Source organism: Psammomys obesus, unplaced genomic scaffold, assembly GCF_907164565.1.
Source record: "Psammomys obesus unplaced genomic scaffold, mPsaObe1.curated_primary_1811, whole genome shotgun sequence".
NCBI classification, from domain to species: Eukaryota; Metazoa; Chordata; class Mammalia; order Rodentia; family Muridae; genus Psammomys; species Psammomys obesus.
Window position 1 is genome coordinate 32420814 of NW_026596034.1, and position 69816 is coordinate 32490629.

Sequence of the window (69816 nt, forward strand, 5' to 3'; positions counted from 1 at the left end):
TTACTGTGCTCTTTTTGTTTTGTCCAAGGACCAAAGAAATGAATGAGAATGTTGCTGAGTTTCTCCGGAGGCTCATCCTGAAAACGCCTCTGTGTGAGATGAAGACCATCCTAAAAGCCTGGGACTTCTTGTCTGATGACCAACTGCAAACCATAAAGTTCAAGCAGAAAAAGGAATCTCTGGCCCAGGAAGTGATTCTTCTGTGTGAGGTAAGAGCGTCCAAAATTGTCAGCCAAATAAATTAATGCAGTAGAATATAGTTAGACCAGTATGTTCTTATGTTAAGGAAGTTTTTCTTTATTTTTTTAAGCAAAGCTACCAGTTCTGAGAAGCAAGAACAATCTTTCCAAAGACGGGCCACCATAGTCAGATGCTGGTGTGCAAAAGCACCTTTGCTGGTTAGGGTGTTCCGTCCCAGGACTGTGGAAACCAAGGCAGGGGTACGGATATATGTTCAGGTAAAGCCTGAGCTACATAGTGAATTCAAGGTCAGCTGTACAGAAAGACTGACTCAGAAACAAATAAGACGAGATCAGTCCATCCTCTCTACTGTTTAAAAAAATTTTTTTTTATTCAGAATAAAAAAAGAGCCAAATGTAATACCTAAAACTATAAAATATATAGGAGAAACAAGAGGAAAATCGTAGCTTATTAAGAGCACCTATGAACAAAAAGGTGGTTCATAAAAGAAAAACCAATTGATAAACTGATGGAATTAATCAGTTTTTTTCTTTGAGAAATACTGTTAAGAAAATCCACAGACTGAAGGAAGCTTTCTAAACCCTGACCTTTAAAGGACATGCAGCTAATGTATGTTAGAAAGTCTCAAGAGTCAGTAGTAAGAAAAAAGAGGATCTCAAAATAACAATGAGAGTGAAAAGAAGGATAATAATGACGTGGGTGGGAGAGATGGTTTAGCGACTAAGAGCACTGGCTGCTTTTCGAGAATAACCCGATTCCATCCCCAGCGCCAACATGGCAGCTCACAACCATCTGTGACTCCAGTTCCAGGGGATCTTACAGCCTCTTCTGGCCTCCAGGGCACCAGGCACACACACACTGCATTGACATATATGCAGGCAAAACACCCATACACATGAAGATAACGTTTTGAGCATATAAACGATTTACAGGTGATAAATAAGCATCCAAAGAAGTGTTCAAAATCACTAGTCATCAGATAAATGCAAATAAATGCCACAGAGTATGGTCGTTAGGATGGCTAGGTTTGGAAAGATGTATCATACCTATGTTGGATAGATGGGCTGTCTGCTGAGCTGTTTGTACCTCAAGCCCAGCATTCGTTTTGTGTTTAAGTGCTTGGGGTCGAAGCCAGGATCTCATACATGCTGAGTTAACTGCTCTGCCCTGAGCTCTATCTTCCAGCCCTTGACAGTTTCTCTAAAAATCTAAATATTTGCCACCATAGATGAGCCATTCCACTGCCAGGCATTCTCTCAAGAGAAATGAACACACATGTATATTAGCACAGCGTTCATCATAGCTAAAACCTCGAAGCACCCCAAGTCCATCCACAGGTGAGCAACAGATTGTGTCGTATTCGCATAACAGAAAACTGCCAGCAATAAAGAAAGAATTGAACTATGGATGCAAAAATACGGCTGAGTGTCAAAATAATTATGCTGAGTAAAGGAAGCCAGATCAAAAAAGAATCCAACCTTATGTTAACATTCAGATAAAACTAGAACATGCAAATGTTATGACAGAAGGAGGAGCCGTCGTCGTCGCTGCTTCAGCACCAAGGATTCGGGGGAGGAGAACTGGGGACAGAAAAGGATCTGGGAGTGAGAGACACAAGGCCCCCCGGGCAGAGAGGTTGCTGGCAGTGTTTGCCACACTGACATGACAGCGGTTCATAAGTATATTTATGGCCACATCTCAAAATGTTAAGTATATTATCTTACTTGTGGCTGTGAGAAAATGCCCTTGACAAAAGCAGCTTCAGCAAGAGAGGGTTTGTTTTGGCTCACACTGCTTCATGATTCAGAAAGCATGGCAGCATTGGAAGAGCACCTGGCAACTGGAGCACGCTGGCCAGTCAGGTGCACAGACACCCAGAGAGCAGGAAATATGGCCAGGCTCCAGAGCCTCATGGCCCTGCTCCCAGTGACCCCCTTCCTCCAGTGAAGCTCCACCACCACCCTCAAATAGCACCACCTACTGGTGAGCAGGTACTCACCATGTGAGCCTGTGGGGACATTTCTCATGCAAACCACATCATGTGTGCAGTTGAATGTATGTTCAAGAGTGGGGTGTTTTGTTTTGTTTTGTTTTGTTTTGTTTTGTTTTGTTTTGTTTTGTTTTGTTTTGGAGACAGAGTCCCATTCTATATTCCTGACTGCCCTCAAACTCATTACAGTCCTTCTGCTTTTGCTTCCCAAGTACTAGGAGTACAGCCTGTGAACCACTATCCCTGGCTTTTTAACATTTTAAAATCTAAAAGTTGAGTGATAAATGTGGAGTGAGCTTCAGGAGAATGCGGGCTGTTGGTTAACAAGAAAATGTAGGTTGGAGATAGATTGTCAAATCAGTACTTCAGGCTTACTAATAGAGTGCTCTGGCCAGCCCTAAAATAGGCTTGAGGGGGATAGCACCCCATTTCCTAATCAGTTTACCCTGTCTTTCAGGAGAAGTGTGCAAGTATTGATGATGTGGCTCTTCTAGACATCGCATGTAAGTTTTGGGGACTTTTCCTTACATATTGGAGTTTTGTTTCATCAGAGGGAATTTCCCATGTTAATGCAGATTCTAGGGTCTAGAGGTGGCTCGGCAGTTATGAGCACTGACTAATCTTCAGAGGACCTGAGTGCAGTTCCCAGCGCCCCCATTGTGGCTCAGATCCGCCTGTAACTAATTGCAGTGATGTGATGCCCTCTCCTGGCCTCGGGCACTGCATGCCCATGGTGCATAGACACAGGCAGGCAAAACATACACATGAAAATAAGCAAATCTTTAAGGATGCAGATTCTAGAGTTGAGAGGCCTGGTACCAAGAGGTCAGAGTTCCTGCTCTCTCACTGACCAGTCTAGTGTCCTTTGCTGTGTTGTATCTCCTCTCTGACCCGCAGACCTTCCCTCAGTCAGTGGACATGAAACTGTTTTTAGGACTGTGGAATGAAGAACATTTAGAAACAGGAACTGGTTCATCTGGGGCATAAAACATGATATATTGGCCTTTATTTTGTTACGCATTTGGAAATGCGCCACCAAGAATTTGCCTAAGTGCAGCTTCTTTCCTCTTACTACTCGAAATATTCTTTCTTCAGTATTCACTTATGAACTTTAAGAACACAGACCCTACAACTAGATTGCTTGGGTTGGTTTCACAGATCCATCATTGCTTCCCTGTGGTGCCGGGGGATGGTGGCTCATGTCACTTGTCTTGGTATTTTGATAGCTCTGTGTAATAATGATAATAATCGAGTATGGTTCTGGTAAAGGTCAAGCACTGGGAACAGGTTTCTCTGGGTATGGGTTTGTTTTTATTCTTAACTTTTATTTATTGCGGGGGTGTTGTGCATACAAGTGACACAGCTGTGGACATCAGGACAAGTAGCTGGAGTCAGTTCTGTCCTACCTTGAGGGCCCCAAATTAAACTCAGGCTGCCAGGCTTGGCAGTGGGTACCTTTAACAGCTGAACTGTCTCTGGCCCAGGGCCTGTTTGTTTGTTCACCTTGATGTTCACCTTTTAGGTGAAGGGTAATGGAGTTCTTAAAAGAAGTTCTGACTTTCTGTTGCACCAGTGTTGTTCTTGCCAAACATTCAATTTTACCAGTAAAGACTCAGGAGCCAGATTCTGGAGTAAAAGCCCAGTGACTCAGAAAGGCAGAGAAAGCACCCAGCTGACCCCCCTACTCAGTCGATATCCCAGAAGGAAGAACTTTTTCCTTCTCCCCCGTGTCTTAAACGCCCCCCCCCCAACTGAATGTCCCTCCTTTCTCTTTCCTGTGTGTCTCTCTATCCCATCCTCTGGACTTCCTCTCACTCTCTATGGTTTTTTTCCTGTGTTCCCACCCTGTCGACTGGTTGCTTGCTCTGCTTCTTAACCTATGGTTGACTTTATATAAGCCTATCTACAGAAAGCTGTTGGAATAAAGGTGTGTGCTAGGGCTGAGCCATACCACAACTAGAAATAGGTTTCTCCAGAACATAGTCTCAGAGTTCACAATGTGATCAAATATCCTGCAACACGTCAGCGTTATTCAGAGACCAGTTAGCAAGTCTTACAGAACCAGATAATACAGTGCTAGAAGATAAATATTTTGGGATGGGCTGGCATCACATTTTGCCCTTTGTGACACCTGCTGTAGATGAAAACCTATCAATCAGTTATCTGTTAACAGGCCCTTTGCCATGAAGAGAAATAGGGGCCAGGAACAGGGACAAGCAGACTCAAGAAAGAAAAAGATGCTGAACCTAGAGAAGGACAAGGAGAACATTGATGCCAAAGTTGATGGTACCCTGCGTGAGGAATCTATATTCCCTTCAGAGATTAAACAAGCTGATCTGAGATGAAGACACAGCACAAGAACAGTTTGAATCCAGAGGGTAAAGGGAAAGAGTTGAGCTTGCTGACTTCTGTTTCTCTTCTAGGTACTCTTCTTGCCTTCTGAAGGGCATCTTCTGTGTCACACACTTATTCTTGCCTTCATTTCACATGCATTGAGTATCTTATGCGGGCAGGTTTAGCCTGGGATACACCACTGAACAAATCTCTCCTCTTCACAAGTGCCCTGAAGGGAACCAGGTGGCAGTTTGACTGTAGTCAGGGTAGGCCACTGAGTAGTAGCTAGGCCACTGAGTAGTAGCTATTGAGAAAAAGATGAGGAATGAGGTGTTGAAGGAACAAGGCCTGCTGTGACAGCTTTGTCAGAGTCATTCCATCTCGTGGGTTCCTGCTGTGTTTTGCATAGCAGATGTCTGTAAAAATGACAGACAAAAGGCTGAAGAGATGGCTCGGTCATTAAGAATACTTGCTGTTCTTCCAGAGGACCAGGGTTTGGTTCCCAGCACCCACATGGTACCTCACAACCACCTGTAACACCAATCCAAGGGCTCTAAGGCCCTCCTCTAGCCTCCATAGGCACCAGGCACTCACATGGTACATAGACAGACATAAATTCAGATAAAACACCCACATATAGAAAATGTCCCTATTGTTTAAAATAATAAATAAAAATAAGAAATGACCTAGCAAAAGTGATGAGAAACACTTAAATTGAACTGTGTCATCTATGTTGAGTTGAATTATTGGGGTTTGTTTATCTGTAGCAAATTTACTTCATTTAAAGTTTATGTTTTATGGGTTTTTTTTTTTTTAAGTTTGAACTTTGATTTTAAAGCTGTGTCACTTCATCCATGGGTTACTATTATTTTATAGCATTAAAAAGTGTGTTTATAGGATGATGGAAAGGAGAACCATAAAAACACACTCTGTTCAAAAATGTCAGTGTCCTCTAACACATTATGTTGTGGTTTTAAAAATGAATATATGTTTATCAGCACATACTTCAAAGTCCTCAGACACAATACTAGGCTGTATGCCCTTCTCTTTCAGATACTCAGGTTCTCCGGCACCAGAAGCTTTGGAATGTCTTTCAGATGAGTAAAGAACCAGGTAATGTTTTGCACTTTAAATTAAACATCTGTGCTGGTGTTTTGGCAATTTAAAAACGAGCAGTACATGTGGTCTTTTTGTTGGAGGGTTTTGTTTTGTTTCTAAGACGTCGTATCCCTGTGTAGCATAGACTAGCCTGTAACTCACTGTGTAGACAAAGCTGGCCTTAAACTCACTGTAGACAGGCTGCTCTGGAACTCGTGGCAGTTTTCCTGCCTTTGCCTCCAGAATGATAAGATTACAGGTAAGTGCTGCCACGCCCAGCCTAGCTAGCTGCTCTCTGGCTCCTTTTGCAAAGATGTGACTGTTCCTCATTTATGTCCTTGGCACCCTCGGGAGCACGTGTGTGGTATAGCTGTTACTGCTCTGGGATGCACAGGCCGGGGACATTGTAGCTCCCTTAACTTTTTTCTTTATATCTCTCTGCACTTTGACAGGTGAAGATGTCGATCTTTTCGATATGAGACAGTTCCAAAGTTCCTTTAAGAAAATTCTTCGGAGAGCATTAAAAAATGTACGAATTCATCCTCCTGATTTCTACGAAATTCTGTTTCATGATATCTGAGTAGGGGAGGCGGATAATATGCCATTACCTTAAACTGAAGTATTACTTCCGTCTCTCCTGCCCATCCCACCCAGTGCTTCTTAGGAGCAGTACCACCCAGTGGAACTGTGCCATGGCAGAAGCACCCACCCTTTGCTGACAGTGTCCAGTACATAGCTGGTTGCCTCCTGAGGACTTGAGAGGTGGCTGCTTTGCCCGCATGAATGAGTCTTTAAACTTACTTAAATGAATTCCCATTAGATGGACCACATGGCACTAGTGGCTCTGCTTTTGGTCATCAGTCACTTTTGCTTTTGCAGTGAGAAGTGAAGGCATCTAAGTAAGACCCTCTGAAAGACATTCCAGGCTTCTCGTATGGAGGAACTTGAGTATCTGAGAGAGAAGGTCCTAGAGCCTAGTGTTGTGTCTGAGGTCTTTGAAGTGTGTGCTGATAAACATAATCATTTTAAACCACCACATACTGTGTTAGATGACACTGACATTTTTGAACAAAATGTGTTTTTGTGGTTCCAAGCCAGCAGACAGCATAACCACCTGCTCTTCCTGGAGTAAGATCTCAGAGGGAGGAAACAGTAAATCAGCCATGCCTCTCTTCAGGTTCTCCTTTCCTAGGTCAGAGCCCAAATGGAAGGAGGGCTAGCTGATGACCTAACGGTGGCCATTAAACTCCAGAGCAAGCCCAGTCCTGGTTGCCACTTTAGAAAGACTGAAGGCTGGCTTTGAAAGGGACACCACACAACTTCCTGTGCTGCCACATTCCTAAGAGGCTCTAGCTGCTGAGACACATTCATAAGAGCATCCGGACTGGTGCACTCTGCCCACTGCCACATAGAAATCCTGCTGTAAACTTAAGGAGGCACATTAAGTGTGCTAGCCAGCAGCACTAAAAGGGCTTCCTGGAAAACCATGCCCCTCCCCTTTTGTCTGTTCTGTTTTTGAAATAGGATCTTACTACGTAGCCCTGGCTGGCCAGAACTCACAAAGATTTGCCTGCCTCTGCCTCCCAAAGCTAAGATTAAAGGTGTGCCCAGCCAGATGCTTGATTTTTAAATTTGGTTTCATCACTTTGTGTATTCTTGTTTGTCTGCATGTATGTCTGTGTGCCAAGTACATGTCTGGTACCTGCAGAAGCTAGAAGAGGGCACTAGATCCCCTTCAGCTGTAGTTGCAGATGGCTGTGAGCCGCCCTGTTAGTGCTGGGAGCCAAACTGTAGTCCTCTGCAAAAGCAGCAAATGCTCTTAACTTATGAGCCATCTCTCCTGCCAGGTTATTAAAAAAATAAAAAAAATACTTTTTTATTTATTTTTATATATATAATTTTTTACAATTTATTCACTTTATATTGAAATTGTAGCCCTCTCCCTGTCTCCCAGTACCACCTTCCCTTCCTCTTCTCCCCTGTCCCCCTCCCCTAGTCCACAGAGAAGGGGAGCCAGGAAGAAATCTTTTCTTTATAAGGTTACAGTCAGCTTCAGAGTTGACGAGAAGGCTGCAGTGTGGATTCGGGTTGCCTGGGGGACACAACATTCACAGCCGAACCAGTACAAGCCCACTTTCGTGGTGTATTATCCCCAGACTCCATACGCCTTCATTTCCTCCTGCCGTCTGAAGAGCACTGTGCCCCTTCTCCATCAGGTATGAACAGATTCCAGCAGCTAGAGTACTCAGTACCCTTATTCCAAAGGTGCATGTAGGTATAAGCTGCCCAATAAGTTAGTGTAGAATAACCTCGTTCCTGTACTCCTAAGAAAAGGACCAGAGAGCTTCTTACAGCAGAAATGAGACGGAAGGTATTATCTTGGTCTAGTTTTTATTTTTAATGTAAAAGTAATGCATACTTAATATAAAAATAAATACAGTTTAGAAGTCCCAAAAGGTAAAAAATAAGTCATCAAAACTCTCTACCCTTTCTATTCCGTTCACCCCTAAATAGCTACTGTCATTTCGCTGTCTCATTCCAAAGCTGTTTTGTCAGTGTCAGAAATAGTGATTTTTGTATTTCTGTAATGTGCCTATGGCAATTGGCATTTGTGACCATTTTCCATGCAGAATGTACACGAAAATACCACCTGTGTCAGAGGTAACTTCTCTCTTTTTAGGGGTTTGCCTTTGTGTCTTATTCACTGTTCTATTATTGTAAAGAGACACCATGACCAAGGCAGTTCTTAAAAGAAAGCATTTAATTGGGGGCTGGCTTACAGTTTCATCATGGTGGGGAGCATGGCACTGGACCTAGCTGAGAGCCAGATACATCCTATCCGTAGGGTGGGCTGGACACAGGGACTGGGGCATGAGGTTTTAAAACTTCAAGCCCACTCTCAGTGACAGGCTTCCTACTCCTACTCCAAGGAAGCCACACTTTCTAAGCCTTGTAATTTCAAGCATTTCACTCCCTGGTCTAAGCATTCAAATGAATGAGCCGGTGTGAACCATTCTTATTCAAACTACGCTGTGGTCTTACACCATCTTAGCTTCTTTCCCAAAAATAATCCATCACCGATTTGGCCCCGTCATTACTACTTCCTGTTAGCAACTCCTGTGCTTGAGCTGGCTGCATGGCTTCCCACACAGCTGTCTGGTAAAGCAGCCCATTCTCCACTGTCAGCATAGGCCTCAGGGTCCCAAAAAGTGAGAGCAGAATAGAGTTAAATTTCTTTTCACTGGCGGGGGTTGAGGATGGGGCAACTCGCTGTCCTGAGACAGGGCTCAGCCCTGCCTCAGCCTCCCCAGCTGGGCTCCCAGGCGTGCACCGCACCTCCACACAGGGCTCTTTCCATTCGTAGTTGCAGCTCCTGCATTTCCCTGAGCACTGTGTGTAGGCCCGGTGCAGCCCTAACAGTCTTGCTCCTTTCCCTCCAAGGCACTAAAAGTTGCTAGCAAACACCAGCACATCATGCAGATGGTTCTAAAGAGCCGGCACCTGGACTCACTCAAGGCTATTGCTTTCGGAGAGTATAATCAGGTGAGCCTGTCAGCCACTCCACAGCTGAGTTTTCCTTTCCTCTTACACACACTGAACAGGTGGGGGGCCACTCCCAGCCCGTCCCTCCAGATGAGTGGATGAAGCCTTTAGTCACTTCACTTTGTTCATGCTTGTTTATTCGTTCACAGTTCCATACATACACAGTGTATTTTGATCATATTGGCTCCATTTTTCTCTCTCATCTCCATCCTGCCAAACCCCTTATTCACAACAAGACCCTCCCTACCTTCGTGGGGTGGGGTCCCTTTTGAGCCCATTGCCTTTACTTAGAGCTGCTTGAGTGAGCATGGGTGAGCAGTTAGGTACTAGAACAAGAGTGCCTCACAGGGCTACAGCACTGAAGAATATGGCTCCTTTCCCCCGGCAACCATTAACTGCCCAGAGCCCTCACAAAGGGGTAAGGCCTCCTGTGCCTCCCTCTCCAAGATGGAATGATGAATTGTTTGGATGCAGCATTTCCATTTAATGACAAGGGCAGGTCTGCCTCTATGGTCTTAAGATTTCTTCTGTATATAGCACGTGTTGGCACATGTTCGGACTATTTATGTGGGTGGAATTCCGTAGGGAGGTTATGCTGAATATTCTAGAGAGAAGTGATGGCTTTCTGCAAGTCACTGTTTAAAGAGGAAGGGTGGTACGGTGACGATGTTCTTGCCTCAAGGTCCTGCCTCTTTGACTTCTAGACACCAAAGCAAGAACTTCTAACTGTGAACCAAAGTAAATGCTTCTTCCCTTTAAAAAGGAAAATGTTTACTTTTGTTGTTGTTGGGAGTTTTAAGATGGGATCTTGTATACCCCATGCTGGCCTTAAACTTATTACTTAGCTGAGGCCTCTAACTCCCAAGTGCTGGGATTACAGGCATGCGCTACCATGCTGGCCTTGTAAGGAGTTAGAGGGTGGTTTTCTCCCCAACTGACCCTTCTTCGTCTACCCTCCACCCTCCTGCCAGATAGACATCAACTGCTGTTCTGCAGGCCAACTGCAGCATCATTAGCTGTTGCTCACGTTGTTCTCCAAGCTGGAGAAACTGTCAGGGAGATTCACTAGAAAGGATGCAGAAAATGTGGGCTCTGGCAGCAAAGTTAGTTTTTCTAAAAGGCATGTGAAGGGTTTTTCAGGGTGTGAAGACACCCAGGTGGCAGGGCAGTCTCCCATCCCTCTGGCTTTTGTATGACCCTGCACCTTGAGGTAGTTTTGTTTTGTGTTGTACTAGGGATGAACCCAGGATCTCACAGATGCTAGGAAGATGCTTTGACTCTGAGCTGTATCCTCTGCCCAAGATGCGTTGTTAGGCCAGTTCCCCAAACAGCCCTGCTGCATGGCTGGATGTCCGAGCTGAGCTCAGTTTAGCCCACCTGTAGCACAGCCATCGCTTCTTTCTACTTCATAGGAATTTAAAATAAGATTTAACACATTTTACACCTTAGACGCAATTAGTGTCTACAGCCCAACATGTTCAAATTAGTAACATGTTCACTTTTCCTTTCTCACAGACCTTTGAAAATCAGGACTCTACAATGCTTCTGCAAGAAGGAAGCCTTGGACTGGACATGAATTGTATGTGTGCTCAAGACAGAGTGTCTTTGCTTTTAGATGGCTGCTGTGCAGGAAAGCACCCGGGCTAGGATCTCATTGCAGAGCTGGTTCATACTTTAAGAAAAACCAAGAATTAAGTATTCAGAGGGAGAAAGCATACTATCATAGGTGTCCTTCAGAATTTACTAAAATGTGTGATGTCGTTGAGAGTGCTTTCCTGCCCAGCAGCAAACTGCACTCTTTGCATGTGACTGACAGCCATCCTGTGACTGGGAAATCGGGTCTCAGGAAGGCTTGGTAACTCCAAACAGGGTCATGGAGCTAGGTCTGTCCAAGGTGGGGAGCCTGGGTTTCTGATGACCTGGGATCGCTGGTTCTAGAATAATACGGTGGTTGCATTGCTACTCAGAGAACCCGAGTCCCTAGAAAACCTAATCTCAAATTAGCAGTGGAAGGACGTAGAACTGACATTGGAAACCGAGCCCTGCTGGACTCCAGTGGCATTAGAGCTGCGGTGGGTCCCGTGTTAAGACAAGTGATAGAGATGTACTCAAGGTAACGATACAGGATGTGTATTGGAATCTTGATACTGGTGGCACCATAGGTATTTCTTGCTCCCTTTTGTCAGCCTTTATTTTCCAACCGTTCTGTGTAATAACATTATTTCAATGAAAAGAAGGGACTGGAAACATCTGAGCTCCACAAACCGTCTGCAGTTTGGGAGAGGAAAGAATGCTGTGTGTGGTGACATGTATTCTAACAGCAACTCTTCATCTGCACTCATTCACAGTGGATCCAAATGTCATTCACGAAAACAGAGAAGAAAAGGAGAGAATCCACAGAGTCACTCAGGAGACGTTTGGAGCCTATCCTCAGCCACAGCTAGAGTTTGCACAGTATAAGGTAGGATGGTGCAGTGAACATCACCAGCTAGTTAGCACTGTTTTGTTTTGTTTTGTTTTGTTTTGTTTTGTTTTGTTTTGTTTTGTTTTGTTTTGTTAGCGTGCAGGAACTGTAATTGGAAAACATATCCAAAAGCTATTTGCTTTTCATTGATTACTTCAATTTTATGTAACAAATTTATAAGTTAAATAGATCTTTTATTATATTTGTAAGTTCCCTTGTTAGTAAAGGAGGCATCATGAAATTTTGAATTTGTCTTTGTAATTCAGTTGTATATTGCTGGCTGCAGGGAGTTGGGGGAGCTTTACCCTCCTAGCCTACCCACCCACACCTAGAAGAGTACTTAGCACACAGTAAATGTTCCTCATAAATACTTGAATGATTGAGCTGGGTATGGTGGTACACACCTGTAACCCCAGCACAAAGAAGGCTGAGGCAGGAAGATTTCAAGTTCAAGGTTGCCGGTCTGCTTTGCAAATTGGAGGCAAACCTACCTGACTAACTTAGAAACCCAAATACAAGAAGAGAGAAAGCACATATACTCCCTAGCCCCCTAGCACCAGAGGAAGAAAAATCAGTAGTGTAAATATTCTGTAAATTAAATTTGTTCCTGCTGCTGCACCTCATGTGGCCGCGTCAGATGACTGTGTCGGGATACAGGGGTACAAGTCCGTAGCCACCATTAGAAGAACTTAGGTGTATGTCATAGTCATCCTAACGTGAGCCCATGCTCCTTTGTCTTCCTTCCAAACCCCCAATAAAGTTGTTTCCTTGGAGTCTCCTTATAGCTACAGGACACACTTAAAATCTGCCACTGATCTGCTTACTTGGGCCCGAAGGCTATTTGGTTTTTAAAGGAAGAAGTTGGCACCTTTCAAGCTGGTTTGGAGAGGGCATGTGTTTGTTAATGTGTATGCACACACGGCTTTGCTCACGTAGTTACGGAGGCCAGGGGTCATGGTTGGCTACCCTTTGGCCTTGTGCCTCAACACAGGGGCTGTCACTGAGCCTGGACCTCCATTTCGGTCGAACTGGCTGCATGGAGTCCCAACTTCCTCCTGTCTCTGCCTCCCTCCCATGTGCTGGGGTTACATATATGACACCTCACCTAACTTTCACAGCACTGCTGGAGACCCAGACTCAGGCTCTGATGTTCAAGCCGCAAGCACTTTACCCACTGAGCCATCTTACAGCCTGATTGATTGTTTTTCAGACAAGGTTCTGTAGCGTAGGAAAGCCTCTTTCACTATGTAGCCAAAGCTGGCCTGGATCCTCTGGCCCTCTTGCTTCCTCTCGGTCACAGGTGTGGCCGCCACACTTAGCTGTGCCCTGTTAGCTAAACTCTTTTAAGCTCATCATCTAGGACATTAGCTGTCAGTGTGTGATCTCTGGACTGGCAGAACCAGTCACTTGGGAATGGAGAGAATGCATATCTCTTAGCTCCACCCTGTTCCTCCTGGGTCAGGAGAGGTGTGCCCAGCCCTCTGTTTGTGCATGCTCCTGGCTGCTCTAGGCTGCACACTAAAGCTGGAGAGCCACTGGTTCAGAAAACAGACAGTGCTGCTTGTTGAATGCCTCAGAGTGGCTGTGCTCTGTTAGTCTAGGAGTGCACTCACTCCCTCACACCTGATTTTCTCCAACCTCCAGAAATGGCTAGAATAGTGCCAAAGGCACTTGTCTACTCTAACTCACCAATGGCTACATTTTGCCGTGTCTTTCTCTCTCTTTATTCTAAGTACAATTTGAATTCATTGCAGACATTAATCATCCATAGCGCCTCACTTAACTTAAGAGTCACTTAAGTTTGGGGCTATTTATATAGCATGAACACATAGTACGCATGGGCAGAAGGATCACTTCAAGTTCAACGCAGCTGGTCTACCCATGGGTCCAGGCCAGCCATGCCACAGTGAGCCACTGTTTACAAAAAGAAAAGAAAACCCGAGAGTCACAGACTGTGAGGCTTAGGTATTTGGTGACAGTGAAGAATCATTAGAGTTTTACGGCTGGAGCTATGGCTCATAAGTAACCTGGACACTGTTCGTTTGTTATGAAGAGACACCATGACCAAGGGAATTCTTAGAAGAGAAAAGCATTTAACTGGAGGTGTGCTTACCGTTTCAGAGGTTTAATCCAGTATCCTCATGGTGGGTGCATGATGGGATGCAGGCAGGTGCTGGAGTAGTAGCTGAGAGCTACATCCTGATCCATAAGCAAAGAGAAAGACTCTGGGCTTGGCATGGACTTTGGAAACTTCCAAGTCCACCCCCAGTGACACACTTCCTCCAACAAGGCCACACCTCTTAATCCTTATAACTGTCTCAAATAGTACCACTCCCGGGTGACTCAGCTTTCAAGTATGTGAGCCTGTGGGAGCCATTCCTATCCAAACCACCACGAGTGTTTACATACAGTAGGCCCTGGGTTCAGTCTCCGGCACCTGAAAACTTAAAGTATTCCAAAACACTTGCTGTAATCTGCACACTGGGAGGCGAAGGTTAAAGAGCAAGACCTGTCCTCCGTGGGAAGACCCTGAGTAAAATAAAATGATGTCTGGCAATGGCACAGAGATTCCTTTCGGGTCTCCTCTAGATACATACTGAAATATTTCCAGGTCATACTATGTTGTTTTAGGTTTGCCCCTGTCTTGAGTGGAGGAGCACTAACAGCTGAAACCAGAGCTGTTGGTGACAGGTTCAGCTGGATGATATGCATGAGGGACTCATTCTGTGTGACATGTTGGGTTGGGAGGGGCTCTTCCGGCACTAGGCTGTTGAGATGGTATCTGGCCTCAAAACTTGGAATCGTCCTTGACTCAGCCTCCTGGGAGCTAGGATTACAAGTGTGTGCTACTACATCCATTTTCTAGGTACGCTCTGAGTGTTCTTTTCTATGTGTATAAGTGTTTTACCTGGATATGTGTATATGACCCAGATGTGTGTCCATTTTCTGCAAAGCCAGAAGACAGCGTAGAATCCCCTGGAACTGGAGTTAGAGACAAATGGTTGTATGCCACCGTAAGGACACTAGGAACCTAACTCAGGTTCTCAGGAAGAATAGCAAGTGCTCTTAACTACTGAGCCATCTCTCCAGCCCTGAGAATCATTGCTTTTATTTAAATGCAAAATGTAACAAGTGCCTGAGAGCAGCACAGACTGTTGGCTTCCCCGAAAGGTAGGGCATGCTGAGGGAGGTGTGCACACTCAGCCTGACAGTCAGCCTCTCCTGCAGGTCAGGCACTGTGCTGCCACTTTCTGCTGGATGTCTTTCCTAGACCAGATGCTTTCTCTCTTTACAGTTAGCAAGTTAAATGGGCTCTGCCTGTACTGATCCATGTGAAAGAGTTAATGCAATACACAATTTGTTCCTCATCTCTCATCATCCCAGCTGATCCCAGTATTTAACCATCATTTATAAATACCTGTTTTTTTTTTTTGACAGCTTGAAACCAAGTTCAAGAGCAACAGAAGTGAGGGCATCTTGGCTGACAGGAAAGATCCCCTCCGGTGCCTTATAAAGTTCTCGAGTCCACATCTTTTGGAAGCCTTGAAATCCTTAGCACCAGCCGGTAAGTGGTCAGCTTATCTCATCAGCCAGATAAGTAGCAACAGCTGCTTGCCTCTGAGTGTTCCTACCTCTCAGGCTGCTGCCGATCAAGTCCTGTTTCTTTCTGTGCCTGGTACAGGGTAGGAGAAAGTGCTTCAGACCTTGGCCATTTTAAAACTGATTGTCCCCGCAATGATTCTGATGTTTTTTGTTTTTTGTTTTTCAGGTATAGCAGACGCACCACTTTCCCCGCTGCTCACCTGCATACCAAGAAAGAAAATGAATTATTTTAAAATTACAGATAAATGAGATAGATGTGGCTTTGCTTGTCTTGCACATGCAATTCCAGTTATGGCCGACTGGCTTCTGTGTATAATCTTGTGTTTTAAAAATCAGTCTTTGGCATTGGAAATTCCTTGGGACTGAATCTGTCATCCCTATGTGCTCTCTCTCTTCTACTAAGTACAGCAGTTGTGGGCATTTGAGAAGTGATATAGACACTGGCATGCACACACACACACACATGTACCCACATACGCAAACATGTGGTCGAGAGGCTTTGGGTTTACCTCAGGACTGGGATGCTCAGAAGACAAGCAAATGGCACAGTGGTTGAATCTGTTGGGATCATACCTACTGTCCTCTCTCCCGCTTCTGCTGCTTCTCATCCTCAGAAATCTGATTTCAGTTGCTGGTTTCTGTGGAATTTTGTGTGTAGATAGAAGAATCAAAAAACTACCCAACCCAAAACTTGTCGTAGAATCAGAGGGAAGAGACTGGTGCATTTAGTACTGCACAAGGCTATATTTCCAATGACTTGTTTATATAAAATAACTCTTCTGTTATACATATGCTTTTCATAACCTCTTATCCATACATGGAACATTCAAGCTGAGCATCACTGTTACACTGATTGATGAATAAAGATATTAGCAAACTTGTTTTTAACAAAATCTCGATTGTTTGACTTTACCAATAAAGACCCAGGAGCCAGATACTGGTGTGAAAGCCTGCTAGCTCAGAGAGGCAGGGAAATCACCCAGCTGACCCTCCTCAGCCAGTGTCCCAGAAGCAAAAGGGAGTCTCCTTCTCCATGCCCCTCCAAACCCTTCTACTTCCCATGTATCTCTATCCATCCTCCTGGCTCCCTCTTACTCTACAGTTTTTCTCCTACGTTCACTCCCTGTCAACTGGTTGCGTGCTCTGACTCTTGACTTTATTTAATCCTATTTACAGTATTCAAGTAGAAGGCTCTTGGATTAAAGGTGTGTGCCAGGGCTGAGTCACACCATAACTAGAAACAGGTTTTTCCAGTGAATAACACAATGTTGGTATTCACAGTGTGATCAAATGTCCTGCAACACAAACTGGCAATCAGTTGCCTCGGATGAAAATCAAGCAGGCTAAGTAGAATGTATAAATACAGCCACAGAAGGACTAAGTAATGCCTTGTAGTGTGATGTGTACAGGCTGTGGATCATCCAATATGAAAAACTACGTTTTTAGGTTTAATGTGATCAAATGTGTCAAACACTTCTCTTGTCCCTCGGTGATCTGAGTATTTGGGCTTTGTGCTGGCTAGTTCTGTGTCAGCTTGACAGGAGCTAGAGTTACCTGAAGGGAGGGAGACTCGGTTGAGAAAAAATGTTTTGATAAGATCTGGCTGTAGACATTTTCTTAATTGGTGATTGATAGGTAGGGCCCAGCCCATTGTGGTTGGGGCCACCCCTAGGCTGGTGGTCTTGGGATTTGTAAGAAAGCAGGGAAGCAATACATTAAGCAGCATGCCTCTAAAGCCTCTGCTTCAGCTCCTGTCTTCAGGTTCCTGCCCTGTTTAAGTTTCTGTGCTGACTTCCTTCAGTGATGAATGGTGATATGGAAGTATACACCAAATAAACCCTTTTCTCCTCAACTTGCTTTTTGGTCATGGTGTTTTATCACAACAAGGCATAAAGACACTAACTGCCCCCATACATAACTTTTTTTTTTTTTTTTAAGATTTTAGTACTTTATTTTATGTGTTTGAGTGTTTTACTTGCATCTGTGTATGTGCACTGCCTTCATGCCTGATGCTCTCACAAGTAAAAAGAAAGCATTGGATCCCCTGGAACTGGAGTTATTGCTAGCAGTAAGCCACCATTGGGTGTTGGGAATCAAACCTGTCCTTGTAAGAACAATAAGTGCCCTTAACCACTGAGCTAACCAGCCCCACTAACTCCATTTGACCAGTCCCATACTAGGAAAGCGGTCTGCCCATGAGGTGCTTGAATGGCTGAGTGGAAACTACAGAAGCCCTTGAACTTCCTGGGATATTCTATTACTTCATAGCTCTCCCTGGTATACTTGGCAGGGATGAAGATCTGGAATCTGAACAAGAAAGACCCATCATACATAGGCTGTATCCTGTAGACCTCCCAGAATGAGGCTCCCGCTTAAGAAAATTGAAGATTTAGATGCTTAATGGTTATCTGAGAATGCCTGGGGACAGATAGTGCAGTAAATGCAAAGAAAGACAAAGATCTCTGCATTTAGAAATGACTCAGTATAATCCCTGTCTGTTACTTTCCTATTGTGACAAAACACAGTGGCCTAAGCAACTTAGAAAAGAAAGCACTTAGCTGCGGCTGACAGTTGGCAGAGGATTAAAGCCCAAGACCATTACTAGAAGGAATATGGCAGCTGGCCGGCAGGCACAGTGCTGGAGCAGCATTTGAGGTCTTATCCACAAGCTGGAGGCAGAGAGAGGTAACTGGGAATGGCTTGGAGTTTTGCAACCTCAGAGCCCACCCCCAGTGACAAAGCTCCTCCAACGAGACCACACCTCCTAATCCTTCTAAACAGTTGTACCTTTCTGAGAACCAAGCTCTCAAACAGGAGCCTATGGCAGCCACTCTCATTCAAACCACCAGTTCCCAAAATAACAGCTGTTTACTGAACACTTTACATGTGGCAAGTACTGCAGTACTTAACTCATGCACTAGCTCATTTCCAAGCTCTTACAAGCAGGCAGCATGCCGACCATTGTGGGAGCAGGCAATGCTCAGGGTCTTGAGCCCGTGGCAATCCTGCCTCTGTTTCCTGAGTTCAGTGGCAACGGGTGTGCCCCCATCTCCAGCATTAATAACCTTATTCTACTGACATGAACACCCATCCAGCAATCACTTTGTAGCCTAAAGTCATGCTGAACAGTTCTCAGAAATGTCTGCATCCTAATCCCTGGAGTCTGAGTATGTTCCCAAGGCAAAGGGACCCTGTGGTTGAGCAAATGGCCCCGTGATACCAGGACAGGCCCAGTGTAACAGGAGATGTGATAACTGAAGTTGTCAGTTACGGAACATGACAGACTCAACTGTCATTACTGATTTTGGTACAGAGGAAGGAGACCTCTAGAAGCTGGAAAAAGCAAGGTCCTTGGAGCCTCAAATAAGAACCAGCCCTGCTGACACCTTGGTTTCAGCTGAGTGGATCCATTTCAGACTTTGGACTTCTTCAGAAACAGAAGATAATTAATTAGCCTTTGGGGGCTGGGGATGTAGCTCAGCTGGCAGAGTACTTGTCTATCATGCACAAAGCCCCAGATTCAATCTTCAACACAACAACCCAGGCCTGGTATTATTCCCAGTACTAGGAAGGTGAAGGTAAAAGAATCAAGAGTTCAAGGACTCCTTCACTGTATGGGGCGTTTGAGATCAGATTGGGCTACATGAGACCCTGTCTCAAAAAATAAAATAAATTTTGTTGTGTTTTCTTTTTTTTTTTTTAATGTGCTGTTGATCCAGAGCCTTAAACATGCTTGGCAAATGGTCTACAATATAAAACTAATTCCTAATAATAACAAAGCAACAACCAGAAAAAGTTTAAACTAAACGCATCCCTTTTTCTTCTATCCAGCTGTCGCCTGAGCTCAGTCCTCAGGAAGAAGGAATGGGTGGGTCGGTGGAACCCATCCAGTTCACCTGCTCTCTCCCAGCAAACGGGACTTCAGCCGTCCCAGATGGGTTCGACTCCGATGAGCGCTCGCCGCGGCCGGCTGGGGGCGCTGCGGCAGCCGCGCGGCCGGATGCTAATGAGCCCGGCGGCCCCGCCCCTTGCCGGAAGTGGCTGCGGCGGGGGCGGGCACAGTGAGAGGGGTCTGGCAGCCGTGCGGGAGCCATGGCGGCGACGGAGGCGGCGGCGGCTGAGTCTGCGGCTCCGGCCCCGGGGGTCCCGGTCATGCCGGCGAGCACGCGGGGAGCCGCCGCCGCCTCAAGCCCGTGGGGGCCGTCGGAGTCGCGGCTGCAAGGCAGCCGACCGCGACCGGCTAGGGCTCGGGCCGTGGCCCCGGTGCCACCGGCCCGGGAGCTGATCCAGCCGTCTGTGAGCGAGCTGTCCCGGGCTGTGCGCACTAATATTCTGTGCACTGTGCGCGGCTGCGGCAAGATCCTGCCCAATAGTCCTGCGCTCAACATGCACCTAGTCAAGAGCCACCGACTGCAGGTGAGCGGGCCGCGGCGGGGTGTGCGGGGTGTGCGCGGTGACCGGCCACCTGCACCCGACCGTGCACGGCGGGAGCGCGAGAGCGCGGGGCGCGCACACGCACCGGGCCAGCCGCTTCCCGGTGGCGTGCCCGCAGCACCTCAGCGAGCTGCCTGTTTACCCGGGTTCCTAGGATGAGTGACAGGTGATGCCACCAAGGCACCCAGGTGCAACCCCAAACGCTTTCCACCCCGCCCACGAAGCTGCGGGAGGCTCCTATCTGGTCATTCAGAAGCAACTGCGGGTTGGGCACTTGAGCTACAAGTTTCACACGGTTGCTGAGATCAACTCTGCTCAGGAATGACAGGGGTAGGAGGTTTCTTCCTTGGATCTTTAGGAGGAGGTCCACCGGTCGGTACATAATCTGAGCAAGACCTCCCTGTGTTACATAAAGAGGACGATGACTTTCAAACGTATGGTATACTTGAGAGCTTGGGAAAAAAAAAAAAATCAGATGTTGCCACTCCACACCAGACCTGTTAAGTCACAGCTTCAGCTTTTACACTAGGAAGCTTCCTTCCACCATTAGATTTCTGTGCCAGCAGTTTCGTTTGTGGGAAACGCAAGTCACTGAAGGCAGCTGATTTGAATCATTACCGAGAAGGTTTCGGAATCTGTCTGACCTTCAGGTAAATCCACCTTGGGCACTTCCATGAGGACTGAGCAGCAGCAGCTTTGAGGTTTTACTCTGTAGCAGTGCTGTGTTGCTCTTAAGGGGTGACCTGCGACTTAGCAGCTGCGCACAAGAGGGAACGGTGATCTCATAGAAAGGTCAGTCGGGAAATGTCAGCAGGGTCATGCTGACAAAGTTCTGTGCAAAAGTTTGGGCCTCATTCCAGAACACAAGTGCAACTTGCCCTGGGCTTCAGTCTGCAGTTTTCTCTTCCATCCTAAATGTTAAACCCTCCCTTTTCCTCACCCCAATTTAGGTGGATGAAGAGTGAGTGTGTCTGTGGGAATTCTACAGCCTGATCCCCCAGTTCCTTGTAACTTGCATCCAACAACCATAACTTGCCTTCAGTGTTGTCCCCTTGCTGTATAGTGTAGCCCAGGCTATCCTCAAACTTACTGTGTAGCTGAGGATAACCTTGAACTCTTGATCCACCTGCCTCCACCTCCCAGATGCTGAGACTGTAGAAATGCACCATCATGCACATTTTCAGTCAGTGCTTGGGATCATTCAGGACTTCAGGAATGTTAGGCAAACACTCTCCTACACCCCCAGCCCCAGGTGCTGTGTTTCTGAAAACCAAATGAAGCTGCCATCTGACCAAAGGCTTCCTCAGTGTTGGCTGCAGTGACGACTCTAGCCAGCAATTCTTAGCGAGTTATTTGTTCGTTTCTCTGGAGATGCTGTTAGGAGCACTGTAGCCCCCAAATCTTGATGATGCCCTAGAAGGACAAAGATGCCATTGGCTGTGGACAGCTAGTTTGATGATGTACAGTAGCTTCTTTCTGATTGTTTTTTAAGTGCCCAAATCTCAGAAATACACAAAAGGCCAGACAAAACAGGTGACAAGAGAAATATGTCTGAGCCATTACAGGTTTGGTTTGGTTTGGCTTGGTTTGGCTTGGTTGGCTTGGTTCGGCTTGGTTCAGTTCCGTTCCGTTCTGAAGCAGGGACTAGATAGCCCTGGCTACCCTAAACTCACTATGTAGAGCAGGTTAACTTCCTGGGAATGTTCTGCCTCCTCCTCCCAAGTGCTGGGGCTGCAGCGTGCACCAATGCCCCACTCTAACAAACTGTGACGTCCACAGTCAGATCTTTACTCAGATCTGAGCATGTCAGAGTACCAGTGCCCTCACTTGCTGAGAGTCTGTGTGAAGTCATCCTTTCCAGCCTCGTCATTGGTTTTTCAGATTCTCTCATCTGGAGATAGCAGTAAGCAGGCCAGTCCATTCTGAGCCCACATCCTGAGCAACGGGAAGGTGGACTATTGGGAGAACATTCCTGCCTCGTCTCTGGAAGCTTTGTTTAGCAGTATTTAAACTGCCTCAGATCTTTGGCTACTGGTTCCCTGTCAGGCAGCTCACTTCCTGTAACCTCTGCCTTGGTAACATCAGGGCCCACAGCCCCTGGCACCTGTTGTCTGATGGAAAGGCAGTGGTTTTTGTGTTGTTTTTTTCTAATGAAGGGGCCTTTTCTGGCATAGCCGTATCTTCATGATAAGGCCTCAGCGTAGCAATTATGTGTACCCTCAGGATGGCTACTACTCAGAGGCCCTTCAGTTTGATTCTTGATATGTGTTATTATCAAAATATTATTAGGGAAGAGAAGAGTGTGGCATGGGGACAAATGGTTCCCAGAAGGCCCTCTGTGTTTGGGGGAGCATGATTGATCCGTTAAGCATTTTTAATTTTGTGTGTTCGTGTGTTGAGAGATGCACACATGTGTAGGTGCCCTTGGAGTCCAGAGAGGATGTTAACCTCCTGGAGTTACCTGACCTGACATGAGTGCTGAGAACTGAATTCAGGTCCTCTACAAGAATAGTGCACACTCTTAGCCACTCTTTGTCATTTTTCCAGCCCCATTTTGGCTGACTTTCTTCAACTCAATAGAATTTTTCATTGTCTTGGCTTTCAGCTCCTTGAGTGATCCTAATTTCTTTCCATGTTTTTCTATTTTCCTGGCCATAATAACATTTCATTCCCTCCCACACTATTTGTTCTATAGTTAATTTATTCTAATGTATCCCCCACCCAGCCTAATACCTAAGACCTTCTGAAGGATGGTGAGTAAGGCTGAGTAATTGTGAGCGGGCTTTGGTGTTAATGTGGGTTCTCAAAATAAATGTCAGTGTTCCACGCCCTGAAAGGAAATCTGGACATGTCATCAGCCAGCCAAGCCTGCAGTGGGCTCTCAGAAAGGGAGCAGTGATGCTTCGGAATGAGAGCTAAAATGATCCAGAGGACGAGTGGGAGGAAGCAGGCTCTGCCTGACTGCTGAAGCAGCACTTGAAAGCAGTGAAGGGTGCGGGTGGGCACTTACGGGGCCTCTTATCAAGCAGCAGTCATCCTTTTAAAGCCCAGCCCAGTGGATTCTGGGTTCTGCACCATCCAGGGGGACGTTTTCAGTGGCGTTATTTTAAAGAGGAAAGAAAGGCTGCGGCAAGTTGCTCTGTGAACCACATTATGCAAAGACTACTGACTTTCTGTTTAGAATGGGCTCCTGGGGTGCTTTCTGCAAGGGTGGTGAGGTGCTAGGCAGTTTCTGCCTCCGTCGTCATTGTCCTCTCCTCTTCAGCCACACACACCCTTGCCCTCCTTTTTCTGTTCTTCAAGGTTTTTTATTTTTGTGTGTATGTGTGCCTGGCTAAAGTATGGATGCTCACAAAAGCCAGAAGTCAGCACTGGATCCCCTGGAGCTGGAGTTACAGGTGGTTGTGAGTTGCCATGTGGGTGCTGGGAACTGAACTCTGAAAGAGCAGCAAGTGCTCTTAACCACTGAGCCATCTCTCCAGCCTCTCCTCCTTTTATTTGTGTATTTATTTCCAATCTTGGTTTGTTTGTTTGTTTTGAGGTCTTGGTCTGTGGTGATAAATATGGAGCCTGGGGATCCACTCGTGCTAGCTGCTGTATTTTCACGGAGCTACACGCTCAGCCCCCTCCATTTTGTTTTGGGATTGTTTTCTCTTTTGCAAAACTCTTAAAGTTATTTAAATATTATTTAAATTTAATTGTTATCTATTCAATATTAATAATGATTGATATTAATTAAATAAAATGTTTCCACATTTCCATCTGAGAAAGGAGTGTTTGGCTGGGAGTCAATTATGAGTAAAACATAAAAGGAGCCAACAGGAGTGGGGAAGGAGTAGAACAGGGTAATGATAAAGAGCGCAGACTCTCGATCCAGTCACACACAAGTCATGTCCTCAACCTGGCAAGTATTCCTGACTGTGTTGAGGGCAACAGATAAAACACTACTTTCCTACTGTAACTCCTATTGCGCCAATTCCTGCCGACCTTTGAACTCACTGTCTCAGAACAAGTAGAAAGAAACCCCAAAGCCATGTGGGCCTCTGTAATGAAGGAGCTGGCCCCCAAAAAGAGGGAATGTGTAGAGCGGCGGGTGGTTGCTGTGGCAGAGGAATAACTAGCATCTTCCACAAGTTCCGTGGTCTCACCCCCACGTAAACTGTAGCTCTGGCTCACACGGACCAGGGGAGCATCCAGCACAATACACAAGCTCGCACCGAACATTTACTGGGTTCGGAATACTCCCCGATCCAAGAGGTAACAAACGGAAAGGCGGGGTAATTAAAATTGTGGGCTAAGCATCTGAAATGACTCCAAATCCATAAATCTTTGAGTGCCAATCTGAAGCTCAAAAGCCCTCAGCTTTGGGAGCATTTGGGGATTTTCCAGTTAGGGACACTATAACAGTAAGTCTATGCAAATATTTGACTCTCAGGGTTAGTTCTGTTCCCGAGCAGTTTGTGAAGGACATTTCAGTGTGAGTTCATTCAGTGTGACAGTAGTTCAATAAAGGATGGGGACTTTGAGTGTCCCAGGCTGGTGAAGTCTGGGCACGGGTGGCATCGGGAGGCTGTTGGAAATGGTCTGAACATCTGGCATGATGGAAGGTAAGTTTTCAAGATATTAATTGGGGGGTCTAAAAGCTTAACATTTTTAAAATTAATTTGAAAAGATTAATTAAAGAAATAGCTCGATGGTATAGAGTGAGTGCTGCTCTTACAGTGGACCGGGGTCAGTCCCCAGCACCCACAGCAACACTAGGTCCAGATGGTCTGACACCCTCTCCTGTCCTCCACAGGCTCCTGCATGTTTGTGGTATGCAAACACTCATGCATGAACACACAATACTTCAGAATAAAATTTCAATATTATATATGCATATATGGTGAAAGATGCCAGATGACTTTTTTGGGGGGCACTTTTAGCAGCTTGGGATCTGATGACCGAGACAACTTCTGAGTGTGAACTGAACTGACCAGAAGGAACTCCGTCATGGGCATGTGAATTAGGGGGTTGGGAAGCATGTTTCAACTGAACACACTCCTATCCTTTCCTCTCGTTGATGACACTAGACAAGGAAAGTGTAACTTCCAAAGTTTTCTGTTAAAACATATAATTGGTAAATGAGATGAGGTCGGCGAGGAGGAACACTGTTGGTGTCATTACACAGCAGCTGGCAGCATTCAGCAAAAGCTGAGCTCGGGTAGACCAGTGGTTCTCAACCTGTGTGAGGCCACCAGATATTTACACTACAGTTCATAACAGGAGCAAAATTAGAATTACAAAGCAGCAGCAAAATAATTATGGTTGGGCGTCACTGCAACACAAGGAACTGTATTAAAGGGCCGCAGCTTTTAGGAGGTTGAGCCCCAGACAGTGCTGTGATACGGTCCTGGTGAGTGGAACAGCACTGAAAACTCAGAGGAATGACTACATCCAAAATGAACAAAGGCAAATGATGGAATTCGAACAAAACACTTCTTTCCCTCTCAGTGATTGGGCAGTCAGCAAGGCCACATGTACCTCTAAGAACCAGGGCAAGGCTTGGGCCAGGCAGTTCATAATATCTCACACTCTTAAGTATACAACTGAGAGAAGAGGAGGGCGTGGCCAGGGCCGTGAGCCTCTTAGCAGGATGCTAGAGGAATGGGATTTCCAGGTGTACAGTAGCAGCTGGCAACTGAACCTGCCACCCATTTCTCTCTCTGATGACCGGAAGACAAGCTAGCCACGACCCACTCCCTCTTTTAGAGCCACCTGGGAGGTGTCACACAAGAATTATGTCTGAAGCCACCAGGGCCTAAAGTGTGGATAGCTGTACAGACCACCTGAATTTGATCCCCCATAGAACCCCAGTACAAATGCCTAATGTGGTAAGGTAGCATGTGCCTGTAATCCCAGGGCTAGACAGTTCCAGGCCAGTGAGAGACTGCCTCATTTCTGAGGCCACTAGCCAAGGTTTTCGCTAAACTCCACACATAGGACACACACATGCATTTAAACTTTTTAAAACTCCCAGTTGACATCACTTATAGCCCGGTGTGGTGGTGTGTGTAAGTATGGACCTGTCTACTCCAGAGACTGAAGGAGGTGTCTTACTTGATCCTCGGAGCCATCCTGAGCAACATATTAAAAGCCATGCCTCTCTAAATAAAATACTTTGGTTTTATTTAGTTATTAATAATTATTATTACTAATGAGGAGAAGGTTCACTTATGAATATCAGAGGACAACTTTTAGGAAATGGTTTCGTCCTGTCGTTGGTTCTGGGGATTATACTAGGGTCATCAGGCTTATGCAGCAAGTGTCTTTACCCATGGAACCATCTCACTGGCCTGGACTTTAAAAATCAATCAATTAATTAACATTTTAAAGGCTGGGCATGGTCACACAAACATTCCAGGCTGCTTTTAGGACTAAGGTAGCACCAGGACTACTTAGTGAGGCCTTGTGAAGGGAAGTTTGGGAGGAGGAACTGGAGATGGTAAAATACTGCATTAGGAAAAATTGAATTGCACCTTTTTTAAGCAAAAACTTAGCAGAATTGGGGAGGTGGCTCAATGGTTAAGAGTACTGGCTGTTCCTCCAGAGAACCTGAGTTCAGTTTCCAGCACCCACATGGTAGCTCACAACCATCTGTAACTCCTCTCCGGCCTCATTGAGCACCAGGCACACAGAACACCCATATACAAAAAAGAAAACAACAGAGGGGCTAATAGAAAGTGTGGAGGACAGCACTAGGCATTGTATCGCTCATTCCACCGCAAACAGCCAGTGCCTACACTCAAACTACTACTGTCACTACATTAGGCGACAGGGCGGTAATCAGATCAAAGTCCCAACTGGAGATACAGCTCAGTGGTAGAAAACTTGCCTAGCACCTGTGAGGTCCTGGGTTCAATCCTTGGTACAGCAGGGTTGTGGAGGAGGGTCTTCATGTAGTCTGGGAGGTGGCTCAGTTATAAAGTGTATGTGATGTGAGCAAGTATGAAGGCCATGTCAACATTAACACTGGGAAGGCAGACAGGAAAAACCCTGGAGCTCCTTAGCCACCAGCCTGGTGGAGTTGGTAAGCTCCAGGTTCAGTGAGTGTGGTACTGAGGATTCTCTAATAACCAAACCCAGAGGATGAATCTCTCTTTATATATAAAGGGGATTTGTTGGAATGACTTACAGGCTGCAGTCTGGCTAGTCTAACAGTGGCTGGCTGTGAAGGGAAAGTTCAAGAATCCAGTAGTTTCTCAGTCCACAAGGCTGAAAGTCTCAGCTGGTCTTCAGTATGTGCTGGAGTCCCAAAGAAGTAGGCTCTGATGCCAGTGAAGGATGGATGTGCTAGCAAGGAGAGGGCAAGCAGGCAAAGAGCAAGAGCTTTCTTCTTCCATGTCCTTATCCAGACTTTGGCAGAAGGTGTGGCCCATTTCAAGATCCAGGCTAAACGGGTGTCTTCCCTTCTCACAGGTCCAGACTAGGAGTGGATTTACCCACTTCAAATCAAGCAAAAGATCTCTCGCAGATGTGCCCTCCATTTCTGGAGTGTAGTTCATTCCAGACGTAGTCAACTTGACAACCAAGAATAGCTGTCATAGTGAGGGAACACATCTCCAAAAATTAGGCTACAGGGCCACTGAGACACCCCACCAGGTCAAGGTGCTGGGCTTTTATTTTTAAAAGTAAAAATAAAATGGAGAATGATCTAGGAACGTTTGATGTTGACCTCTGACCTCTATACATCTGCACAGCATGCATGTACACTATGAGGTCCTCATAGGGGGAACTCATACAAGTCTGAGGCGCTCAGACTAAGATGTGGGTAAAGATGACAGACAGGAGCAAGGACAAGCCTGGTAGCTGGGGAGCGGTTCTACTTGCAGACAGGCTGGATGGAAGGATAGATAGGTGTCTATTTCCTTTATTTCTACCTCCAGCCTATTGTGGTGGGTTTTGTAAGACAATTGCTGAGCCAGATATGGTGGTGCATACCTTAATTCCAGGCAGATCTCTGATTTTAAGGCCAGCCTGGTCTACATAGTTTCAGGCTAGCCAGGACTACATCAAGAGATTATGTCTTTATAAAAATGAAAGAGAGAGATGGTAATTGCTGGATATTACTTCCACAGGATGGCATAGTAAATCCAACAATAAGGAAAGATTTGAAAACTGTGCCAAAATTCTACTGTTGTCCAATCAAAGGATGTCCTCGAGGCCCTGACAGACCGTTTTCTCAGTTCTCTCTGGTTAAACAGGTATGCCACTTACTATATTTTTCCCAAGATGAATGTGTTAATTACTTTCCTATTACTGTGATAAAACACTGTGACCAGGCTAGAGAGACAGCTCTATGGTTAAAAGCATTGGTTGCTCTTCCAGAGGACTCTTGGGTCTAGTTCCCAGCCACCCACATGGCAACTTACAAATGTCTGCAGCTGCAGTTCCAGGAAATCCTACACTCTCTTCTGGCCTCTGTAGGAGCTGCAGCCATGTGGTACTTAGATATACACGCATGTGAGATGCCCATACACATAAAATAAAAAATAAATATTTTTTAAGTAAATAAATAAATAACACCATGACTAGGGCAACTTACAGAAGGAAGTGTTTATTTGGCTTACAGCCCCTGAGGGGTGAGAGTCCATCATGGCAGGGAAGCATGGCAGCAGGCAGAGGCCTAGTAGCTGGAGCAAAAGCTGCATGTTCATGTCTTAAGCTGCAAGTAGTAAAACAGAGGGAGCAAACTAGGAATGGCATGTGGCTTTGAAACCTCAGAGTCCGTCCCCTGTGCCATACTTTCACCAACAAGCCCACACCTCCTAAACTTATCCAGTGTCACCAGTCCACGGGGGACCAAGTATTCAAATATCTGAGCCCGTGGAGCCATCAAACTAGCACAAGGGCATACAGATGGCATAATCTCAGTGTGTGCTTTACCTGCTGAACTGGCATAACCAAAGATCCAAATGTGAGCTCTGTGGAGCTGCTGGCCAGGCCTCCCTCCACGGTTCCTCAGTCAGTCTGGGTGTTTGTTGAGGCTTGTTCCAGAGTGAAATGCACAGCCAGACCCAGGTTTGTAGAGGAAGAAAAACAGGCAATATAGCCAGGAATAAGACCATTTGTACTGCAGACCCTTGGTAAATCCGCCTCTAAGGGCAAGGGCAAGGCACAAAGCTAGTGTTCTGGAGGAGGAACATTCGGAATGTCCAGGAGGAGGCTGCTGTCCTGTGAGGAGGGAGAGATCCAGCTACTGAGGAAAGAGAGTTTCCAGACTGAATCAGTTGAGCCTGAGGGCTGGAGAGAAGGCTCCGTGGCCAAAAGCACATACTGCTTGCTCGTGGAGAAGACCTTAAGGTCCATCCCCAGGTTCCCTGTCAGGCGGTAACTCCATGGAAACCTGGCCTCTCCTCTGGCCCCACAGACCCTGTGCCCGTGTCCACATGCATGCACACAGATGAATTTGAGACCGTTCCCGAAGCTCCTCTGGAGGGGTCTGGAGGACACTGCAGAGACTCTATGTGTCAGCGTTACTATTGCTGTCACGAAACGCCATGGCCAAAAAGCAAGTTGGGAAAGAAAGGGTTTACCCAGCTTGCATGCCCACATCATAGTCTGTCATTGAAGGAAGCCAGGTAAGAAACTCAGACAGAGCAGGGCCTGGAAGCAGGAGCTGGTGCAGAGGCCACAGAGGGGTGCTGCTTACTGGCTTGTTCGTCATGGCTTGCCCAGCCTGCTTTCCTGTAGAACCCAAGACCACTGGCAATGGGCTGGGCCCTTCCCCCATCAATCACTAATAAGAAAATGTCCTACAGCCAGAGCTTATGCAGGCATTTTCTCAACTGAGGCTCCCTCCGTTCAGATAACTCCAGTTTGTGTGAAATTGACATAAACCTAGCCAGCACACTGTATATTCTTGCCCACAGCACTTGATGTGTAGTTGAGAGTCTGAATACACGGATTGGTTCCAAGGCAGCCTGCCCACTGTGCATAAGGAGAAGCATATGTTAAGCTGAAGTTTGTCTGCTTGCAAATGCTGTACCTGGTGGTGGCTGGGAACTTGGGGGTGTGGGTGGAGCTCAATGTGATGCTGTCTCTTGTCTTAACCCCAACTGTGTTCCTTGCAAGCACTTCATGAAAATGCATGCAGAGAAGAAGCATAAATGCAGTAAATGCAGTAATTCCTATGGCACCGAGTGGGACCTGAAAAGACACGAGGAGGATTGTGGCAAGACCTTCCAGTGTACATGCGGCTGTCCCTACGCCAGCAGAACCGCACTGCAGTCTCACATCTACCGAACTGGCCACGAGATCCCCGCAGAGCACAGGTAAAGCACAGAGAGGTGGTGCTGAAATGGGACTGCCTGGGGGGGGGGGGGGCGCAGCCAAACAGGGAACAAAAGGAACAGGGGGAACAATCTGTGGCTTTGAAAAGGGTGCTTCTGGAGTAGCAGCAGTGATAGCAGAAGAGCTCCCTGGGCCAGGATCCTTTCTCACTTTTGTGTTTGAGGCTGGGCCTAATGATTACAGATGTAACCATTCTGTAGCTACCCAAGTGCCGGGGTACAGATGTGTCCACCTGCCTCTTAGGTGCTGGGATTATAGGTGTGTCTTTCCCTCTGCCATAACCTTCCAGGTATCGGTGTTAGAGATGTGTGCCCTGTTGTGGCCTCCCAGATGCTGGGTGGAGTTTCAGGTATGTGCTGCAGCCTCCCAGGTACTGGGGTTACAGGTGTGTGCTGCAGTGGCCAGCACAGCCTGAGATGCTGACCCGGGTGCTTAGTGTTTTTTTACTTACATGTATGTAAGTAAGTAAGTATATGTGAATGGCACTTATATGCAGAGGCCAGAAGAGGGCATTGGACCTCCTGGAGCTGGAGTTACAGGCAGTTGTGACGTGTCCAATGTGGGTGCTGGAGACAAATTCAGGTCCTGTGGAAAGCAGCAAGTGCCCTTGACCACCAAGCCCCCTCTCCAGCACACAGTTCCTGGTGCTCCCTTCCTGTTCCCACTTGAAAGTCTCAACTCTCCATCTTCTCTCTAGGGAAACAAATTACTGACAGCTAAAGGTTTTATCATGACTCAGTGTTTCATTATGTCTGCTTACTTACAGTCTATGATGCTGAGGATCGAATTCAGGGCCTCATGCACAAGTCACATCCAGTCCTCATTTCACTTTCTTCATTGTTGACACTGGCCCCGAACTCACTCTGTGGCTTTGGCTGCTCTTAAACTTCTGGCCTCAGCCTCCTGTTACCTAGAGTTATAATTACCAGCTCAGCTTTAAACTTCATTTTAAAAAATCAAATCTCTATTTGGTGTAATAGCCTTCTGTAATGGGTATGATACTTATAGGCTTCTTGGTTTTCAAGTTCCTGATCTTAATCTTAGAGTTTAAATTTTTAAGTTAAGGGGCCAGCCATCGAGCTGGCTCAGTGGGTAAAGGCTCTTGCCTCCAAACCTGATGACCTGAGTTTGAGCCTTAGGACCAACATGGGAGAAGGAGAGAACCGATTCCCGAGGGTTGTTCTGACCTCCACACAACAAATGTGCTATGACACACATGTACACACATACTAAATAAATGTAATAATAAATAGAATGTTTAAGCTTCCAAGTTGAAGGTGGAGTGTATTTCACACATGCCTGAAATCCCTTAGGACACAGAAACAGGAGAGGTCTCAAAAGTTAAAGCCAGAGTGAGGATAAGTCCCTAGCGAGAGGGAGTGGGGATGTGTTTCTGAGTGTGTGTCTGACTCTGAGATGCCAGAGGGGTGCACCGCCACTTTGGATCCCTCCTCTCACGTGGGAAGTGGCGTGATGAGTAGAGAAGGTGCAGTGATGTCAGCAGCAGCAGCTCCATGTTGGGCTGGAGAGATGGCTCAGCGGAGGAGCGCTTTCTGCCCTCACGTAATACTTGAGTCTGGTTCCCAGGACACACGTCAGGCAGCTCAGAACATCTATAAGTCCAGCCCCACAGAATCCATACCCATTTCCAACCTTTGTGACCATGTACATATTACTAACCCAGAGATACATACATGCACGTAAATGTGTTTTTTAAAATGAATTTTTTTCCTTAAGTTTTATTTTAAAATTGGTTTCACTTTTGCTTTGTGACTATTTCCAGAGACCCACCCAGTAAAAAGAGGAAAATGGAAAGCTACATGCAAAGCCAAAAGTTGTCCAGTAAAACCATTGAACCACTGAATGACCAACCAGCCCCTCAGCAGGGCACTCATGAACTAGAAACTTCGGAAGTAAAGCTGGCAGCAGCATTTGAAGACTCTTGTGGCTCCCACACCAAAAAGCAGAGCATCCCAGCGCCTCCCAGGTGCCCCCAGAAGTTGCTTTTACCAAAGCCCAAGGTGGCTCTGGTTAAACTTCCAGTCATGCAGTTTTCCCCCGTACCTGTCTTGGTGCCTGCAGCCGAGTCCTCGGCCCAGCCTGTGGTGTTTGGTGTGGATCATGGTTCCACTGCAGGTGCTGTACACTTTGTACCCTTGTCGGTAGGAACCCTGATCCTCAGCCTGGATCCGGAGGCCTGCTCTCTGAAGGAGAGCCTACCTCTCTCAAAAATTATCAGTCCTATCGTTGAGCCAGTCAGTACCGGTGTTCAAGTGAACGTGGGTAAAGATCCGTGTAGTCCTTTACAAGAACTAGGGAGCGCATGTCCGAAGAACAGCATCTCCTCAATCAATGTGCAGACGGATCTGTCCTACGCCTCACCCAACTTTATACCTTCTGCTCAGTGGCTTGGCCCTGATTCCTCCGTGTCATCCTGTTCTCAAACTGACCTGTCATTTGATTCTCAAGTGTCCCTTCCTGTTAGTGTTCACACCCAGACGTTGGTGCCCAGCTCGAAAGTCACTTCATCCATAGCTGCTCAGACAGATGCGTTTATAGACACCTGTTTCCAGCCAGGTGGGATCTCACGGGAAACCCAAACCAGCAGGATGCAAACCCCCACAGATGACCCGGTGCAGGTGGGCCACACTGGCCTCTGCGGGGACATTTTTGGAAGTGTCCATCCATCATATAGTGTCCCCACCGACAACATCATGAGTAGCAGTTTAGTTGCAGAGACAGTGACTCATGGCCTATTACCTCAGAATGACCCTAAGATATTAAGCCAAGTCATTGAAAAGTCTGCTCCCATGTTAAACTTCAGTTCCCAGAACAGCATGATTCCTTCACAGAACATGACAGATAATCAGACCCAAACCATAGATCTGTTGAGTGACTTAGAAAACATCTTGTCAAGTAATCTACCTGGTCAGGCGCTGGATAACCGGAGTCTTTTGTCAGACACGAACCCCGGGCCTGATGCCCAGCTACCATCAAGCTCAGCCCAAAATTCTGGGATCGATTTTGATATTGAAGAGTTCCTCTCGGCCTCAAATATCCAGACTCAGACTGAAGAGAGTGACCTCAGCACCGTGAGCACTGAACCGGTCTTAGAGTCCCTGGACATCGAGACGCAGACTGACTTCTTCCTCACAGACCCCTCCACACAGCCCTACGGGTTCAGGGGAGGCTCAAGCTTCTTAGGCTTGGAGATGTTTGACACACAGACCCAGACAGACTTGAACTTCTTCTTAGATAGTAGCCCTCACCTGCCCCTAGGCAGCATCCTGAAACACTCGAGCTTCTCCATGAGCACTGACTCTTCTGACACAGAGACCCAAACAGAAGGAGCCTCCCCAGCTCGACACACGCCTGCCCTGGAGGGCAAGGTCCAGTTGAGCAGCACAGAGACACAGACCATGAGCTCTGGCCTGGAGCCCCTGGGGAACTTGTTCCTCACCAGCAATGAAACTCAGACAGCAATGGACGACTTCCTTCTGGCCGACCTGGCCTGGAATACGATGGAATCCCAGTTCAGCTCTGTGGAAACCCAGACGTGCGCAGAGCTACATGCTGTCTCCAGCTTCTGAAGGTGCAGCCAGGCACCCGCCCTGTTCCTTGTGGGTTTAGAACATGAGGACAGGGGATGTGGTCTGTGGGGCAGCTGTTTAGATTCTCTATGGTCCTTGGCGTTTTGTACTCGTGAACACAAGATTGGTGTACAAATGTGAGTGTATTATAAAGTAAGGTGTTGATCTAAAAAGTTTCAATGTCGCCTGCGTTTGCTCCTGTTTAGGTTTTCTATCTTTAAAACAAAGCATTTCACACTGTAAAACTTGGAACCATTTAGCTGAAGCCAAGCTTACCAGGTAGTAGGGCACAAGCTTCACAATTGCTTTAACTGAGGGTAGCATATTTAAAGGGCACCTCCAACGCTCAGACAGCGCTTGTGAGCTGACTCCTGAGCTGACTCCTGAGCTGCCACCCCCATGCCTTGTCACATCCCTTCCGACTTGGAAACACCAAGGGAAGCCACAGCTGTCATTAGCTTTTATGACCATTTTTTTACGCAGTGTCTGCTGTCCTGAACCGTGACTGCTGCCAGCATCGTGTGCCATCCTTTTCCTGCTGTGGGGTTACTGGCCAGTGCGAGCATGGCGAGTACTTAGTGTAAATCGTAGTTTTAGTAGGAGCAAGGCATCCAAACTGGAGATGTGCATAGTGGAGTCCTGCCATTTTGCTCAGCTCGGGCTCATCCTGCTTCGTGGAAAAGCTCTCCTCTGCTCTCTTGATAGTGTTGGTCAAGAAGACCTCAGTGACCAAACGTGGGATTGCCACATGCCAGCAGGCAGCCAGCTGTGAGCACATAGTAGCTAGATGTTAAGTCACTTCTATCTGGAGCCCAGGACCCCAGAGCTTCTAACTTTCTATAAATTGGGGTTCCTGTGACTCTGCACTCTTTGGGCTCAGTTAACTTAGTAGAGAGCTTGCAGAACTCAGGGATACCGTTATTGCAAAGGGTACAGTGGGTGGGAAAGGGGCACAGGACTGTAATGCCCTCTGTAGGCACAGCACCTACCACAAATCTGTATGTTTAGCTTTGTAAAACCCCTCCAAACCCAGGCTTCTAGGGCTAATGGCCACTTCGTTGTGTGGGTAGAGTTGCTTAAATCATTGCCATTAGTGACCAGCTTAACCTTGAATGCCACCCTTCCCATTGGATTGGGAGGTAGGGATAAAGCTGAAAACATCCCAACCTTTCAGTCATGAATTATGCCTGGGTCTCTCCTGTGACTTGTTCCCATCTTCATGCTACCTGGAGGCTACCAGCTATCAGTGACCTCAGAGCAAGAAAGAGAAAAACATTTCTCTTGAATATTTTGGGGTTTGGAAAAGTTGTGTGCAAATACATACTTCACATAATTACAACCACAAACGCCCTGTTCCACAGTAGACTGCGGGGGCTACCCAACTGTTTTCCCATAATATACCCACAGAACCTCTAAGAATTAAGAAGGAAAGAATGGGATGAGGAAAAGTATTTCTGCCCAGCCCCCTCTTAATACTCTGCACTTGTGATCTTGATAGAAGGAGCATGGCCTACAAAGTCTTTCCTTCCGTCTAGCCCCTTCTTTTCCTTGAAGGAAGCACTTTGGTCTGGCAAGCATATTATGTGTGCCTTGAGACTAGCAATTATAGACTAGATCCATCTAAAGTATGTGAGTCTAGCTTCTGTTATGATACATTCTTTAAAGAGAAAAAGCTGGAGAATAGTTGCTTCAGTGCTTAAGAATAATTTCTGTGTTCTGAGGGGAGAGTGGTCAAGCATGCCTTGGGGGTTCTCTGTGCTAAATAGGTCATGGATTCATAGTTGGCCCACTCTGAGGCAAATCAGAATGAGCACAGCCTGGGGACCCTTCCAGGCTACCCTGGAAAACCCTGTTTGTTGTTTTTGGTGTGTTTTTTTTTTGTTTTGTTTTGTTTTGTTTTGTCTCCTCCCTACCCCCCATGGTATATGCTTGTGCTGCCAAAAGCTGAATCCTCAGAATAAAACCTAAGGGGACTAATGATTCATTAAGTAAATTGGTGGTATTGCTGCTGTCATGTCCCATTCATCCGATGCAGAGGACTTGGTAATGGGCTAATAACACACCCAGCAGATGAACACAACCCAGGAGCTAAACAGTGATTTTGGTCACAATTGCCTGTGAATGTGAGTTGCAGAACAGACATAAAGCCTTAACTTAGATTTTCTGTTATGTTTTGGAATCGTCACTGCCTTAATGTTCAAGCATCTATTTAAGCCCTTCAGCTGAAGGAGAAATGCATGTCTGCCTGTGGCTTTTTGTAAATATAAGCGCAGCAATCTATGGCTTTAAGTTTTTGTTTTTGTGGCAATGTCTCTTAATAGTTACAGGGGAAAAAATGGAGCATGTAATTGTCCTTTATGTGCAAGAACTGTCCCCACAAAACCATAGTCACCTGAATTCTCCTGAGGTTGTTTGTAAACACAAAATCAGTGATTAAAAAGAAGCTAGAAATCTACCCTTCTGTGTGAATTTTGTCATGATGTGAATTTGTTGCCCTCACTTTTAATGAACATCTGTTTTTCAGACTATGGTAATGGAATGGTTGTACCCAGTTACTTTGATAAAAACACAATGACACTTTTCTCTAAACAGATAGCCCAAGGGATGAAGAGGTGGCTTGGTGGTTCAGACAGCTTGCTGCCCTTCCACAGGATCCAAGTTTGATTCCCAGCACCCATTATCACAACCACCTCTAACTCTAGCTTCAAGGCGTTGGATGCCTTCTGTACTGGGAGGGCACCTTAACACATGTGCATATACACATTCATAAATGAAAAATAAAAGCATAAGCCCAGCATGGTGGTACCTTCCTTTAATCCCAGGACTCAGGAGGGAGTGGCCAGCTGATCACTGAGTTCAAGGCTAACCTAGTCTATACAGCAAGTTCAGGGACAGCCAGGGCCAAATAGTGAGACCCTTTCTTAAAAATTAATACACCTTTTTTATAAAAGCAATTACAAAGTTTGCATTTTGAGATAAATATGACCTACCTTGGGAATTCTTAAGGAAAATTTATTATCGTTAATAATACTGCATGGCTTTAATCCGAGCATTTGCAGGTGGATCTCCAGGTTCAAGGCCAGTTCGATCTACACAGAGTCCCAGGACAGCCAGGGCTGCTTTAAAGAGAAACCCTGTCTCGAAAAACCAAAATAATAATTCACTTCACTTTGTGCACTCAGCACATGTGATTCTGGTGTGGTGGACTACCTTTTCTCCCTGAAGAGCTCAAGAATAAAATGAGAGAGACAGCAAGGCAGTAGCTCTTTGCTTCATCACTGCTCTACAGGAAAGACAACCCTGTTTCTGATCCCTTCTGATAAGAAGGAAATTCGAGTTTTTATAACCTTATATGAAAGATATTGAGTGAAGTTCAAAGTTACTTTTTCATTCAGGGAAAATGTGCAGTACTGGTCCAGCTATGAAACCACTCAGCTGGTCTCCTCTCCAATTTAGGTAATCCTGCTGTAGGCTCCTGAGGTACATCAAGTGGTATATTTAAATCGCTGCACCTCATGCTTGCATGAGGCCTTTAAAGAGATCAGGAGGAAGGGACGAGTAACTTTGGGGTCAAGTGCTATGAAGTTGTGTTCTCTCCTTACCTCAGTGTATCTTCATTGTCATCTGAAGGGTGTTCAAGTGCCATTGATTTGACAGTGGGAGAGGACAACATAGACTGTTCCGAACTCAATATCCAGAGGTGACTCCCGTTGTTAAGATGACTGTCTAGTTTCTTCAGCCAAATGCTGCCTAGTACAATATTCTTAGGACCGAAGAGAGACTCAGTTGTCTGTTGGCACTCAAAGAGCCCTTTCTGTTGCTGAGGCTGAATTTATCAGCAGACACACTGTTGCTTTAGTCCACATATCAGGAGACATGGGCTATGGGACAAATGGAGAGGGGTCTCAGGCAGTTAATAACATGGACTACACTGAAAAGGGAGGTTTTGGAAGGAGCAAGGCCCAAGCTGGGCAAATGAACAAAGGACACTGCTTGGACCACATCAGCGAGGCTCCTTGTTCTTTTAAAAGACTTAAGACAAAAATACATTTTATATTATCTTACCAAGTAACAAAATAAAAACATTTGTTGCTTGGTTCTAAATTCTCAGATTTCACAGCTTAGCCTTCAAGAAGCATACTAACTGACCTCTATTCTTTTTATTTTTTACAATTTATTATTGTTATATCCTGATTATAGCCCCCTCCCTCATCCCTCATATATATACACATATATAGTAACTAATCTCCCTCAAAGTTCTCTCCTCAACATGGGCAAGGACCTGCTGGGTATAGAACAGTAAGCCTTTAAGCCTGGCATGTGCAGATGAAGCCTTGTTCTGAGGCTGACATCTCCTTGCAGCCATTTGAGCTCTGCTGCCCTGGTGCCCGCTGTTTTTCCATGCCCCGGGTGAGATGTGGATGTTACAGCTGCACATACACATGCTGAGACCAAATTTGAATCTGATCCCTCTTTTACTCCCCCTGTCCCCCTGCCGAGCAACCTCAGAAAATGTAGAGCCCATGCTTCAAGAAAACCTTGGCAGAAGTCAGTGCGTCCGAATTGACTTGCCGCAGACAGACATGTAACCATTTGAATTCTCCTCGGCAGAGCAGCGGAGATAGATGGCTGTTTTAGAGCACTAGCTGCTCTTTCAGTTTTCAGCACCCACGTGGCAGCTCACAGCCACTCATGAATCCAGTTCCAGGAGCTCTGATGACCTCTTCTGATGTCCATGCATGTAGTACATACTTACATGTAGGCAAGCCCTCACAAACATACATAAATCTTTTAAGTTTTAATTCTCTGTGACTTTTCTCTAATATTGACATTTTCATAGGACACCAACCTTAGCAAACTGCTTCAGGAATTATTTATACTGCTTTTCACAGAAATCATTTTTGTCTCACTGTGTTGGAAAGTCCGGTACTGCCAGTAAATTCCAATGGTTTCAATCCCCCTTCTCCATTTACACCTCTTTAGAGCAAGGTGTGTCTCTGTGGTTTTTGTAGACAGAGATGCGCTGCATCAACTCAAGAAGCTTCTCTGATGAGGACCGAGTGAGGTACTGACCTATGGAGCAGGGTCTCCCTATGTTCCTACAGCACAATAGTAGTTTTCCCCTGGGCCCCTGACCCAGCTAGTCTCAGGTTCTTGACCACTTCAGCAGTATCCTCTCTCTAGCCCAGTTCAGTTTGTATCTCTATGGATGAAGTCACCCCAGACCTTATCCCAGTTTTATTGAAATTAGTTTAGGCCACCTACCAATCCTATGGGAAATTGAGGGAAATGAAAAAAAAAAAAAGTGACTAGAATGCAAGTTCCCACTGGGATCCCCACCCCCTAACACAGAGCGGAAGCCATGTGCCATGAGCTGAATAGTATGATGGAGGCACCGCGCCTCTTCCCACCTAGAGCTGATGGCCTTATTTGGATCTAGTCTCCAGTGCTTGTCGAACCACACACAGACAGCCCACATATCATTCCTCACTCCTTTATTTTTTTTAAAAAGATTTTATTTATATGCTCTATCTGCGTGTACGTCTTCATCCCAGAAGAGGGGCAGAAGAGGGCATTAGATTTCAGTCTAGATGGTTGTGAGCCACTATGTGGTTGCTGGGAATTGAACTCAGGAGGACCTCTGGGAGAGCGGACAGTGCTCTTAATGGCTGAGCCATCTCTTCATCCTTTCAGTTTTGATATAAACATTTCTGTCAAGTTTGCCACGTGGAATTCTGGCAGGACCCAATGGGGTTTCCACATGTTATGTCTTGGGGTCACTTGAAAGGTAGGGGCTAAATATATATTACAAGCATGCGCCACCTTGCCCTGTTTTATATAGTCCTGGAGACTGAACCTAGGCCCCTAAGCATGTTAGACAAGCACCCTTCATCAAAGCCCTCCCCTGGAGGTTCTGGGATCTATGTGGATGAGGAGGCAGAAAGACTGTAAGAGCCAGAGGTAGTGGATAGCTCCAAAGAGAAGTGTCTTCTAGACAAAACAGGATGGATGCACATACGAATGCTGTGTAGCCTTGGCTGTCCTGGAGCTCATTCTGTAGACCAGGAGGACCTTGAACTCAGAGATCTGCCTGCCTCTGCCTCCCTAGTGCTGGGATTACAGGTGTGTGACTCCACAGCCCTGCCCTGCTTAACATTTTTATAGTTAGAATTCGAAATAATTGTCAGGGGCTAGGGTATACCTGTTGAGGTCAAAGGACAACTTTCAGAAGCCTGTTCTCTCCCACCATGAGACCCAGAGATTGAATTCAAGTCCTTGGGTTTGTACACGTGCCTTTACATGCTGTACCATCTTGAAGGCCCAGTAACAGATTTTATAATGCTATTTCATTCAGAACTTGCTCTAATTTGTCACTCAGAACTTAACTCTTAATCTTAACAAAACATTTTTCTAATTTTCAAAAGCATTTAATTATTGTCTATGTGCACGGGAACACTCTCGAACTGATCTGTCATTCATGTGGTGTCTGGGGATCAAACTTAGGTCATCAGGATTGCTGGCAGGTGCCTTTACCTGCTGAGCCTTCTCACCAGCCCCCAAAGACTTCTTTCAAAAATTATGCCATGTATGAATGTCATAATGAGTACTTTGCATGGTAACTTTTTTAAAGTTATTTATATTGTGTGGGCTGGAGAAACAGACTAGCAGTTACGAGCACTGCTGCTCTTCCAGACCACGGTTTGGTCTCCAGCACCCACACAGTGGCTCACAGCCATCTCTAACTCAGGTTCCAGGGGCGCTGATCCTTTCCTGACTTGTGTGAGCACCAGGCACATACATGGTGTAAGATCCATGCATCTAGGTAAAACATTCATATATGTAAAATAAACCTGACAAAACTTTAAAACATGTTTATATTGTGACTTAGCCTAATCTTTTCAATCTGCGTTAAAAACTCAAGGGAAAGGATCCTGGGCCAACAAGGAAGTCCAGCCATTACTGGTGGGTGTTCTACTAGGATTCGCTTTTTGGCCTGCTTTGCATATAGAGCTTGTTTTTCTGCTGCTTTCGAAAGAGGCTGGAGATACCCCTGGGCATGCTCAGGGCTTGTGTGAGTCCTACATCACAGACCAGAAATGGTGAGATACCCAATTTCTCTTTGGGACAGAATCCAAGTGGCTTATCGGAGAAGGAAGCAGGGGAGGGGCAGACTCTAACAATTCCTTCTAGACTACTAAGTACCCACCATCAATCAACACATTACCCTCCCCACCCTGTGCTGTGGCCTTTCCTTCTTGGTTTGTTAGGCTTTGTTTTGGTTTTCTGGATGTTGAGACTGCAGGCTTAAACAATTATTGGCTAGCATTTTAGTTTTTCAAAAAAGGCTTAGAAATGTGGTAGCACATGCCTATAATCTAAGCACTTGGAAGGCTGAGGCAAGACAAATTCAAAGCCACCTCAAGGCCAGTCTGAGTTAGACAAAACCAAAACACCAGGAACAATGAAAACAAAAGAACCTAGGCTAACAGACAAAATGTTAAAGACCAAGTGTGTAGAGCAGATGTCTACAGTAATATTGTCATCACTGAGAAGATGGAAAAATCTAAGAGTTCAAGTACAGCCTACTCTAAGCAATTAAAATTATGTAATCACAAAGCAGTTTAATGATTACGGATAGCACAAAAATGGTTGGAGCATCTGTCCACATAGCAATACCATTTGGCATCAAAATATGATTCATTTACATGTAATATACTATGCATGGTGCTACGAACTGGTGAAAATGAGCTGAAAACAGGGAAGACAGAAGGGGGAAAGCAACAGCCTCATTCCCTAAGTGTCTAACGGCTGAGGGTTCCCAAGTATCAGAGGCAAGGTAAGGCTGGAGCAGGGAGGTCAGGTCAGGTCATAGTCATCAGTGTTTCTCCCCAAACAACCAATATTCCTAACCTGCTCCTCAGGCTAGAATTTATTAATCTGTGACTGCCTTCCAGTTGCAGAGATGCTTGAGGCTGCAGTATGAGGGTGTAACCACGTAGGCACAGGAGGCGCTGGACAGTATGTCTTTGGTTGTAGTACAAAGATATGGCACCTTGGACTTTGGTATATCTACTTGGATACAGCTGGGATTTTCCCATTCATCAAGTATTTCACATCTTTATTGAGAGAAACAAGGCAGCAATAACTGCCTGGGTCAAAAGAGAAGCCGGTGTCTTTCTAAGCTGACCATGCACTAAGTAAGCTTAGGCACTGCTGTGGGGGCATCGCTGTGGGCAGAAGACCAGTCAGGTGGCTCTGGGGCTAGAGAGCAGCAGAGTGCCTTTTCAATGTTCCACCTCCCACAATGGGAGCCACTGGGCAAGAAGGCCAACCTAGGCTGACCCGACCCAACTTACAGTCTGTAAATGGCTTAGCAGCAGAAGCAGGTAACATGAATCCAGTGGGTTCTTGTTTTTTTCTCAGAAAACAAAACAGGATCTTCTTGTACAGCCCAGGCTAGTCTTGAATTTGACATCCCCCTGCCTCAGTCTCACAAATGCTAGGATTTATAGGTGTGTGTCACCACACCGCCTCAATATGGTGTTTTTGAGAATGAACCCAAACCCATTACAAAGATAGAAAAAGAATGAGGTGAAGAGTGGACAGAACAGAGAACGGAAGAGAAAGGAAAGAATGACTGAAGGATGGGATAGAAAAGGAGAGGGAGTGGAAGACAGGAAGTGGGACAAATGAGTTTCAGGCAGCACGTACTCTCAGGAAATTATATTGTGGAAAATCAGAGAACTCTATGAGTAGAGACTGGGATGATAACCCTGCTCACTGTGAGAGATGGCAGGAGAGGTTTGGGGAACACTTTGTTCACTAGCGGTTGGTGCCTGTGTTGCTTGGCCTCTGTGAGAATGTGCCTCCTGGGTGCTTTGGGTTCCTTGGCTTTGAGACTGGTTCTGTAGCTTTGCACTCCTTGTTTATGCAAAACCTGCAGGGTGGCAAGATAGTGGATGTTGGTGGGATTGTGTGAGTACAGAGAGCTCTTCGGGGGAAGGACAGACCAGCGCATGCAGCACCCTTGAGACTCAGTTGCCAGTAGGTGGGTCCGGGCCACAGGGGTAGGGAAAGGCAGAATGTTGGTGACCTTCAGGCGGCTGGCCAGGTCCAAGTTTTTTTCACCTTTCCCATCTACTGTTTTCAGTCCATCTGTACAAGCTACACTCTCATCCTTTCCCACCCGCAACACCTTTTCTTCTGGCTGCCAGAAAACATTCTTGCTTTTCTTATTCAGAACATCCAAGTTGTTCGGGGGAGATATTTTCAGTGGGGGCAGAACCACAAGGGCATTGGAAGCAAGGGAACTGGAGATGGAGAGCCCCTGGTCGGTGATTCTGCTGGGGTTCCTACAGTCCTTGCTGCTAACTGTCTCGGGAAATGCCCATTCCTCCATGCACCAGATAAACTCCTTGGTTTGCAGGCTTTTTTTTTCTCCATTCAAGTGTGTAGGAAAGCAGGGTTTGCTGGGCTCTTTGGAAGCAGTGCTGGGACCTTGGGAGGGGTTGCTCCAGCTCTTCTGAGGGCTCACCTCAACCACAGCAGCCACTTCCGATTTCCCACCCTCTAACAGGGACCGGGCCTCAGGACTCCCTTGGGAAAGACTCATGCACAACAAGCAGTTGCTGCCACCACTGGTGCCTTCTCCTACCCTCCCCCTTTTCACTCTCTTCCTTGACCAGATGCAGGCAGTTGGTGAGGTCCTTCCCCAGCCATGGACCTGCAAACAAAGCAGCATGTTACCCTCTAGCCAGATGTGCCAGGGCCCTGCTTCCCCCATTTGGCCACATTCCTATTCTGGCAGTCTTATTTGAACCACATTTTCTCAAAATTGACTCATCTTCACACACATACCCTTATCATGTAGCCTAGCTAGCCATAAACTTACAAATACTCCTGCCTCTTCTTTTAAAAGCAAACAAAGCCCCCAACCTTTCCTTTTTCAGCCTCATATATGACAAAATTATATGCTAATCTCAAGCATGAGCAGAAGTGGTTGTGAACTGAACCACTGGGCAGTGGCAGCTATACGAAACCACTGTAGTGTAACTCTGCTTCCTTCAGGCACAATGCTGGGCAGCACTATGTCCATTCTCATCCAAGGGTTTCTTGTACTGTGAGTCAGTTTCCCAAACACAGGGAAGATTGTTCAGAAAGGTGGAGGGGCAGCAAGGAGCAGAGGTAGTCTTGGGAACCCAGGATTTCTGAGTATCCAAGGTACTCGCGCCTACTCCTGAAGCCTCCTTGCTGAGACTGCCATCTAAAACCATAGGACTGTACCTGTGATAAACTTTACACTAAGTACTCAGGGATCACTCATCTGAAACTCAAATAGGGCAACCTGTATTTTTTGTTGTATACCCTGGAAACCCTACATTTACTCTTAGATTTGACAAAGTTTTCTTATTATTTAAAATTTTTAGAGTGTGTGTGTGCGCATTCACACAGGCATATACAAGATCTATGCATGGATTAGCAAACCATGGTGTGAGTGTGAAAGTCAGAGACAACCTTGTGGAGTCAGTTCTCTCCTTCCACCTTTATGTGGGATCCAGGGATGAAACTCAGTCTCCAGACTTGTACTGCAGGCACCTCTACCTGCTGAGCCAACCTGCTGGCCCACAGTTCAACCACCCAAGTCACAAGACCCCACATTCCTTATCAGAGTGTGCTAGTGAAGCACCTGCCTTAATAGTTCTAAATGTTGGCTTCCACTCCCGGCTGAGAAACCACAGGCTCTAGAGAGCCAGGAAGATACAGCCTGTAGGTCTCTTGGGAGCTCAGCATGAGGCTGGAACCACTTGGGCCCTCTTTGCCCAAACTGGTCAGGTGATCTCATGTGCCACACTTTACTTCTGGCGCCTCAGCAGCCTCATTCTCAGCATGAGTCCCCAGATGGCTACTGAGATGTTAAAGGAATAGATGCTTAGCTATAGCAAACACTGTTGTCAGTCTATTTCACCTCTATCCCAAGGCTCCTATATTCACTACAATGGTTCTGGTAACGTTAACTACTTTGGAAAAAGACCTGTAGTAGATACCAAAGTGAGGAAGACTGAAGAAGACACTCACAGCTTCCTCCCATCCAGTGTTGATGGCAAACTCGCTGGCCCGCTCATCCTCGTTCAGCGTGAGATCACTGATACTGAGAAGACAGCAAACGTGATTCCTTTCGCTTCTCTCATCTGGACAACTTAAAGTCAGTACAGTTTCTTCTGTGTCTTCAATTTTCTTATTTTCATTATTTTCTAAAACAGTTTCACTCTCCTGACAGAAATCCATTACTGGGCTGATTGCTTATAGTTTTTAGCATCTTCTTCCTGCAAAATCAAATTAAACTTAGTTTTAAGATTATCTTTTAAATCAAATCAGTAGGTCAAGTGAAATATTTTAATATGTCCAAGAAGGACTGAGAATAAACATTCCAAAATTATCTATTTCCAACTGCTGACAAAAAAAAAAAATGACATGGCTAATTTTAAAGACTAATGGAATTTTTTCATGCGTGCATGAGAGAGGAGAAGAAAGAGAGAGAGGAAAGTATAGCGGAGGAACATGCCATGACACTCTAATGGAAGTCAGAGGACAACAGCTCTGTAGCTATGTCCTTTCACCACCTCCCCCAAACACACAAACACAAACAAGGATTCCAGGGGTCGAACTCAGGTCATTAGGCTTATGAGGTAAGTGTATTTACCTGCTGGGTTATCTGCAAGCCCAAGACAGGAGGACACTAGCATCAGCTCCATCTCTGGTTACTGTTACAGAGTTCAAGAGGGATGTAAGTCTACAAATGGTACTGTGCTGACATCACGAGAATAGTGGGTACACACAGCCTACAGATGCTCAGCTTCACCTGTTTCCAGAACCTCAGAGTTGACTGGAACTCACATGCTTCGCTCTCTTTCCTACACTTCTGCCTGATGGTCCTATTCTTCGCCCCCAAGATAAGCTCTAATCCCCCAAAACGAAACAAAGCAGCAAGTGTTGGCAGAGATGTGGAGAAATCAGAGCCCTCAGCCCCCACTGGGGATGGAAATGGAAGCATGTTGGTAAACCACTGTAAGGTGAAACAAGGTTGTCACAGCAACTGTAATTCTGCCCTGAGTTCTACATTCAGGAAAACGGATCTCCACACTGGGAAGGACAGCGGGATTGATGACTGATGGATGGGTGCATGGCTTTTTTTTTTGAAACAAGGTCTCCCTGTGTTGTCAGCCTGGCTTCCAACTCCTGACTTAGCCACCAAGTAGCTGGGATTTTAGATGTGGGCCATCTCTTCTAGCTAGGCATTGATACATATATATTGTTTGGAGCTAAATATGTATGTTCCACCTCTACAAGGGTTCTGGGGATTGAACTCAGGTTGCTAGGCTTAGAGACAAGTGCCTTCACCTGGCTGAGCCCTCTGGATTACCAGAAGTGTGGCATATTTCATCCTAAAGACTAGCCAAGTTTGGAGAACTGCACTTTTGGAAAGCTCTTCCCAACAATGAAGCAACACTTGTTTCAGCACACCAGCAACATCCTCCAGCCCTGGGTGCAGAGCAAAGCCTTGCAATGGGAAGTAAGTGCACAGTAAAAAAAAAAAAAAAAAAAAAAAGGCACTTAAATGCAGAAACCTGAAAATCCTCATCAACAAGTGGCCTCTCTGGAGAAAAGGTAAAAAGTAACAGATACCACCGTCTCTACAGCTCACAATCCCAAGTTTTCTCTTCCAGAATAGCTACTTCCAGCTTGTCTGAATAGAACTCATGTGTGCTGAGAAAAACCTGAAGGTGTCTATGCAGTTTGATGGTGAGGACCAGCAAAGGATGAAGGATGCAGCTTGCAGTGAGGCCTATGCTGGAGTACAAACTGGACCCCATTATTGTCTAAGATGGTCCAGTTGCATTCTATTATGCAGTAGCAAAGGAAATTCAGTAAAACAATTTAAATATTCATAAACAACATTTTTATAAGTGTTTTACTCATGACCTACATCGGCTGCTTTGATGTCATGAGAAGTAGTCAAAATTTGGTTAGATCACTGCACAGCAATTCATTATATGCCACTTGAGAACACTGACGTTCTTAAGGCAGATGGCAATGTTCCATTAGCAGAGAATGTGGCTGCCCTTTTCATAACTGAAACAAACAAACCAAAAAAGCAGAGTCGGTGAGATGACTCAGCAGGGAAAAGCTCTTGCAGTACAGGCCTGATGACCCAAGTTTAATCCCCAGAAGCCACAGGATTTAATTTGAGAGAGAGAGAGAAAGAGAGAAGGAGGTAGTGATATGTATGTATAACTCCTCCACCCTACCCCAGTGAGATGGGAGGCATTGACAACAAAACCTCCTAGAAGCTTTTTAGCCAACCAGACTGAAATACACAGCACAGGGGACAAAAAAAGAGGTAGGAGAGGAGCTGAACAGGAGAAGCTCAAGGACTGTCTCAATCTTCCCTCACCAGCCTGCCCTCTACCACCAAAAATAAAAATAAAGTCACTAAAAACACAGATTCATGGTTTCATTCTTTGTTTGGTTTGGTTGCTTTTGGCCTTTCTTTTTTAAGAGTTATTTGGGGACTGGAAAGGTTCTTCAGCAGTTAGGAGCTCTGGCTGCTCTTGCAGAGGACCAGGTTCAGTTCCAGCACCCACCCGGCAGCTCACAACTGCCTGTAACCCAAATTGCAGGGATCTGACTCCCTCTCCTGGCTTCTGAAGCACTGCACATGTGTGGTACACATGCACACATGCAGGTAAGCACGTATCTCCATAACATAAAAACAAATACAATTTCATTCGAGTTGTTATATGTGTGTGAGTGTTTTGCCTACATGTACATATGTATACTCCATGTGTGCCTGGTGCTGCAGAGACAGAGAAAACAGTGGAACCCCTGGGACTGGACTTATGGACAACCGAGAGCCTCCATGCAGGTGCTGTAAACAAACCTGGGTTCTCTGCAAAAACAAGGGCTCCTAACCACTGAGCTATCTCTCCAGACTCTCTAATGTGTTTTTGAGAGAGTTGGCTTTACACATGGAGCAATGCTCCTGCCTCTGCTCTCCAGTGCCAGGATTACTCGTACTTGAATGCCTAACTTGTGACTGTATACAAATTATATGCAGATTTACTGTTCTGTTAGAATGGAGAAGTCTTTATTACTATATTTTCTTTTTAAAATTTATTCTTATTTTTTTATATGATTGGATGTTTTGCCAGCATGTATGTGTACAATGTGTTTGCCTTTTGTGCTAGGAGTCCAGAGATCATTGGATCTTCTGGTCTGAATTTACAGACAGTTGTTAGCTACCATATGGGTGCTGGGTATTGAACCTGAGTTCTCTGCAAGAGCAGCCAGTGTTTCTTAACCACTCTTAGACATCTTTCTAACTCATGTTTCCTTTTTTTCTTTTATAGCAGGTCTCATGTACTACAGACTAGCCCTGAACTCATTATGTAGACAATTCAGGAATTCCTGATCCTCCTGTTTCTACATTCTGGATGCTGTGATCACAGACACTGGCCAGCAAGCCCAGAGCTTCAAAATTAAATTTCATCTGTCTGTCTACTTGTGTATTCAGTGAATGTGTTCACCAGGTGTCGTGTTCTATTACTCACCGGCATTATTCCTTCAAGACAGCCTCTCACTGAATCTGGAGCTTAGCATTTTTTGAGTTAGGCTGCCTGGGTAGGAAGCCCAAGTACTTCTCCTAGGGTGGGCTTGAAAAGATGGTTCCAACATACAGTACTTGCCACACAAGCAAAGGAGCAGAGTTCAGATCCCTAGAACCCACACAGAATGCCAGGTGCTGTGTGTATGCCTTTAGTTTCAGCACTGGAGAGACAGAAACAGAAGGACTCACGGGGCTTGCTGGCTAGCCAGTCTAGCCAAAATCAGAGAAGTCTGCATTCAGTGATAGAACATGTCTCAAAATCTAAGGTGGGTGAGGGCTGGAGATATGGCTCAGCAGTTAACAGCATTTGCTATTCTTACAAAAGACCCAGGTTCAGTTCCTGGCACCCTCATGGCAACTCACAACAGCCAATAATTCTACTTACAGAAAAGGGATCTGATGCCCTTTTCTGGCTTCCATGAGCACCTGGCATGCCTGTGGTGCACATACATTTAAGCAAAGCACTCGTGAAGTTACAATAAATAAATCTTAAAATTATATAAAAATAAGGTAGAGAGAGATTGTTGGTGTATGTCAACCTCTGACTATGCACACATGCACATCTGAACACATACACACAGAGACACACACAAGGAGTAGGGTGGTAGTTCAATGATGGAGAACACTGTATAAACTAGGAAGTGCATATGGCTGACATCGTCCTCACAGAGCTGAGGAGTTAATCATGGAATCTAAAGCTTCAATTAGCTGGGAACATCCAATGTAAACAACACAACTCTCGCACAATGCTTTGGGGTTTTGTTTTATTGTTGTTCTTTCTTTTCTTTTTTCCTTCCTTCCTTCCTTCCTTCCTTCCTTCCTTCCTTCCCTTCTCTTTCTTCCTTTCTTTTCAAGACAGTCTTGTCCAAGATGTCCTGGAACTTAGAACGATATATTGTATGCAGGAGTATACAATATACAAAACTGCTTCCGTTTTGTTTTGTTTTAAATAAGAGAACAACCCTAAGCTGGGTGTGGTGGCGCACACCTTTGAATCCCAGCACTTACGGAGGCAGAGGCAGGCAGATCGATGCGAGTTAGAGGCCAGCGGTCAAACACCAGTCCAGGTCAGCCAAGGCTATACAGAGAAACCCTGTCTCGGAGGAAAAAAAAAAAAAAAAAAAAAAAAAAAAAAAACTAATTGGGAATGGATATAGTCAATATAGTGCTTGCCTCACAAGCTTAAGACCTGAATTCAATCCCTAGCTACCAGCCAAAATGCTAGGTATAATGTCATGCATTTGTATTTCTGACACAGGAGAGTCAGGGATAGATGGATTGGATCCCTGGGGTTGGCTGATCCAATTGGTAGTCTCAGTGACATATTACAACAACAACATATACACAAATAAAATTTGAAGAAAGCAAATAAAATAATTGAAAGTTATGATGTGGCCTGCAGAATCTCCAGGAAAGAAGAGGGTGCCAACGCTGACTCTGAAACTGTGAAGCCGGGAGCAATGCACATTACCTATTCTGACTAAGTACATGCCCTGCTCTCAGAAGGAAGACACCGGGACTGGACTGTAACAGTGCCGCCTCCAGGTCTCACCAGCACAAAAGAATATCCTTCCATCCCTTTGTAACAGGCTGCCTCTTATTCACTCTCATCATGTACAAGGTAACGATGTCCAATAGCAGAACCTAGGTCATATGCCAAAACATTCACTGTATGTAGGAGGCAGGAAGTTTTCTGTTTTACCTTGAGGAGGGTATGCATGCATTGCTGAATGTGTACAGAGCATAGAGAGGCTGTTCTCCCACAGTAGACATCTAAACACAGCAGGCCTTTCAGACATTTTGAGTTTGAATTAACAGCTGGTTGGCTTAGATAATTCAGAATTTGACTTTGATGTCCTATAGTTTGTCCATTTCTACTTTAAGGCTACTTTAATTTGCTGGGCATGATGGCACACACCTTTAATTCCATGAGGAAGGCAGAGGCAGGTGGATTTCTGGGGGTTTGGGACCAGCCTAATCTAGACAGTGAACTTCAGGATAGCCAGGACAACAGTGAAAATTAGAAAGCTGCTCTCGAGGACCAGGGTTTGAATCCAAGCATCCACGTGGTGGCTCACATCCATCTGTAACTCCTTCTAGCCTCTGAGGGTACCAGGCACCAACATGGTGACATACATGCAGACAAAACACCCGTATATATAAAAAATTTAAAAATTAAAAATAGGGCATTAGATATACAGTTCTGTAAACAGAGCACTTGAACAGCACACACAAAGCACTGGGTTTCACCCCCAGCAACCAGGCATGAGGAAGGTTACCAGTTTAAGGGCATTCTTAACTACCCAACAAATTCAAGGTTAGCCAGGGACACATAAGATTCTGCCTAAAGGAGAGATGGCTCAGAGGCTAAGAGCACTGCTCTTCCACAGTTCAATTCCCGGCAACCATATGGTGGCTCACAACCATCTATGATGTAATCTTATGCCTTCTTCTGGTGTGCAGGTGTACATGCAGACAGAGCACTCATCTACACAAAATAAATACATCTTAAAAAAGAAAGAGACCCTGCCTAAAGAGAAAAGTGTCTGTTCCTATTCCAATTATCAACTCCATACAAGCAGAGGCTACCTAAATGTGTTGAGGAGCTGACACCTGATCACTGTAAGAAACAGTTCTGTGGTTGATTAATGATGTCTGTCACAAAAAATAAAGTAATGATATACATGTCTTGCCTTTGTCCGCACAGTGGAAATACAAGATTCCTACATCTGACATATTCCTAATCTATCAGCAAGTACGGAAAGCAAGTTGACTGGTAAGAAACAAAAGCCCCGGGCACTGAAAGGAAAAGCATGCTACTGATGTCAAAGGCAGGCTGGTTCCTCAAACCTCATCAGCACCTTGCCACAGCTTCTCAATTGCTTTTCGCCTCATCTTACTAAAAGCGAGGGCTCTAAGGGAATCTTGTGGTTGCTATCAGGATTCAGTCAGAGTCAAGGTGTGGCGGTACATGCCTCAACAGGAGGTTGAGGTAGAAGTATTCCAAGTTCCAAGTTAGTCTGGACTATATAGCAAGACCCTGTCTCAAATAGACAAAAATTAAGAAAATCAAAACATCTTCCTAAGTTCATTAGCTGTGGCACTTACATGCCGGCGGGGCACAGCTGCCATGATAAAGCACTCCTTGAAGTCTTCGATGGTCGTGTACAACTACCCCTTTAGAGAAGGTTATCTCTATTCCAACCACTCTCAACTCGTGCCCTTTTTCGGTTTTCTTTCTAGGGTGTCAATTTTTGTTTCTGACAGGGTCTCACTTTGCCCTTTTTTCGACTCTCGTTTCGGAATTCACTAAGTGCCTCGTTCCAAAAGGGTGAGGGTGGCCTTCTGAGGGATCCCAACTGACAGAAAGTACAAGCCCGAATCCTGGCACCCAGACCTTCCCGTCTGGTTCCTCCCTTCTACTAGTGGTCCCATCACACTCCTTCCCTTCATCCCGCTCGAGAGCCTCACTTGATCTGGCTCCTCCCCTCCTTCCCGGCCGCTCCTACCTAGTCACCGGTAGCAGATCTGCCCTTCCTTCAGAAGATCTGTAAGGGCTGCACCACGCCCCTCCCATTGAAGCATCGACCACGCCCCAAAGACCACGCCCACCAGAGACTCCTCCCCTCCGGCCCTGGTGGCTTCCCAGATCCCGCCCAACGCAGCCTACCTCCGCGTCCTCCCCGTCTCTCTCTTGCTTACCCGCCCTGAAGGTTGCTTCCTTCCACAGCTTTGTTTCTCGCGAAGTGTCCTAGGGAATTTTCCCCGGGGCGAGGATGTGGTCACGGCCACCCAGACGCTCCTGCGGGCCGCGAGGGAAGGAAGACCGGCAGCGGCGGGTCCCGGCTCGTCCCGGCTCGGGAGCCGGGCCGGTTGCCCTAGGTTACCGCCGCGTCGGGGGCGGGCCTGGGTGTAATCTTGGCGGAAGTGACGTAGCCGAGTCCACAAAGCGGCTCAGGGGAAACGGCTTTGTCTGAGGGCGAGGCCGAGGGGCGTTCCCGTGGTGCTGTGCGCGGCTCTTGCCCTCCCCGCTCGCTGAGTGGTTTCTGGCGTCCGGCCAGCGGCGCCTGCGCGCAGTGGCAACTCCTCTGGGAAATCGCGGCCAGCGTGCCGTCAGGCGGCTTAAGAGAGCTTCGCCCCGTCGAAGTTGCCTTCTAGAAGGGCCGCATCAGATGCCAGACAAACGAGGTCCGTAGATTTGGTACTTGGAACTTCCGGCAGAATTGTCCCTCCCTTCTTGAGTTCCCGCGTGGTAGTGGAATGCAGGCCCGGAACGTCATGGGAGTATTCATTTCTTATTTACATACTTTTGAGACACGGTCTCCCTTGCTCTGTACCCTGGTGTGGTCTCAAACTCCAGGCAATCCTCTTCCTTCAGTCTCCCTAATCGACACTAAGCATGCTTAACAGCGTCGTCTGCTTCCACATCGCTGCCGTGAAGGATTTCTTGTTTTGTTCTTTTCAGTGATGCCTGCTTCATTTGCTGGGGCGGTAGCAGCTGGCACTCACTGCGCTTTTGGCAAGGCAGCTGCCCCGCTGTGCTCCTCCACCCCAGGCTGGGAACCTGTGTCTAAAGTCAGAAGGTAAGTCTAACAACCCAACTCAGGTCAAGCGCCAGGCCACCTCTGCTTTCTGGTTTAAGAAGTATTTCTACAGTTTGAAAGCAAGTGGTAAGTCAAAAGCATTTGGAAAAATAGCTAGGAGTTACTACTTTTTACAGATTTATAGTATTAAACGCCTGTAAAGATGTGATGTATTCTATGAGGTTGGAACAAAGTCCTCTTCTAGAATATGACTACTTGTTTGTGTATTCCCCATACATACACATACCTGTGTATATATATATATATTTGTATATGTATGAGGGAAATACCTTAACTAGTATATATAATATATATAGTAATATAGTTTGCTATCTCAGTGTATCCGAATGTATAACATAGGAAATGACACATTTCTAAAATTTTACTTATATGTATTTTTAGATTTTTGTGTATGAGTGTTTTGCCTGTTTATATGTATGTACTCTGTGTACATGCTTGGCAGTAATAAAGGCACACGTAAAGTTGGCTCCTTTGTTGTTTTCCAATGCTGATGAGCAAACTCAGGGCCTCGCATGCTAGACAATCACTTTGTCACCAAGATGTGTCTCTGTTCCTCAGTGTTTTGAGGTAGGTTCTCACTATATTGCCTACTGGTCTCCAAGTCAAGATCTTCCCTCTGTTCCTGAATACTGGAATTACAAGCTTTTGCCACCAGACCAGGCCACTCAACCATAATTCTTACAACTGAAGGTGGAAAAAAGCCTTTCAGAAGGCCACAGGAAAGATCAGAAAATTAGAAATATCAAACTTTCAGTCTGCTGAAGAACTGAGTCTGCTGGTCCAAATCACTGGTCTTTTTCATACTGGGTTCTCTGCCAAGAACCCTCTAGTAGTTCTTCCGAGACCCAATATGGTCAACCTTAGAACTGCCCCCAAGGTGGTTGTTTGGTTTTTGTTTGTTTGGGCGAGGGTTTATTGTTGTTTTGTTTTTAAGTCTTAATGCCTTCTGAACAACATATTTTTTAATTTTAAGTTTTTAAGCATTTAGGTATTTTGACTGCATGTACGTTGGTGCTCCACTTCCAGCAAGGTGACCTGTTGAAGGCCAGCTCCAACAGCATGCTCAGCGATCCGAGGAAGGGATGTGAGGTTGCCCACCAATGTAAAGCAGGCACACACTCAACACACATCTGCACACACACACACACACACACGTATCAAATCATCTGATGGATGAAAAAGGACAACAACTTCATACATACACACTCACACAGATTCTGTGGTGGAGCAAAGCTCCAACAACTTTATTTTTCTCCCACAGCTTATATATCCCAGCAAAATCTTCAAGCAGTATAAAAATTACAGTGTGATTACATTCTTTTTTTTTTTTTTTTTTTTTTTTTTTTTTAGAGAACAGTATGTTCAATACCTTTACATAAAAAAACCTTTTCCATATTACAGGTGAAGAAAACAAATTATTCTGAAGAACCGACATACATTTGTAACTAAGCAACTTGTTACAGATTAACAAAATGTTAAGCAAGCAAGGTAATTTTCTCAGCCAGTTTGTCTTTACTGGCAGCCCACAATTTTGTGTTACAAAGAAAAGATCGATTATCTTATTATTTAACTGATCTTATAAAAATCTTAAAAGAATCACAAATCTGTAGAAGTATCTTTTATTTGCCTGATTTAATTGTTGTCTCAGAGGCTTACTGCCTTTGTCTGCTACCCTAGGCCTAGTCCAGGAATCTCCATTACAATTTTATCTAGGCCTATAATGTTTTCAGCCTCCTAGATTTAATGCTGAATAAGCTCACTCTTTCTAGTTCTTTCTGAACTCTGGTTGGCTGGTTCAACTCAGCACTTCTGGTTCAAACTACTCTCCAAGCTGACTGATTCAGTCTGGCTTCTCTCAGCTTCTGACTTTTTGCTCTGCTTGGCAACCTCAAACTAACTCTAGTAATGTGTTCTAATCTTTGGGCTCCTTCTCATCCTCTGGCTCATCTGTCTTCACCTGTGTCTAGCTTATTCTCTCTTCAACCTGTCTCTAAAAACTCTCCCAGTAAAACTGCCTCTGAACTCCACCAACTGAACTGCCATAAACTCAACTCCACTGCACTGCCTCTCAACTCACTCTCAACCAAACTGTCTCTCCCTGTGCTCTCTTACTCTTTCCTGTGCTATTCTTGTGAGAGTTGTCCATATTCTATCTCTGACTCATTCTATCAAATCTATCTGATTCATCACTTTGCCCCTCACTTTCAAACATGAGTGCTTATTTCTACAAACTAACTTTACCTTCATTGTTTGGGATTAAAGGTGTATAGTAAGGGCATGTTTGCATTCCAATTGGATCTCACACACATAGAAGGTCCTTGGCTGTGATCAGAGCAGCATGTTGTTGGATTAAAATTCCTCCACACAAATCTAAACTTTTGTATAAAAAAAAGTCATTTCTACTTTAAATCCTCAAGATGCACATCTACTCATTAGTAATTTTTTTTATTAAGTCACTTCAGGAAGCTAAGGACCATGTTGCTGGATTAAAATTCCTCTACACACATCTAAACTTTTATATTAAAAAAAACAGTCATTTCTACTTTAAATCCTCAAGGTGCACATCTACTCATTAGCAATTTTTAATTAAATCATTTAGGACAAAAATGGGTACAAGAAATTAATCATCACCTTGATCACCAGCCCAGCAAGAGAATCACATCAGCCAGTGTCAGTTGTGCCATTGTTCTTGTTTCCTGACCTCAAAAAAAATGCCTAGCTCAACAATTAAGTTTGCCTTTCTGAACTACAAATTGTTCCCTAAGAATTTCTTCATCAGAGCCACTAACAAAAACATCTTAACCTAACTTTACTAACAATCAACTTTTCCACATTCTTTCTAAGGGTGGTGACTGACTCCTTAATCTGCCCTAGCAGCAATGCTTGAAAAAGATCAATCACTATTACTATTGTAAGTGCCAATGATGCTGCCCAGTGAGAGGCTAAAAACCCCCTTAGAGTTTTCATACAACTCATATATTGTGAGGGATGTGGTGACAAGGACAACAAGCAGAGCAATGCTCCATAACAGCATGAAGTTCTCAGGACATGAAGTCTTCAGGGCTTTGCTTCTCTGAGACACACCAAATTCCATGAGTTCTAAAGCCCTTTGTTGCTCCTCTAGCAAAGGCTTCAACAGTGCCCACAGAGGCCAAAAGAAGGATCTGATCCTTTGAAACTGAAGTTACAAGTATTCATGAGCCTCCAAGTAGGTGCTGAGAATTGAACCCCAGGGTTTTTGGAAGAACAGCCAGAGCTTTTAACCACTAAAGCATATCTCCAGCCCTCCCCCACTCCCATTATATTTCTGAAGTTTTAATTCTTTGAAAACATTCTTCAAGGAAAGACAAAGACTAAAGCAAAACACAAGGCAAAGAAAAAGAAAGTATTCTTCCAAAGCTTAAAAGTCTGGTGGTAGATGCCTATGACTCAGCCCTTGGAAGATTAAAGCAGGAAACCTGCAGCTCAAAGTGGTCCTTGGCTACACCCTCCACCTCAGCCTGAGCTACATGAGAACCTGTCTGAAAAATACAAAACAGCCTGGTCTACAGACAAGTTCCAAGACAGCCAGGGCTACCCAACAAACCAAACCAAAACAACAACAAAGAAACAAAACAAAAAACACCACAAAACATTGAAGTCAGGCGTGATGGCTCACATCTGTAATCCCAGCACTACAGAAGCTGGGGCAAGAAGATTGCCATGAGTTAAAGACCAGCCTGGACTATAGAAAGAGTTCGTGTATCAAACAATGCAGTCATAAGAAAGTGAATTCCACTGACTATGCTTAAGAGGGCTGAGGATGTGGCTTAGTGGTAGACTGCTTGCCTGCTGTGCATGATGCAAAAGAAAGGAAAAGACAGCATTCTTTTGCACCACAGAAATGATTATAGAATTGAGTCTATATTAAAGAGAGCTGGAAAAACGAGTTAGTATATGGTCTGATCAGTGTGTGTGTGGTATGCATGTGTCTGGAAGATAGAGGACACCAGTGTCTTCTGACCTATTCCACTGAGATGGAACCTAGACCCATTCCTAGAGATGGAACCTCAGAACTTAGACCTGGTTTAGAGGCCAGAAAGCCCCAGAAATAATCCTGTCTCCCTGCAGCCACACTTGGCTTTTTAGGTGGTTCCCAGAAATTCGAAGCCAGGTCCTTACACTTTTAAGGCAAGTGCTCGTATCCATTGAGCTCTTATACAGCCTGATTTTTAACTGTTTTTATCACACATGAATTTTGGCTGCCACATCACATGATGTCTCGTAAGAGTTTTCCACCTGTGCTATACTTGGTGGTAGCTGTTTTCCATCAGCGGTGTCGGAGAAAGTGGTTTCCTCTACTGAGGAAATTGTTCCTTTGCTACTCACTCATTACCAGGTGTTAGTGGCTCTGTCCTCCCTCTACAGTCAGAGGGAATACAATGGAGCCTACTCCTAATATGATAGAGTCTATCTACTTTCCTTTGTGTATGTATTCACACACAATGTCTAGTTTTTGTTTGGTGGTGGCAGAGTTTGTATGTATGTTCTGATTTGAGCTGGCCATGGATCTGTAGCCAAAAGATGACCTTGAGCCCTTGATCCTCTGGCCTCCACCTCCCAAGTCTGAGATTATAAGCCTGAGCCACCAAACTTGGCTATACATATTTGTGTGCATAAAACACTACCCCAGTCGGTACTTTTAGAGTAGACTAAATTAGAGACTATGCAACATTAGCCATCTGAAAATATCATTTGACAGTAAGTACACTCAGCTGTAAAGACAGTTATTAAGTCAGTGTCAGAAAGTTCGTGTCTGTGATCCCTATTAGATGGAAACCTGAACATGATTTAAGTTCAAATACACCATGTGCAATGCTAACCAACTGTCACCTGTTGTCCCTCTTCTAAGCTACCATGAGAAGCAAAGATGGTGATCTCATTTCTCTCTTTTTAAATACCATAGGGGAGAGAGTGAATGCAGTTTCCCACTATCGCAAGTTATATGAACAAATTTGCCTCTGGGGGAAAACATAAGACGTAATACACACTAAGAGCAATGGGTGAGCCTTGACCTGGGAAAACCACTTCTTGATGAGTGTCTCCCTTGCCAGGTAGGCATTAGTGATTTCTTCCTAATATTAAAATGACAGTACTGAGTGATTTCTTGCCAGCCTATCTTTACTTAATTGCCTCATTGTGAAGGCATAAATTTTCTTTTAATTTTAGATGTTTTATGTATGCTATGCCTGCATGAATATGTGTGCACCTTATGTGTGACCTACAGAGGTCAGAAGACATCAGATCCCCTGGAACTGGAGTAAGGAATGATCGTGAGCTACCATGTGGGTGCTGGGAACTGAACCCAGGTTCTCCACAAATGCAGCAAGAGCAACAAGTGCCCTTAATCACTGAACTCCCTATCCAGCCCCTTGCTAAATCTTTAAAAAAAATAATAATTTCCTATGACTAAACAGGGTACAGCTCAGTGGTATCCAGATACACACATGTGCACACACACACACTCCTATAAGTATGAACCCTCTAAAACTAGCAGTCACTAAATGAAACATTCATATCCAAACAAACGCCATGATGAACAAAGAGAACAAATATTTTATTTGTTTCTCACTGTGTTGCAGAGCCAGTGCTTCACAGTGGGAAAACAGCAGTCAACACAGCACTTCGTGAAATTAAGACAGTACCGTCCTTCATCTGAACCATAAAATACTTTCCTGTGCTCCCAGGCATTTCCAATGAGAACACACACAAGTCTTTTGACCAAAATCCAGTGGTGAATACCGGCAAGTTACAATATTATGTGAGATTTACAACACTGTTATCCTGAATTATGGAATTCTTATAATCACTAGGTAGTGTCTCATCATGTAACTGTGGCTGGCCTGGAACTTGTTATGTGAACCAGGCTGACCTCGAACTAACACCTGACTGTTGGGTGCTGGGATTAAAGGGTGGTTTGCCCCCAAACCCAGCTTCATAACCACTTTTACCATAGATGATCTCAAGAATTCTAAACACAGGGATTAAGCCCCTAGTCTAAATAGCTAGCATGGGATTATGAAAAATATGGTCACTGTGTTTATCTGCACCCATTAGGAAGTGGTGGCAGGGTTTTTAAGTAGCACTGTCCAGAACAGTTTCTTCCCATCAGTATTGCTAAAAGTTATTTCAAGTCTTCTATCCTCCACTAATTTTAGACAAGCGTGCTGCAGAAGGCTACTTCCCACAGTCTTGTTTGGGAGTGGAGGGGTGCCACGTTCACTCCTCAATGGATTTCACATATTTCTCATAGGCTTCCTCACTCATTAATTCATCCAGCTCAGAAGGGTCACTCAGTGTCATCTTGATCAGCCAGCCTGCAACGGAAACAAAACTTCAGTACAAATTGCCTTTTCAAAAGTCAAATGAATTCAAAATGTAAATTTTTAAGGCCCTCAAAATTAATACAGTACCCTCACCTAAGTGATGCTGTTACTCTAACATACATCCATTATTTGTTCAATAAATTTTAGCCATAAGAAATCAGTGGGCCAGGGCGAGATGGCTCAGTTTTTAAGAACATGCTGCTTTAAAAAGGATCCAAGTTTGGTTCCTAGCATCCACAGCAGGTGGCTCACAACCATCTATATCTCCAGCTCTAGGGGATTCGATGTCCTCCTCTAGCCTAAAAGGACACCTGCATTCAAATGTAACTATCTCTACACAGAAACAAATACAATTTTTTTTTTAAAAAAATTAAAATCTTGGGGCTGGAGAGATGATGGCGCAACAGTTAAGAGCACCTTAACATACAAATTTAACGTTTTTTTTTTTTGTTTGTTTTTTGTTTTGTTTTGTTTTTTTTTATAAAGGCATACCAAACATTGTAATTATTAGGACTGTTAGGGTTAATGGCAGTAGACAGTAGAGAGCCATGCATGGTGGTGCACGCCTTTATACCAGTACTTGGGAGGCAGAAGCAGGTTGATCTCTGTGATTTCAAGACCAGCAAGAGTTATGTAGACAGACCCTGTCTCAAACCATCTAACCCCCAAGACAGAGAGACACAAAGACAGAGACAGAGAGAAAGCATGCCCTAGAAAGTCTGAAGGCAAGGCAGCAGTCCAAACACCCCGAATATTGTCACTTATTGGCTGCACGACCATCCAGTTACACTTCTGGGGTTCTTCATTCACCTATAACATGGAGAAAACAACTGTTGGCATACTTCACTGGGTTACTGTAGGGATGAAATTCTGAGCAACAACTCACCATCTTCGTAACAGGATTTGTTGACGAGCCCTGGGTTTTCGGCAAGTGCTTCATTGACTTCCGTTACCTCTCCTGAGAGAGGAGAGTAGAGTTCACTGGCAGCCTTCACACTCTCCAAAGCACCAAACTCATCTAAAAGGAGGCAGTGAAAGAAAATAGTTATCATCAAGTCAGTGAGTTAAAAATACAAAATGTGGCTAGGAAGGGTGGAAACACGCCTTTAATCCCAGCACTTGAAACAGGCAGGTGGATCTCTCTAAGTTTAATGCTAGCCTGGTCTATAGGGTGAGTTCCAGACCAGCCAGGGATTCACAGTGAGATGCTGTCTAAACAAAAAGGCAGTAACAAAAATAGAAAACATGGTGAGGGTTGCAGCTCAGTGGACAGAGCGTTTGCCCAGCATGCATAAGGCCCGAGGTTCAATCCCCTGATGTGGTGGTGACAGCTCTAATCACAGTACTGCGGAGACAGAGTCAGGAGGCAGGAGAATCAGGAGTTCACATCTGGGTGGGTTTTTGAAAACCCTCAAAGCCCATCCGCAATGACACCCATTCTCTAAAAAGGGCACACCTCTGAATCCTACACAAACAGTTCCACCAACTGGGGGCCAAGCATTCAAACATATGAGCTTATGGAGGCCATTCCCATTCACACCATCACACCTCACTTACACCTTCAGAACCTAGAAAAGAGGCAGCCATCTAATTCCAGAACTAGGGAGGCAGAGGCAGGTGAATCTCTGTGAGTTTGAGGTCAGGCTAGTCTCTTGTTAGTTCCAGGCCAGGCAGGACTCCACAGTGATACTTTTTTTTTCCTTTACATTCATTTTTTAAATTTATAATTTTTTATGTATATGGGTGTTTTGCGTGCACACACACACACACACACACAGTATGCATATGTGCTGATTCCCGAAGAGGCTAACGGGAACCCTGGAGCTGGAGGTACAGATTGTTGTGAGCTGGGAATCAAACTGGGTCCTTTGGAAAAGCAGTCAGTACTCTTAGCCTCTGAACCATCTCTCCAGCCCTAAGACATTATTTTAATTTTTGTTCTGCAAAAAAAGTACCTGCTACCAAGTCTGATTACCTATATTCAATCCTTAGACCCACAGGATGATAGGAGAGAAATGACTACCTCAGGTTGTCCTCTGACATCCATACATGCACCATGGCACATGTAAGAGAGATAGACAGAAGCACACACACACACACACACACATTTTAAGAAATCCTAAATTGAAGGAGCCTGGGCTACACATAAGGTTCTAGGCAAGAAAAAAGAATATGCTCACTCTCTTATCAAGATAAACATGAAATCCAGCCTCTTGCCCTCTCTGTCTCTCTCTCAGATCTGGTCTCACTGTCTAGCCCTGGCCAGCCTGGAACTGGATACACTGACCAGGTGAGCTTGAACTCAGACATCCGCTTGCCTCTGCCTTCAGTACCAAGATTAAAAGTATGCACCATCATGCATGGCATTAGCAAAATTTTTTGTTTGTTTGAGATAGGGTCTCTCTGTGTAGCCTTGGCCATTCTGGAACTATGTAGACCAAGCTGGTCTAGAACTCCCCAAACACCTGCCTCTGCCTCCCTAGTGCTGGGGTTAAAAGCATGTGCCACCACACCCAGCTTTTTAATAGCATATTTTTAAAGGCCTGGTGGGATTTACTCTAGTAATGTGCGTTTGTTAAGCATCAAGAATTAATCTGGGTTTCAGGATGAAGTCCAAGGGTTTCTGTGGCAGCAGTGGACATGTACCTTACTGTTTAAGAAGCAGTATGGAAGCTGTGGGATAGAAGATGACACAGGCTTGTTTTACCATCATAAAGGTCAAAATGAATACCTACACACAAACAAGCCTGAAGCTGGCGAGACAAGTGGGTTGAGGCACTTGCTGCCAAGCCTGACAAATTGAGTCTGATCCAGGTCCCACATAGTGGAAGGAGAGAACCAACTCTCAAAGTTGTGTTCTTCTCCAATTTCCACATACATGTGGTGGCATGTACATGTGAACACACCACACACACACTGAATGTAATTAAAAAAATTTTTAATCTTGTATTAACAAAATAAAACAATCATTTAAGCATATTATAAACATGTAACATAAACATACAGAGAGCATATAATCATATAATCATTTCAATAAATGAAAATTAGTTTGATAGAATTCAGCATTCGGTAATGATAAAACTCTTTGCAAACAGAAAGGAACCTCAACTGGTAATGAGCATCTATGAACTGTCCCATGCCAGCATCACTCTTACTGATGAAATAGCAACTGCTTCCTCCTAAGATAAGGAACAAGACAATGATAGCCACTCTCACCATTTTTATTACAACACTTTTCAAACAGTCCTGGACAGTGCAATAAGGCAAGAAAAAGAAAATGTAAAGACTAAAAAAATGGCCTCAAGTCAGGTTTAGTGGCATCACCTGTAGTTTAGTACTTGACAGAGGCAGGAGGTTCAAAGCAAACTTGGGGCCACCCTGGTTTACATAGTGAATTCCAAGCAAGACCTTATCTCAAGGTGTCTTCCAGCAAATTATGCTGATACATGAATAAAACATATGAAGGAAGAAAATTAAGTCCACCACAGCAAACGTAATGACCTAAGCATACCAGCTATGGTGGCATATGATCCAACCATGCAGAAAGCTTGAAGCCAGCCTGGGCTGGGTTATATGGTAAAACCCTGTGTATTTGGGGGGGGGGGGGGGGGAGCTACCCTGTGTGGTGTCAGACCTTTCATCTAGTACTTAGGAGGCAGAGGCAAGTGTATCTTTGTTTGAGGCCAGGCTGGTCTATGGGGTATTCTAGGCCAGCCAGGACTACACAATAATGCCCTGTCTTTAAGGGGGAAAAAAGAAAAAAGCTGGATGGTGGTGCACACCATTAACCCCAGTATCCAGGAGGAAGAGGCAGGTGGATCTCTGTTCCAGGACTGCATGTCTCAAAACAAACAAAAGAACCAAACAAACAAATCAAGAAGGGGCAGGGAGATAATGCATTCAGTAAAAAAGCTCGCCTCATAAGCACAAGCACCTGAGTTCAGTCTGCAGAACCCATATCACAAAGAGAAATTTTGAAGAACTCACATGAGACAAAAGTGCTAAGAAATCAGGACATCCAAGCTGAGTGGTACTATCTTGTGTCAAGGAACTCATGATCAATTTTATAATTTTGCTGAAGTCACATGACTAGTAAATTGTGAGGATTTAAAACCCCAAGTTCTGGGCTGAGGAGACAGCTCAACTGTTAATACTTGTTGCAGGGCTGGAGAAATGGCTCAGGGGTTAAGAGCACTGGCTGCTCTTCAAGAGTTCCTGAATTTAATTCCCAGCAACCACATGGTGGCTCATAACCATGTAATGAGATCCAGTGCCCTCTTCTGGTGTGCAGGTGTACATGCAGGCAGAACGCTGTATACATAATTAATAAATCTTAAAAAAAAAAAAAAAAACAAACCAATCTTGCTTTTACAGAAGACCTGGGTAACGCTGTCAGTTCCCACGCTGCCTGAAACTACAGTAGCTCCAATGCCCCTTTGAAGCCTGTGCAGGCACCAGGCAGAGACATGGTGTATGTGTGACATGCAGGCAGACACTCATACACATGAAATAAAAATAGACCTTACTCCCCTCCCAAAAAAGGCTGACTCCTATGTCCCCATTTGTTCTTGATGCTCTGCTATATGCAAAAGGCAGATTTTAGCTTTTCCTTAGGCAGTGCTGGAGGTGGGGCCCAGGGTCCATATAAATGCTAGCGAACACATCTGACCATTGAGCTACACCTTTACAAAAAAATAAACCTCACTATTCTTTTTTGTGGGTGAAGAGGATAGTGTTGAGAGCCATTCCCTCTGACCCCTGATTTTCATTACAAAGTAGTATCTGGGCTCATGGTCCCTGACAGCTATATATGCCAATATAACCCAGATCTGTATGGAGAAATGTAAGAAAGCGCTCGCTGAGACATTACTTCTCCAAAGACAATGACAGCCTTCCTCATTCTAATTAGGCACACAGAGGGCGAAGGGCGAATACAGAAGTCAGGTTCTTAGTGGCTCTCTGTGAAACAACCTTTCCCATCCATCTGAAGACTGTACAAGCTAACGAACCTTTAACTGTTACACATTTCTGTTTGAATATATCTTTTTCCTGAAATTACTCCAACTGACCCTGCATGCAAACAAGTTGTTATTCAGGTAAAGACCTGAAAATCGTGTCATGGACTGTGACATTCCAAAATGAGAAATACACTCACCTTGTTTTTTCAATTTTGTCCCAACTTCAGGCAGACTACAGTAAACTACATCTCCCAAAGCTTCCTAAAATAAAATAAAACAAAAACATAAACATGTCTAGGAAGACACCAAAGAACAGGGAAGAGACAAATACCCAATTGTGTATATTTCGGTCTATGTATTTAACACTTGACAGCCTATATTCTTTGCTTTTCTTTATATCCTTTTACACATGTAAAATGGGCTGGGCATGGTGGGATAGACCTAAAATCCAGCACTTGGGGGACAGATGGAGGAGGAGGGCTGTCTTTTCAAAGCCAGCCTCAGCTACATACAAGACTCCATTGCACAAAAAGAATAAAATTAGACGAGACTGGTGGTATACCTAGCTGAGGCTGAGAAGGGGAGAACAGAAGTTCAATACCTCCCTAGGCTACAGAACAAGTTCAAGGCCAGCTAAGTCACCTTAGCCAGAGCCTATCTCAAAACAAAAAGTAACAGAAGGCTAGAGATGGACCTCAGTGGTAGAGAACGTCCCTAGCATGTGCAAGGCCCAGGGTTCAATCCACAGTACTGTGTGAATAATACTTCAATATGTTAAGCACACTGTGGGCACGTGTGTTCATGTACTGCATGTACATGTGTGAAAACCTGCCAGAGTCATTTTTCCCTGTACCATGTGCATCCCAAGATCAAACTCGGGTCATTAGGCTTGGTGGCAAGTGCCTTAACTTGTTGAGCTATCTCAGCAGCCCTAAAAATAGTGTTTTTCAACTCGAATGCTGCACTACAAGTAACGAGCCACCAGCCAGATTTGACCTCCAGGCTGGAGTAACCCCAGGCACAAACCACATACTCCAAACAAGATTACTAGCTGTTCTCAGCAGCCTGTGCTTTCCAGCTCTGCAGTTTTAGGCCATGCCCAGAACGCACTGCCAAAAATCCTACCCATTTATTCATCATGGGCTGCCTTCTAAGGTCCTGATGCAGCAGCTGAGCAAGCCACCCCTCCTCACATCCCCCAGATGGGCCGTATCACCTGCATTTTGTACTTTGCTGTCACATAGGTGATTCCCTTTGTAGATAAACAACCTGCACTGTGCTTCCTCAGGAAGACACACAGGCATGCCAAAGAGGTGTCAGAGACCCGGAGACCTGAGAACCCAGCATGTCTGAGGAATTGTGCATTTTCCCAACAGTCGTTCCCTTCTCGCCTGCCTTCCTACACACATGCATCCAGTTGAGACCACTAGCCGTGCTACTGCCTGGCTTCTTTCCAAAAGTATCTGCGTATGACAGCAGTGACAAAAGTTATTCCTGGAGAAAGGCCAGCTGAATAAAAGGCTTCTCTTTGCCTTAGCATTGTCTCTCTGTGCTTCCTGTCTTGTTCTGTACCCACATGACCCACATGTGGCAATGACCCACACCCAGCCCCTGAGTTTGCTCTTAACTGTTCAACATGAATTGTTAAATAAGGTTCCCTACTTTTAAGTGTTGACACAGTATAGTTGATTTTCCAAAGAAAGAATCTTGCTGTTAGCCCAGACCGGTCTCAAACCCTGCCTCGGCCTGAGTATGGGGTAAGAGGTTTGTGTCTCTTATAACATATAGGCTGCCCTAACTAATGTACATTTTCGAAGAGCCCAAAGCATCATACCATTTTCATAAGGTAGAGACAATCCAGAGTACTTGAGAGTAGACTGTTAACAAACACTTCAAGGCAATCCAATACCTGTGCAAAATTGCTGATTCCCACTGTTCCAATACCATTCTCTGTTGTTATCCATTCATGTTTCTCTGTGAATTTACGCACTAAAACAGAAGACCAGTATTTCAGAAACAAACAAACAAACAAACAAACAAACAAAAACCCAGCAGCATCACTTAGTCAAAAGCGTCTCAAACATCATTGCTCTCAGTCGGTTACGACTCCCCCAGGATTGGTGTTGGACTCTCTGACACTGGCTTCAGTAGATTGATGCTCAGTAGAACAACAATGTGTAGAGATAAGGCATTTAAACAAAGAAAATGTGTAGCCACAGATGCACTGAGATGAATGATGTAAAGATTGTTCTTTATGTAAGTGAGGGTTTTGCCTGCATGTATGTATGTATGTACGGGCACCACATGTGGGCAGTGTTCATGGAGACCAGACGATGATGACAGATCCTTAGAAACTGGAGTTAAAGACCCAAACCCATGTCCTCTGGAACAACAATTAGCACTCTTAACCACAGAGCCTTCTCTCCAGCCCCAAGAGACCATATCTTAAATGGAACACCTTGTACATCTCTGGGCCTGTTTTAACATCGTCTAAATCACTCAAAAAACTTCAGTGCGTATTTCCTGAGCTTCTTCAATGACTATCAGTTTGCCTTGAAGAAAGAACGCTATGCCTTTGAAGGCAGACTTAGGGTGATGGGTTCGGGGAGGCAGCATAAGGCTGCTCATAAGGAAAGTGATGCCTGCCAGTACACAGCTGACTCCTCTGATACCTGGGCTGAGGTGGGAAGATTTCGAGTTCAAGGGCCATCTCTAAAGTTTAGCTGCACACAGTGGCATATACCTGTAACCCAGCTCTTAGGAGTGGTAGCAGGAGGATCATTAAGGTGGCTTTAGAGATGACTTAGCAGTTATGAGCACTGGCTATACTTCCAAAGGAACCCAGTTCAATTCCCAGTACTCACAAGGTGGCTCACAGCCATCCTTAACACCAGACACAGGGGATCTGACTCCCTCTTGTGGCCCCTACAGGTACTACACATGGTGCGCAGACAAACACAGGAAAAACACCCATACTTATAAAAATAAATAAATAATAAATAGAATTTGATTAAGACAATCTCAAAACACAGGCAACATTTTTTGCAAGACACAGTGTAGCTTGGCAGATGACCATGTGTGTACCATGTGGGGCTCTGGATGAATTCCACCAATGGGGAGGGGGACTGATTTACACAGTGATCTATAACACTGGGAAGGTCGAGAAAGGAGGATCAGTTGAGTCTGAGATAAAGGGAGCTTGGGCAACACAAGCCCCTGTCTCAGAAGCAAAAGCTTCGAAGCTGGAGAGATGGCTCAGCAGCTCAAAGCATATGTCACACTCTTGCACAGGACCTGGGCTGTTTCCAGCACTCACATGGCGGCCCACAATCACCTGTAACTTCAGGTTCAAGACATCTGATAGCCCCCTTCTGGTCTCCAAGGGCACGGGCACACATGTGGTGCACAGACACACACGGAGCCCAGCGGAAGCATGCTCGTCAAAGCCTTGGCTTCAATTCCCAACACTACTGAAAATACGGGAAAAGGATTTGGGTCAAAGATGATGTATCGCTATGAGGCTGCAGCACTAAACTTTCATTCTCTTACAAGTCTAGAACTCACTGATTACATTACCAGTCACAGCTCAAGAGCATCTGACTAAAGGGGCAGACAGTTACAAGTATGTGACCTTTCTGCACTCTCCTCAGTCACCCTGCTAACACTGAGTGTAGCTGCTCTGGCCTCAACTTTGCAGCTGTAGGTTCAGCCAGCAGCATTCTGACCTCAAAGTCCTTATCCTTTAGACCAGGCATGCTACCTAGGCTAACCAGATTACAATTCTCCATTAACCCTTGGTCTGACTCGAAAACAGCAGATTAGGTAAATAATTACTTTCTTCGTAAGCCTTGAAAACCAGTTTGAGGCCTGGGGGTGTGGCTTACTGGGATGGGCGCTTGCCATCACTGACAAAGCCTGGTTCAGTCCCTAGCACAGCATAAACTAGATGTGGTGGTGCTCGCCTGTAGTTCCAGCTTTGTCGGGAGACCTGAAGTTCAAGGTCATTCTCAGCTACACAAGAATCTCCCAGCTGAGCTAAGTGAGATCATGCCTCGGAAATCAGAAACAGGCTGGGAGATGGAGGTGAACACCTTTAACTCCAGCACTCAGGGAGGAGGAGGCAGGTGGATCTGTGAGTTCCAGGACAGCCAAGGCTACACAGAGAAACCCTGTCTCTCGGAGAAAATCAAGAACAAAGAAAATAGAAGCAAAAACCCACCATGGTTTGGGGCCTCAGAAACACTGAGCTGTAACTAACGAAAGCCCTTCAACTTCCTTTCTTTTGTATCTCAAATGCAATATTTCACTTAACATGGGTCAGTGTTATCTGGCACTACACACTAATATTTAACACTTCAGTGCTTATGGGTAAAGCTGCACCTGACAGGACCAGACTTCATTTCTTCCTCCCCGTAACTGGGGTAGCTATGGCCTCCACTGTTATAATGCAGGGCGCTGGGATTCTGAGAAGTTGAGAGACTGTGCCAGAGACCACACAGCTGTGAGAGGAAGAACCAGAATTGAGTAATGTCTGTGTGCTTTTACAAGCGCAGGGCTCTGCACCGTGCGTAATAAGTGCGCATAATTCTGCCAGTTAAAAGAGGGTGAAAATAAAAACATGAGCAGTTAAGCAGACCATGGGAATTGATAGATAGGGCAATATTTAACTATTTAACTAAATACCTGTAACTCAGCATGTAGCTCAAGCTGGCCTCTGGCTCACAGTGATCCTGCCCCTCGGGAGTGCTGACACCTGGTTTGAAATGGAGTGCTTTACTTGAGCAGTGCTTTTCCCTTGTACTCCACCGGTCAGGAACGCACAGGAGGCGAGCAGTGGAGAAAGTTTAGCAAGGAGCAAACGCTGCACTCCACAGTAAGGAATGACGTAATCAACATTTTGAGTTCCACACAGATTTCTGACCCCAAGGGACTTGCTGAGAGCAACCGTTCGGATTTGTGCAGCCTGAGTAGGGATCTTACAAGGGCAGTTCTGGTGGGTCTACGTTATTTGCACGTAAAGGAAGAAAACGTTCCCAGCTAACTGTGCGGAACGCGTACAGCGGGCAGGTCTCCCAGTTATTTCCAGTCCGTCAAATTAGCCTCCTTTCAGCCCAGTACACATCAATGACTCAATTACAGACGTGAGCAGGACTTCTCTGAAGGCCAGAACACAATTCCTTGCCTGTCTGTAGTTCACAGCTCAATCTTCAACGCTACGCTTCTCTTTGCGAGGGGCAGGCAGTAAAAAGCTTTTTCATTTCTGTACTTGGACTTTTCTTTCATTTATCTGTTTGTGCGCTCTGCTAAATTTTAGTACGTGCTTCTGCTTAACTTCACTTCGTAGTTCCCCCAAATTATCCACTTAGCAAACCTAAGCCCTCCACATCTGGGGTCTCGGTGCACCCAAACGCAAGTTCACTCTAGCGGGAGAGGCCTGGCTTACCTGCGGGTCCTCCCGGCCTTCCCTCCCAGCTCCACGTTTTCAGCCCAGGTACAAAGTTTGCTCCTGTGCTCTCGGCGCCTACTTTAAGAGGCAGAAGAGGGCCGCACAGCCAGGATCCCAAGAGCGACTAGAAGCGTGGGCAAAGCTGCAGCTCGCTCGGACCGGGAGGCTCAGGAGTGGGGCGCCTGACGT

At 45.3% G+C, this 69816-nt stretch overlaps 5 protein-coding genes across 9 annotated transcripts in view; 2 read left to right on the top strand and 3 right to left on the bottom strand.

The window, feature by feature from the left end:
- The window catches only part of Cmc2 (C-X9-C motif containing 2), a 40523-nt gene extending 26679 nt beyond the window's left edge, over nt 1–13844 (bottom strand). For all 3 annotated transcript variants that reach the window (XM_055621342.1, XM_055621338.1, XM_055621337.1), the window contains exon 1: nt 13744–13844. The gene's annotated coding sequence lies outside the window, so the exon portion shown is untranslated. The remainder of the gene's footprint in view (nt 1–13743) is intronic.
- Nucleotides 1–17085, top strand: part of Cenpn (centromere protein N) — a 21555-nt gene extending 4470 nt beyond the window's left edge. The window contains exons 3-12 of the mRNA XM_055621334.1: nt 29–209; nt 2649–2694; nt 5579–5638; nt 6076–6152; nt 7663–7839; nt 9065–9166; nt 10682–10745; nt 11515–11627; nt 15069–15195; nt 15400–17085. Of these exons, the coding sequence (XP_055477309.1) occupies nt 39–209; nt 2649–2694; nt 5579–5638; nt 6076–6152; nt 7663–7839; nt 9065–9166; nt 10682–10745; nt 11515–11627; nt 15069–15195; nt 15400–15482 (1020 nt within the window). The 5' untranslated portion in view covers nt 29–38 and the 3' untranslated portion in view covers nt 15483–17085. The remainder of the gene's footprint in view (nt 1–28; nt 210–2648; nt 2695–5578; nt 5639–6075; nt 6153–7662; nt 7840–9064; nt 9167–10681; nt 10746–11514; nt 11628–15068; nt 15196–15399) is intronic.
- Nucleotides 17086–19325: 2240 nt separating this feature from the next.
- On the top strand, nt 19326–36044 carry Atmin (ATM interactor). The gene is made up of 4 exons (XM_055621254.1): nt 19326–19649; nt 27785–27910; nt 29781–29980; nt 31783–36044. Exons 1-4 carry the CDS (start codon nt 19326–19328, stop codon nt 33587–33589), a joined length of 2457 nt encoding a protein of 818 aa, XP_055477229.1. The 3' UTR covers nt 33590–36044.
- A 3050-nt stretch (nt 36045–39094) lies between these two features.
- Nucleotides 39095–52130, bottom strand: CUNH16orf46 (chromosome unknown C16orf46 homolog). Of its 3 annotated transcripts, none has more exons than XM_055621557.1 (3): nt 51957–52130; nt 44666–44913; nt 39095–43313 (listed from the first exon to the last, which is right to left on the bottom strand). In XM_055621557.1, exons 2-3 carry the CDS (start codon nt 44873–44875, stop codon nt 42327–42329), a joined length of 1197 nt encoding a protein of 398 aa, XP_055477532.1. In that variant the 5' UTR covers nt 44876–44913; nt 51957–52130; the 3' UTR covers nt 39095–42326. The 3 variants fall into 3 exon arrangements, with proteins under 3 accessions (XP_055477532.1, XP_055477534.1, XP_055477533.1); XM_055621559.1 differs by lacking the exon at nt 51957–52130 and adding an exon at nt 51764–51809; XM_055621558.1 differs by lacking the exon at nt 51957–52130 and adding an exon at nt 51363–51393.
- Nucleotides 52131–58433: 6303 nt separating this feature from the next.
- The window catches only part of Gcsh (glycine cleavage system protein H), an 11663-nt gene continuing 280 nt past the window's right edge, over nt 58434–69816 (bottom strand). The window contains exons 2-5 of the mRNA XM_055621225.1: nt 66091–66170; nt 64379–64442; nt 60110–60241; nt 58434–59214 (exon numbers count right to left, since the gene is read on the bottom strand). Coding sequence (XP_055477200.1) covers nt 59117–59214; nt 60110–60241; nt 64379–64442; nt 66091–66170 — 374 coding nt within the window. The 3' untranslated portion in view covers nt 58434–59116. The remainder of the gene's footprint in view (nt 59215–60109; nt 60242–64378; nt 64443–66090; nt 66171–69816) is intronic.

Coding starts and splice junctions, on each gene's coding strand:
- Atmin (XM_055621254.1), top strand. CDS start 19,326: ATGGCGGCGACGGAGGCGGCGGCGGCTGAGTCTGCGGCTCCGGCCCCG. Junction 19,650..27,784: donor TCAAGAGCCACCGACTGCAG/GTGAGCGGGCCG, acceptor TTACTTCCACAG/GATGGCATAGTAAATCCAAC. Junction 27,911..29,780: donor AGTTCTCTCTGGTTAAACAG/GTATGCCACTTA, acceptor GTTCCTTGCAAG/CACTTCATGAAAATGCATGC.
- CUNH16orf46 (XM_055621557.1), bottom strand. CDS start 44,875: ATGGATTTCTGTCAGGAGAGTGAAACTGTTTTAGAAAATAATGAAAAT. Junction 43,314..44,665: donor ACACTGGATGGGAGGAAGCT/GTGAGTGTCTTC, acceptor CTTTGTTTGCAG/GTCCATGGCTGGGGAAGGAC.